General features: G+C 47.9%; 2 protein-coding genes across 2 annotated transcripts; both read right to left on the reverse strand.

The window, feature by feature from the left end:
- Positions 1-9,585: 9,585 nt before the first annotated feature.
- On the reverse strand, positions 9,586-13,718 carry SMIM12 (small integral membrane protein 12). The gene is made up of 2 exons (XM_063106216.1): positions 13,606-13,718; positions 9,586-10,558 (listed from the first exon to the last, which is right to left on the reverse strand). Exon 2 carries the CDS (start codon positions 10,551-10,553, stop codon positions 10,275-10,277), a length of 279 nt encoding a protein of 92 aa, XP_062962286.1. The 5' UTR covers positions 10,554-10,558; positions 13,606-13,718; the 3' UTR covers positions 9,586-10,274.
- A 5,788-nt stretch (positions 13,719-19,506) lies between these two features.
- Positions 19,507-58,183, reverse strand: DLGAP3 (DLG associated protein 3). Its single transcript, XM_063104866.1, has 10 exons — positions 57,089-58,183; positions 52,776-52,981; positions 52,365-52,437; positions 40,543-40,756; positions 39,987-40,300; positions 39,508-39,593; positions 22,035-22,519; positions 20,891-20,982; positions 20,437-20,580; positions 19,507-19,725 (listed from the first exon to the last, which is right to left on the reverse strand). The coding sequence occupies exons 1-10, from the start codon at positions 58,181-58,183 to the stop codon at positions 19,507-19,509; spliced, it is 2,928 nt and encodes a 975-aa protein (XP_062960936.1).
- Between the last annotated feature and the right edge of the window lie 13,460 nt (positions 58,184-71,643).

Consider the following 71,643-nt stretch of genomic DNA (forward strand, 5'->3'; position numbering starts at 1 on the left):
TTACGCAGCTAACGGGAAGCAGAGCCATGCTACCCACAGTCTACTAAGAGGAAGCCCATATTTGGCACTGGGAGACAGGTTTAGCTAGAGGGGCATGGAGAGACCATTTGCCCCCTCCTCTCAACCCATTCTTAGAACCCCCACCCCATATCCTAGACCTTGAAAGTCCTCCCCCAACTTCCTGGAGCTGGAGAAAAAGCCCCGGAGAGGGGCAGGTGGCTGCATCCAGTCCTGCCCATAGCCAGTCTCTGTGAGTACTGTTTTCCACTTTCAACAAAGAAGGCACTGAGTCAGCCTCAGGACTCTGTGGTGGTCTTGGTTGGAGGGCTCATGTGAGAGGGAGGAAACAGGTCAAGAGGTGACACCCCATTTATTCCCTCCTAGTCACTGGAGATCTGAGACCTGCAGCCCAGTCAGTCAGGAGCCCAAGAACATCCAGGAATTAGCGAGAACAAAGGTCTCTGGAGATGGAAGGAAGGAGGAGGGGAGGAAGCCCTCACCGACTTTCCCACGTTCCCCTCTCCACTATCCAAGGGGAAGAAGGGCGAAGGGCAAAAGGCACAGTGAAGTCAGAGGGAAGGCCAGCTTCACTGGGGGTAGAAAAGAGCTCCAAAGCCAGCAGACCCAGGCTTACCTCCCAGCACAGCCACCTGCTCAGCATGGGATTTAGACAGTTATTTAGCCTCTCAGTCTCAGCTCCCTCGTCTCCAAAAATGGAGAAAAACAATCCCTGCCTTGCAGTTCTCGCGAGAGGATTCAATGAGATATCATTTAGCTTCCAGCCCAATGCTTAGCCTGAAGGGGCTCAGTGAGCACAGTTTCCCTTTTCTTCTCTGGGATTTGTCTGCCTCAGTTCCCAAGACTAACAAGGTCCACAGGAGGAGGGTGGCTGCCCTCTGGCCCTTTTCCAAGAAGCAGGAAACCTCTGTGATCCTGGGACTTGCAGAACAGGCTGGGCAGAAGGTAGCAGGTGGCCAGACCTAAAGCATCCATCCTTCCTGCCCTTCCAGTGCTGAATATTGGGGGGAACAAAAGCCTACTTGAGACCCAGGGAAAGACCAGAGGGAGACATGGAGAGCTGGGGGAGGGCAATGCCCCCTCAGAGGTTCCTGAGATGATCTCTAGCCACCTAGTGGGACCGCATGAAAGAAAGAGGGGAAGGTGGGCTCCAGAGCCAGGCAAGGCACTCACTTGTCTGTAGCCAATTCTGACACCCAGCAAGCTTCTGAGCCACTTCCCCACCTGCCCTCAGTTTTTATCAGAAAACACATGAGCTCTGGGGAAAAAGTGTTTACTAGAGTATCAGCAGGTAAATCTTCTGGAAAAAACAACAGAAGTGATGTTTGGATTCTCAGTGCTATTTCTACCACTCCCTACCGGGTAGGGTAAATGGAGAGTTGCAGAGCTCAGCTAAAACAGAGGCAGCCGTGCTACTCCCTTCAAAATCGGTACACCCCCATCAGGAGAGCCTGGGGTCACAGTCTAGAGGTGGAAGGGTTCCAGGCTCTGATAAGGCAGGGGAAGGACAGAACTGTGCCTGGGGCCCACTGACTGTTCCTTCACCCGAGATGACAGGGCTAATCAGCTCACAGAGCCTTCCGGCCTCAGGCATTTAGTTCTCACCCTAAGACCTCTTGGGGGAGAAGGAGGAGCCACCAGCACAGCCCCACCCCATGGCCAAGCAAGCAGCCAGGGACCTGAAGGACCCTGTGCCCGGTAGGCTGGACACCTCCATGGCTCTGCGGCCATTCTCCTCTGCCGAGGTTTCCCCAGAGGAAGATGCTTACATGCCACTACCATCTATTGTCCTAATATGGGCTGAATTGTGTTCCCCCAAAATTCAGTAACCCCCTAAGAATGTGACAATATCTGGAGACAGACCTTTAAATGGTGATTAAGTCAGAATGAGGCTACTAGGGTAGGCCCTAATCCAATCTGACTGGTGTCTTTATAAGAGGAAATTTAGACACAGAGAGACACCAGTGGTGTACGTGCACAGAGAGATGACGATGTGAAGAGACAGCAAGAGAGAGGCCTCAGAGGAGACCAACCCTGCCAGCACCTTGATCTTGGACTTCCAGCCTCTGGAACTGTGAGAAAATACATTTCTGTTGTTTAAGACGCTCAGTCTGTGGTGTTTAGTCATGGCAGCCCCAGCAAACTAAGACACCTGCCCTGACTCACTACGAGGAGGGGCTTGGGGGACCTCCTCCACCCACACTCCCAGCCAAGCCGCCCAGTGAGTTGTGTTTCAAGAGCCACAGTAACCCAGGCAGGGCCCCTTCAGCTCAGCACCCCCTCAGCTGCCCAGCTTCTACAGCCTCCTCCAAAACTTTCCATCTGCCAAGCAGTGAGCCAACCAAGGCAGAGCTAAGTGGGTGCTGGGGATGCCGTGGAGCCAGGGGAATGCTGCAAGATACCAAGACAGGGCAGAGAAGGACCAGGGAGGGGGCAGCAGTGAAACAGGGCAGAGAAGCATCGAATGGAAGAGCCAACAGGCTTGAGAGCTGCCACAGCAGTCCTGTAGGCCTCAGTCTCCCCTCTACACCCCTCCTCCCCCTTCGAACCCAGAGAGACGAGGGTTTTGAAGTGTGGCAAATGCATGGAATAGAAAAAATACTACTAATCACAATAACCAACTTTTCCTAAGTGCCAACTATATGTGAGATGTTCCAAACACTTTGGTGTGTTTTCTTTTAATCCCCACAATAACCCTATAAGTAATTAGTAATTAGCCCCACTTGACACAAGATTGAGACTATTAAGTAGCTTGCCAAAGGACACTCAGCTGTAAGTGGCAGTGTTGGGCTCTGAACACAAGCAGTCTAACTCATGAGCTGAGTTTCCTGGGGAGTAGAGGGGGATGCGGGGGCTGGGACCCGAGCCCATCAAGGCCCCAGCATTTGTCAGTGAGGCAGAAGCAAGCCAAGGACAAGGCTTTAGGGACAATGGCAGCTGAACAATCCACCTGGTCATCAATCGACCAAATTGTAAACACACAGGACTCCCATCTGTGGGAAAGACTGACCTCCTAGCCTCCTGCACGTGGGGAAAACAGCTTGGAGGGCATCAAAGCGGCAGAGCTACCCCAAGAGTTCATCTGTGGTCTGTGTACTGGGAAAATGAAGCTGGGAAGGGGGCAGGAAAAGCAGGCTGCAGCCCTCATCAGACATAAGCCACGTGAGCTGCCAGCGAGAAGGGCTGTGGCTGTGCCTGTGGGTGCAGGCACTCAGGGTGTTTCCTCTCATCAGCAAGTCCACAGACCTGCAGGCCAGAAGCCGACCTTGGTTTGGAGTGATGACAAGATCAAGCTCGGAAGGGGAGGGGGACTGGGGTGGCTGCAGGGCCAGCTCTGCCAAGAATCCCCTGTATTATCTTGGGTGAGCCATTTCCCGCTCCAGGTCTGAGATGCCTGTGTTAGCATCAGGCGAGCCACTGCTCTTTCCTCTGCCATGTGAACGCCTCAGGGATGAGAGACAAGTAAAAAGAGGGTTTCGCATAAATATATGAAGTTTTATGACAGCTTCTTGATGACATGGAGAAAGCAGAGCCCGCCCCATCTCTGCTTTCAAAAGGCTTCCAGCCTCACCTGCCAGCTCGCCCCACACTCTCAGGCCACAGACAGAGGGAAGGTGCTAAGGGAAAAATGGAGACAAAACAGAGACACTCCAGAAGTGGCACCCACGGCTCCCCAGGTGGCAGTCCCACCCCTTCCCAGGACTTCTGTAACCCAAGGGGTCTGCCGAGAGGCTGATGTAGAGTTCCACCTGGAAAGTGCATTTGTGGTTCATTGGGCTCAGACCCAGGGCCTTGCTCAACTCCTTGGAGTTGCCCCATCCACCCTGCTGAGCTGCTGCAGAGCTTTGATCACTACTACACGAAGGGTTTCCTGAATGCTTTCCTGAGGACATTGTTCCCCACTAGAGAGTCATCAGGGTCAAATTCATCACAGGCTATGCTGGTCCAGGTCCTACCCGGTGGGGAAATGCAGCTCTCTGCCCAAGCCCCACTTCCCCCGGGGAAATTAAGCCAGCAGTTTCTTTTGTTTTAGCTCATTACCAACCTTGGGGAAGGTCAAGCTGTCGTAAAACACCACTGCCATTAGATCTAAGCTGCTAGGCACCTCAGAGCACAAACGTGGTAGATCTGCTCCCTGTCCTTCCAAAAGGCCTGTCTCCACACCCAGCCCCAGTACCTGCTCCATCCCAGAATCACACTCAAGGGCCTCTTAATTCATTCAATACTTATTGACAATGACAATGTGCAAGGCACTCTGGAAGGGGCAGACAGTTGAGTAACACTTGGTCCCTGTCCTCAAGGAACTCACAGTCTGGTGGAACACAGACACAAACCAACCACAGTGCCTTATAACAAATGCTACAGTAGAGGAACACGTAGACCGCAATGACAAGCTCTGCTTAGTTACAGAAGTCGGATATGGATCCACGTGCTAAATCTTGTAGTGTAACTAGGAGTCCACCAGGCACCGAAGGAGGGAAGAGCCAGGGAGGCACGATGCACAGTGTACATGTAGGCATTGGGGTTTGAACAAGCACAACATATTCAGGAAATGGCAAAAACAAGGCTCTGTCACAGGGAGTGATGGGAGATGAAGCTAAGGAGGGAGGGTGGGGCAAGATGGGGAAAGTGCTTGCATGGCAAGGGGCTTTGGTCTTCATCCTATAGGTGAGAGGAGCCAGGAAGGTCTTTAAGGAGCAACCACATCAAATGTGTGTTTTAGAAAAAAAATGCTGGCAGAAATGGGGAGACTTTTCAGGACAAGATCAAGAGTTTAGGCAAGAGATGATGAGGGCTTAAAGCAAAGGGGTGAGAAGAACAGAGGGTGGACTACAGATGTAGAAGAATCAGGTCACCACAGATCAGTGATGGAATCCATGGGGTTGGGGAGGAGGAAAAGTCAGAAACTAGAGGAACAGGACGAAGGAACATGGAATCTATTCCAGACACTGTGTTAGGTGTTTCATAAAAATTATCTCAATCTTCACAACTGTGAGTAAGCAGAATTAGTCCCATTTTACAGAGGATGCTTAGAGAAGCTAGGTAACTTCCCCAGTCACACCAGATTAGTTAGGCTTCAAAGCCAGGTCAACACTTTTAGCCACCGTACTATATCATAAATCTAGACAGAGATGCATAATACACTGTTTCAGAAAATCATCTGGAGTTTAGGGGGAAATTCAGAACTAAAGATAAACATTTGAGAGTCATCAAGGTAGACACTGGTGGTGCTTGAAGTCACGAATGAGGCTAAGACTGCCCAGCAAGAAAACAGAGGTAAGGATGACGCTGGAAGAACACCACACTTAGGAGAACAGGAGGAAGCAGTGGCAGAGAGAGCCAGAAAAGAAAACTGAGATGGTGGTGATATCAAGGGAGAATTTCCTGAAGAGTGTCGAATACTGCAAAGAGCTAGAATATGACGAGGACCAAAAAACGGATATGGGATTTGCAATTACAAAAGCTTCTAGCCAAAATGGCTTCACCACTGTAGTGGTGGTGGTGAACAGCAACCAGCAAAGGATGGCGTTGGGTGCTTGAGGAGTTTGATTTTAAAAAAGATCACCTTGAAGTGTTGCAGACTACTCCACACAAGTGGAGAGTGCCAGGCAGTATGGTTATGCAAATTGCTCCAGCTGCACTTGGCAGCTCAGGCTCATAAGCAAATGGAAATGGGCAGTGGAGCCAGAAATGGAAGTGAGGCAACAGGGCAGTGAGAGAGGGCATGAGGGCACAAAGGACTTTGTACTCCTCTAGACAGAAAAGCTGCCCTTGCTGGGAAGCTAGTAAAGATTTTTTCTTAAATCTCAAAAATTTGGAGGGCCCATTTGGCATTTCTTAAACAAAACACAAAGCCAGGGTTTACCTTTGTATTCTGTAAAGAAGAATTTGATAAACAGACAAATAACATTAACAAATTTAATTCAAAAGAATGAACTTTTTAAGTACATCAGAGGCACTGCTGGCACAGTATGAAAACTGATACATCAATTACTAATTACTCTTTACTCTTCAAGCTGATTCCACCCCTCTGACTTCTATTTAGCAAATACTTTAATAGAGACTGTGGACAGAAAAGGAATAAAGGAGCATTTATTTATAATTCATTGTTCAGACTGGCTGCCATCCCAACCACACAAAAGGGAGGTTTTACTGGGCCATAACATCCAGCATTTGTATGTTTTCAAAGCACTCTAAACTGGTTCCTCACTGTTTTCACACTATCAGCAGGGAACACATTAGCATCCCCATTTGCCAGGTGGGAGAACCAAGGCCAGGAGAGGTGACCCAGCATATCCCAGGTCACCCAGATTTGCCTCCAACTCCGAGGCTCTTTCCTCTACACATTCTCCTGATCCGTGACCTCTTGGGAATTCTGGAACAACTTCTCCCCCTTTCTCATTTCTGACTTTGCAGACTGCACTAATGCAACTACTACTTAGTAACATAGGTCTGAAGCCTGCAGTCCCCCTGACCAATTTGGTTCTTACGCAAGGCAGTCCTTTCTGTAAAAGATTCTTAAGAAGCCCTTAACCTCCAGACCTGAGGGTCCCTATTGTCACTCAGCCAAGGTTGCCTTCTCCTCCAAATCCCCACCTCACCAGGATCACAAGGATACATGCAATTACTGCAAGAAATGTGGGCTTTTCTTGCAGTAAAATTAAAGCAGCTAATATTTATTGAGCACCTACTGATTGCCGTGGACTGTGAAGAACTTTACATATATTACCTTACCCTTGCAACAATCCAGCAAAAACAGGTGTTCTTACCCATTTTACAGATGAGGATATTAAGGTTTTCAGAAAGGCTAAGTGACTTGTCCAGGGTCACTCAGTTAGGTCCTGAGGCAGTATTCATAACTCAAGTCTGTCAGACTCTAGAATTCACTTTATTTGTACTCTACTACACTGCCCTGACTCACCACTCTACAAGTACTTAGAGATCCATACCAACATGGAAAACAAGACGTGAGGCGAGACAGGAGCTTTTTCATTTTCGCTGCCTGGCTCCCACCCCAGATTCTGGTGAAGCTAATTCCATGGTGTATCACTGGGCCAGCAGTCCCACAAGCCCGGGGCCTTGGGAAGCTGACAAGAGTCAAAGGGCCCCCTGGCAGTTGCCCAGCTAACTTGTGCTAACACAGCAACAGGCACAGGAAAGGGTCTAGAGAGTGGAAAAGCACCAGACACTGAGCCGCTGAGGGGAGAGAAGTGATTCCTGTCATGTTTGGACAGGATAACCCTGCTCTAAAGCCACCACCATCACTGGCCCAGGAAGAGACCTAGGAGGGGAGTAGGGGGAAAGCCCCAAGCACATCTACTTACTAATGTATTTCAGTGAACTGTGACCGTTAAGCCAGTCAAAAAGAGGATCACATGCCTCCAAGGTCAATCAGCAAGCACGGAAAAAAACCAGCCCATGCCCTGGTTCATCACAGCCACCCTAACCTATCCTTGCCCACATCCACATAAACCTTGCTACTTAATGACACCCAAGAAGAGGCAAGAGACCATGCACTATCTTATAGCCACCACAGCAGCAGCACATATCAGCCAGCCCGTGGGAAAGATCTAGCTGGGAATATTAATAGACTCACTAGAGGCAGAAATTCAGAGGACATGCCCTAGGAAATGAAATTATTTAAAAGGAAACACAATCAAAGTGAGACTGAAGGAGGGAGCAACTTGAATTTCCAAAGATGGGCTTCCTCAACCAGGCACTGCGGGGAGGTACACCAGCGGAGACAGGGTTGTTATAAAATATCCGAAAATCCAAAAATGTCTCTGGGAAAATTTTTTGGTATTGTTTCTGTAGACTTTCCATCCTCAAATGTTTTGCTTAGGTTGATATTAAACTGCATATGTGCAGGATGCCCAGAAGGGTTTTTAGGGAAATCATTCTGGGATCTAATAGTTGCCATAAGTTGTTAGAGTGCTATAAAAACCTCTCCAATATCATCAGAAGGTGGGGTCAGTGTGAAAGGTCACAAATTGGGTCAAAGTAGGCCCCGGATATGTTAGCATGTTAGAATTTTTTTAAATGAATTGTCAACATACAAAAATCAAGTTTCCACACACACATACACACACACACACACACACACACTGAATTTCTAGCATCTTCTCGAAAAGAATTGGAAAATCTGGTATCACTGGGTGAGCAGCACAGATTGGAAGCTGAATCGCCACTGCCCCCTTTCGGCAGGCCTGTGCGTTCTAGTTCCCAGCCTGGCCAGCCTGGAGGCTCATTTAAATCACCTGACTGACCCCTGTAGGCATCAGGGTTTGCTACTGCTGGTTTAGCCCAGGAAGCATTCCCAGGCTTGGTAATGTGTAGAACTGCCACAGGGGAGCGGCACTGGTAAGTCGAGAAGGCATGCCCACCAGCCAGTGCCTATAAACAGAAACTAAGCTTAGCAGATCCTTTCAGAACCAGCACTTCAGTAACATCTTTCCCCACACTCCCCATCAGATCCCTTTCTTGGGAAGCAACAGTAGGTCATTTCAACATTCTCACTAGGCCTCAGCAACCCTGAGGGGAAGCCACTGACTTGATTTGCTCCGTCCTTCTCTCAGGCCACCTTCCACGTCCTCCCAGCACCTCCCACTCCACAGCTGGCATCTCTATCAGTTCAGGAATTCTACCCTCAACCTCCTGTTAACATCATCGGGCAGATTCATTCTTCATCAAATGCTCATGACTTCCCTTTGCTCAGGTTAAACATCAGTCAGCTTCATGAGGCAACAGGTTCTTATGTCTCATCCTGCCCTCTGATATCATCCCCTTACAACCTCACCAGCAACATCTTAAATGGTAACATTTAGTATAAACTCCTACAGCTCTGTAGAAAAGACATTTGGTACTATGCATGGAGACCCTTAAAACTGCTCATCACATTGCATCCTAAATGCCATTTAATGTTCCTACCATTTACTCCAAAATGAAGGAAAACCTCTGTATGTATAAGATATTCACTGAAGTATTTACTCTAGTGAACAACCAGAAACAATTCAATGTCCAGCAATAGGGAAATTGTTAAAAATGAATTTATGCTATATTACTACTTGATGAGCAATTATGCAGGTATTAAAAACAATTAGGATGACTATAAGACAGGAAAATGACAATATGTTTAAAAGTAATATAAAATCAAATGTACAGTAATGAAAACTAGCTTTAAAAACTATGCAGAGAATTAGTGAAAGACAATAAAAACGTTAACAGTGATTGTATTAAAGCACTGGCAGTGTGTACCTTTTATACCTTTTAAAAATCCTTACCAAATTTTACTTTTATAGGGAATAGTGCATATATTACTTTTATAGGGAAAAGCTTATGTGTGTGGTCTTTTCCAATTTAGACTTTGGAAGGTGCTACAGCCTCTTGTTATCATGATAAAAAGGTTCTTGGGAACCTGTGCCTCCAGAATTTGGTCCAACCATGCTAATGAGACAAAGCTTCCAGGGCCCCCAGAGTCCTTAGTTAAACACCAATGTTATCCTACCCTAAACTGCCTGACCTTGCCTAACTCCTAAGGAGACCCCAAACACCATCTGAAACATAGGATTTGATCAATATGTGTTCTCAGATGCCACTTTAATCAAGTTTTGCACTATACAGTGTTGAGCGTGGAAGATGGTGATTGTTTTCAAGCAAATTCACCAAGCACATGTTCCTCCCTGCCCCAAGGTGAATAGCCTGAGCTTCCAAGAACAGAAAAATGCTTTCCTTCCCCAAGGAATCCCATTCCTGAGCTGGCAGGACAAAATTTCAGGAAGAATGACTACAAAGGAGAGGGAAAACTAGTGAAGGGAGCCAGCTGGATTTTTGAATTCTTCCCAGTGAAAACTGGAACTAGACATATAGGTATCTCTCCTAATGGCAAAACCCAAATCCCAGCCATTCACACTGGAAGCCAAACCATCTCCCCATGAAGACTGACAGCCAATGTTCATTTCATAACACTCATACTGGCAGTGCACCCATAAGCTCAGAAGCCTGAGCAGTTGTGGCCACCACACGACAGATGCAGCCTTCAGGCGAGAACCCTCCAGGGCCTTCCTCTTCACTGGCCCCTCAGCTGCTGCTGTGTCTGCCTGGCCATAAAGGAGCAACCAGTATGTGTATGGCTGTGTGGCATGGAAGGGGCCAGAATAAGCAACAAAGCAAATCAGAGGTGGGTTCCAGGGCTGGGTTGACATGGTGGCAGGACCAGACATGGCACACAGTAGGAACACAGGGCTCTGCGTCTTCCATTAATTCTTCTCTGGGCGGTTTCTGTTCAGAACAGCTTTGGGGGCAAATTCTAGTTTGTCCTTAAGGCTCACCACCTGGGTGTGGTCCTTGCCTAGCAGCTCATCCAGTTTGCGATCCTCCCGGCGCTCCGAGATGCTTTTTTCCTCCTCCACAGGCTGGGGATCTTTTCCCCTGATGAACCATTCCAGGTGGTAGCCCACAGCCCCGACCACAAAGGCCACAGGAAATGTGACGTAGGGAGCATAGGTACGTACCACGGTCCAAAGCACAGGCCACATGACATCTGTAGAAGAACACAAGGCAGCATTAGGAAGAAACCACCACCCCCTTCTTTCACCAAATATGGACAACCCACCAGGGTTCTCCACTTACCAGGCAGCTTGGCATAATTTAATGGGCATCCACCCCATGCAGGGTAATGCAAGATGGTACCTTGCTTTATGCAACAGTTGGGTCCCTGAAATAATCTAGGAAATTTGGAAGCGGGGGAGAATCTCTTACGTATTATATTATTTGACAATTGTCCACCTATATATATGGCAGTGTTCCCTGCAAGAGGACCTCTGAGCCTTATGTAATAGAGCTTCAATCTTCCCTCTACAGTTTGCCAACATTTCAGGAAGGGAAAAGAAGCCTACGAAATTTCTCCATGAGCACAGCCAGCCACCCTTTCCCCACCCACACACAATCCCACTGTGAATCTCCTTGTTCATTCATTCATTCATTTATTGACCCTTGCCCTTGGTGTTACAAAGCTGCACTCTAACCAGCCGAGCTAACTGATCATCCAGGAGCATATTTAAACAGCCAAAACCATAATCCATTACCTAACTACCCTGTATTTTAGATAAATAGATAATGATTTTATCCTATTCTGAACTTGGCTTTTCTAACAATGGGACAAACCTATACTTTACAGATCTGCTAACCAAACCACTTTCAAAATATACAATCATTGGGCTGGCCCGTGGTTCACTCAGGAGAGTGTGGTGCTGATAACACCAAGGCGAAGGGTTCGGATCCCTATATAGGGATGGCTGGTTAGCTCACTTGGGAGAGCGTTGAGCTGACAACACCAAGTCAAGGGTTAAGATCTCCTTACGGGTCATCTTTAAAAAAAAAAAATTACAATCATCAACCAAACCCATATCCTCACATTTGCATAATAAGCTCCTGAAAATATCACAAGCTGTTATACATGCTCTGGACACCCTAGGACTTGAAAAATCTCTACAAAAACCACTATACAAGCCATGGCAGGGGGAAAAAGCAGAAGCGGAGTTGCAGCAGGGCCTCCTGGAATGTAGTAGGACAATATCAAAGTAATGTTAAGAACACGCAAATTGGCTCACTCTAATGGCCATTTAGTCTCAAATGATTATCATTATTAACAATTATCAAAGATCATTCATAATTATCATAATAATGATAGCTACCATTTATTGAGCACTTATGTGCTAGGCCTCAGGCTAAGCACTTTATATACACTCTCTCTTTTATTCCTCATGTCCATTCTGTGAGGTATGGTATTATCAGAGGATTAAGTTACTTGCCCAAAAGCCTCAACTGAAAGATTTTTGTGCCTCTATAGGTATTTCTCCAACACTGCTATCCCTAGTCTAAAGTGAAGGACTGAAGCCTCAACAAGGTTAGGATGACTCTCTCCCTCTCTTTGGTTCCAATTCTCTTTAGAGGAATCTCAGTGTTTAGCGGACCTAAGACTATAATGGACCATCATGAGAAAAAAGAAAAGAAGTACAGCAGCTCCAAGATTCCCCTCCTGGCCCTTTGTCTTAGCACCAGTCACTATGCTAGACAATTTACACACTGGTCATCATCTGATCCTCAAAATGCCTCTATGATGTAGGAATTATTAGCCCAGGTTTTTGTCTAAAGCCTGCAAAAGCTCAGAGACATTATGTTAACTTGCCTAAGGTCACTAGAAGCCATAGAGCCCTGATTTTGAACACAGGTCTCTCCAACTTAAAAGCCCATGCTTTTTCTAGTGCTAGTGGAAAAAACACACTGCAGATAGGTGTATGGTTTCTGTCCAAATCCTAGACAGGGAGAGCTTCCTGCAGTTTTTCCCATAAGCTTGGCATTTCAGTACCGAGAAGCACTGCTTTTTTTGCAATCTCTGAGATTACACTGAGAGATTTGTGAAATTCTAAGATTTATAAATTACAAGACACACCCCTGAAGAATACCAAACCTAATACTTCTACGTTTTATTTCCCACCTTTTAAGCAAGTTCTCTCTTTATAAGTAAACATTTTCCCTAAACAACTCATCATTCAGATTTCCAGTTTGTCTTAAAACATATCAAGCATGAGTCCACAACTAATATAATCACACACAGCACAAGTCCTGCTCACATTCTAATCATTCCCAAATAAGTCAATTAATTCATTTATTCAACACTTGTAACCACTTTCTCTGTGTCAGGCACCGTGCTGGTTTACCCCTCGTCTGCATTTCTCAAAACTCCTTAAGCTCCAAGAGAGCATGGACCATGTCTGTCCTGCTCCCACTGTGTACTTATCCATCCCCCCACCCCTTCCACCCTGCCTGGTCCAAAGTGCTCAAAAAGTTTGTTGAATGAATGAATGAAAGCTCAAGCAGCTCACTAGTGAAAAAACACAGCACTCATCCACCCATCCTTCCTCAAAATGTGGCAGGAACACAAGAGGCCTTTCCTGATTACAAGAAGCCAGACCATCCAACAAGTCACCCCCAGGGTATCAAAATGAAAGAGGCAAAACTGTCTCGCAAAGACTGTGACGCTTATTTCCTGCCTAGCATGGAGGGAGCCTGCCAGGGCGTCCGGTAAAGGTCAACTGGGTTGCCTGGAAACCTGCCCTTGTGTCTGGGCTCCGGAGGCCCAATGAGACCCGAAGCCGCAGTCCCGAACTCGAGAACTACTAACAAGGACAGAGGAGGCCTGAGAACGTTAACGAATTAACCCTGACAGTCACTGGAACCCAGTCCAGGGATTGGAGGGCAAGCGAGGTCAGGGTCCAAATAGCTACCCTTCTCCTCTGGGCTCCCGGTCCCCTACCCCTATCCCACCACACTCATGGCCTCAACAACGTCGGTCCTCATTCAGGGGCCGGAGGCGAGAAGTCCCGGCCGCTGAGGCCCAGCTGGGCTCACAGACACGACGGCATCTGAGTGCCGGGAAGTGAGAGAGCCGCCACGCCTGCCCAGGGCTGGAGCACACACTAACCATCACCTAACTCAGAGGTTACGGCCTGGAACCGTCGCCAGGGAACGGGCGGCCCAGGCAGCCGCTCCGGGGAAGGGAGCCGCCCGCCCGGGCCGCGTGCTCACCTGCAGCCCAAGCCGCACTCCCCTGTCCAGTCCCCGCTCTCCGCCCGTTAGCCGGGAGCACGGACGTCGCCGCTCCCAGCGGCCCGCGAGGCGTCGCCCCGTGACCCCGCCCACTGACCGCCGGCTCTCTCGGAGCGCAGGGATTGGCTGAGTTCCAGCCAAAGGACGGGAGAAAGCTGGGCGTCGGAGATCGAGCCCTGCTGTGCTGAGATGACACAGCGCCCCCTCCCGGTCAGGAGGTTTCCCAGTGACGTCACCATGTGCATTTCGCGTGGGGAAAGTGAAAAATCATCCATTCATTTATTCAACTGACATTAGGCGTCTTCTGAGACGTATGTCTGGGCACACAAAAACAAAAGACATCATCTCTGACTCCTTAACCAAGTATAATCTAGTGCTTTAAGACCTCTTTGGATCCGGGCTAGCTTTCTAGCTCTGTGACCTTGGGAACATTATTAACCTGTCTGAGACTCCCTGCCCTCTTCTGTGTAGAGGTAGTAACACCCATTTCGCAGGGATGTCGTGAGAGTTAGGTGAGATAATGTATGTAAAGTACTGTGCTAAGCACACAGCAAGCAAAGAAATAGATGGTAGCTATCCTAAGTCTACAAATAATTTAAATATAGTAAAACCTAAGTTTTACATGACCCCTCAGATACAAGTGTTAAATAAAAATTACAGGAGTCTATTGTTTTGGACTTAGTTTCTGCACTAGGCCCCCAAAAAACAGACTAAAAATCAAAATGGTGTCATCCCTACTGAGTTCCACGTCACCAAACCTACACTAAGTTGTGGTCTGACCTTCCAAGAAATCAGGAGAGAGAGCCAATTTCCCAAAGAGGCCAGCTTATATCTTCCATAGGCATGATAATGAAGTTTCCTTTGCTTTAATCCTTACACAAAAAGGATAGCCTGAAGTAACCTGATGTTAAATAATCAGTTATTTTTCTATTGTTCTGTCTCCCTGTCTCCACCCTATAAGAAAAGTAACTTTGAAATGACCAATCTGCTTTTTGTTCTTTGTTTTTTCTTTCTTCAGCCTTTTCTGTCTATAAAACCAACCTCCTCTTCTGGGCTCATTGTAACACTTATTCTATTCTATGGAATGATGTGTTGCCTGATTCTAGAATTTCAATAAAGCCCATTGAGATCTTTAAATTTGTTGTAATTTCATCCTTTGACACAAATATTCGCTCCCTTCTCTGTGTTCCCACTGTGCCCTATACAGACATCAATTTTATCACATACAGAAAAAAAGCCCCAAAGCCCATGCTCCTTAATGTCCCGACATGGCCCTGCTTTCCAACCTTCATTCCACTAACCTCAGGCCAGCATTTTTATTTTAGTAGCACATACTACCCCCACAGAGCAAACTCTTTCACACCTCTGTGCTTTACTTGTGCTTTTTCGTCCGCCTACAGTGCCCTTACCATCTTTCTTTACCAAAGTAGCTCTGGTTTACTTCTGTCAGAAGCCTCCTAGACTGTGTTGTCATGTTAGACACCCTTCTTCTATTATCTCAGAGACCCCAAAGCTAAGCTATGGCAATGAAGATGGAGAGAAAGGAAGAGTATAAAGAAATATTTAGCAGACCTTATCAGCAGAACTTGTTCACTAATTGAATATGAAGAAAGAAGGGAATAGAATTGCCTACATTAACTGGCATTCAGTCAGCAAGTCAACGTGTGCTAGACATTGGAAATGCGAAAACGACTGGGACCATCCCTGTCCTCAGGAGTTCTCTGACTGAAAGAGAAGCAGATGGGTCTACAAAATGTCAATAGAGTCTAAGAAAGGTGATGATATGACAGAAGGATGCACTAGTAGCACAGACCAGGAACTTCAGCCCAGCCAGGAAGAACCAGGGAGGTCTCCCTAGAGGAACCAGCCCTTGAGCTGAGTCTTGAGTAATGGCTAGCAGCTCGCTGAGATGGAACTGCCTGAGGCTCAAGAACACAGACTTAGAAGTCAGATAGCCATGGGTTCTCATCCCACCTCCGCTGTCTGCTAATCTCAGAAATGCTATTTACACCCTTTGCTTAAAACAAGGCAATAATAGTACCACCTCCTAAGATTGCTGTCAGTATTGTCACCTAAACGTGTATGAAGTGCTTGGCATAGTAAGTGGCACCTCCTAGGTAACTCAGTAAAGGGTTATTGGTGTGTTAAGTATTACCCAAATTTATTACTCCTTCTGTAATGTCCTATGTCTATTTATGGCATTATTCATTCATTAAGACAAAAACCTGAATGACTTTTGTTTTTTTTTTTTTTTTTTTTTTGATGGCTGGCAGGTATGAATGACATCTTCAAGGCCTCCCCATCTTTGCATTATTCCCCCCGGATCCAGCTTACAGCACCTATGCCTCCTAAAAGTCTCTCAAAGTCAACATCATTCTCTTACCTGGACCACTTTAGCAGCTCCCCCAATAGTCTCCCCCTACCTTCCTGTTGCCCCTTCCAGTCCGTTTCCATTCTGTTGGCTAAGGGGTCTTTCAAAAACTTAAATAAAACCATGGAATCTTCAGTTTAGCTCCCCCCACCCCCACCTCCATCGGTCCCTTCTGGCCACAGTCTGTGCCCTCCACACCCTTGTCCTAGCCAGTCGTCCCCCACCAGCCTTTGCTCATCCAGTTGTTCCCAACAAACATGCCTTTCCATGCCTGTGCCCAAGCCGATCCCTTTGCCTGAAATGAACATTCTCCCTTCTCTTCCTTAACTGAAAAATGCTAATTCATTGTGCAAGACCTAGTTCACAAGGCAGAAAGCTTTCCCAGACTTCCTGAGTTATGGTTTGAATGTTTGTCCTCTCCAAAATTCACGCTGAAATTTAACTGTCATTGTAACAGTATTAAGAGGTGGGAACTTTCAGAGGTGATTAGGCCATGAGGGCTCCACCTTATGGGGTGGGATTGGTGCCCCTATAGAAGGGGGAGTTGAGCCCCCTCTTGCTCTCTTGCCTTCCACCATGGGACGACACAGCAAGAAGGCCCTCATGGGGCTGTCCGGTTAGCTCAGTCGGTTAGAGTGCAGCCTTATAACACCCCAAGGTCATGTGTTTGGATCCCCATATCAGCCAGCTGCCAAAAAAAAGAAGGCCTTCACCAGAGGCCAGCACCTTGGTATTGGACTTCCCAGCCTCTAGAACTGTGAGCCAATACATTTCTGCTCATTATAAATTACCCAGTCTGTGGTGTTGTTATAGCAGCACAAAAGGGACAAAGACACCCTGCTTGTTAGAGGTTCCCTCTTCTCATCTCCTCAGTCCCTCTGGAAGAGCAGGCCTCCCCTTTTACTATAACTTCCTGTTTATATGCCTCACTATGGCCAGACTGGGAGCAACTCAAGCAGAAGGACCGGATCTAATCTTTCGCTTATCCATGGGGCTCAGCACAACCACCCAGGACACAGCAGCCGGAGGAGGCTCCCTACAACAGCCCCACCCGGGGAGATTTTAGACATCATGTCTGTAGCGGGATGACCACAGAGTGGCAGATGCTGTGCCCATTCCCATATACCTCATGGTAACTGTCACCCCCCTCTCCAAGCCTCAGTTTCCTCATCTGTAAACAGAAGTGATGGCAATACCTGCTTTGTAGAATTATTCTATCATCTAGTTCAAGCCTCATGCATGTCCCAATTTTAGAGATAAGAAAACAATCAGAGAGGTAAAGTGACCCAACCAAGGCCTCACTTGGCAAGTCTATGGGAAACAGACAAATGAGCATTTGTAGTGGAAATCTGTGGACAGTGATCAAGTCTAAGTGTCCCCAAACCTGACTGTTCATCAGAATCACCTAGAGCACTTGTTAAAAACTCATTCAAGGGCAGAGCACCTATCTGGTAAGTCTTGGACCAGGTCCAGGAATCTGTATGGGATCAACTCCAAGCTGATTTGTTTTTGGGAATTCAGATCACATGGGAGCCCTCTCCACCTTCCAGTGGGCTCATGAGTATATATGTGTATGATCTCTTCCTTTTCAGAAGGAGTCTCCCAAACCAGCCTGTAAAGTATCTGCTTATGCCACTCCTCCTGTTCAAAACCATAAAAATGGCTCCCCACAGCTCTCAGGACCCAGGCCCAGCCTTCTTCATATGACCCAAAACGCCGACAAGATCAAGTCTGTGCATTCCCAATGCCTCTTTCTCCTCCAGACATTTGCACAGCTGCTCCCTGATCTTGGAACATCCTTCCCAGCCCCAGCCCTCCTTCAATAGCTAATACTTAGTCATCTTTCCAGCACTCATCCCTGTATTTTAACTCCTTGTTTACTTGCGTTTTTCCCATAAGACAATAAGCACCATAAGGATAGAAACAACATCTTGTTCAGGGCTATCTTTGTAGTGTCTGACCATGACAAGTGTTTGCTGAATGCGAAGAATTGGCTGGTCCAGTGTGGTGCAGAAGAGCAGCCAACAGCCTAGCAGGCTCTTCCTCCTGCCTTGGTGTGACACATCAACCCCAAGGGACTGGAAAGGGGATTTTCTGGGTGGCACTGCCATCAAAGCTGTACAGCTAAATGTTCATGATTTGGCATTAGACCTGGGTCCACCATTTTTAGCCCTGTGACTTTAAGCAAATCACTTAATCTCCTGTGAGTTTCAGCTTTCTCCTCTGTTGTAAGGATGAGCTACATTCATCTGAAGCCCTTACCTTTTGACTGACCTACAGTAAGCATTCAATAAATATTAGCCAACACTACTAGGTTTTGGTTTGGCTTCCCAAGAAAGTTCTGTTCTTTATACCTCCTTCCCCAAAGTGCCCACCCATAAGAGGCTTCAGAAAATGTAAGAGCACCAAACCGAACAGAGTTGTTCTGCTGCTGATCAGGAACGACTGGAGCAGAAAAAACACTGCCTTAGGGGAAGAGAAACCAATATTTGTTGATACCCAATAACCACGCTCCCTGTTTATAGAGCACATGCTGTGTGCCAGGCATTGAGCTCCAGTGCTTCCCTCTCTGGAGGAACCCTGGGAGGACTCGGGGACAGAAAGGGAAACGGATTGAAGACGGCGGGGGGGAGGGGGGGGACGGAGAGGTTTATGCCCTCACCTCTTTGCCCAGGTCCTTACTGTGGCCAACAAGCGGCTGAATCCCCTTTCCCCAGCTGGCTCTTCCCTGGGAGGGGCTCAGGCAACCTCTGCTGTCTCCAAACCAAGAGCTTGGGCTCCTGGCCCGTTCTCCCTCCACCCTCTACCACCCCCCCAACACATACGGGGCAGAGGTGGTCTCTTCTGGAGAGAGCAACTGGCTCAAATGCAGTTCTGCCATTTTATTTTTCCTGGGATACTCAAGGGGATGTGGGAACAGCCACAGGTGTGGTGAGGAAAGCCCCCATCTCCCCTCCCCAGCCGCTGGGAAAGGGGAGAGGCCCAGGCGCCCTGGTCCTGGGTTGGTCCAGCCACTGTGGTCCCTGGGCCCGGTGGGCTGAGGGCTGAGGGTGGAGCCCCTGGGAGGGTGGAGCGAGCTCCTAGGCGGGGTTCGGGATTCTTCATAAAAAGCCACGAAGCTTGATCCCCACGAAGCCCAGCCCCGCGGGGTGGGGGGGACGCAGAGCCCAGATGGGGGACCCGGCCCGGCCTGGCCCGTGGAGGGAAATAATGGCAGAGGTGGTGCCCATGGGGAGGAGGTGGGGACAAAGCGTCGGACCAGGAGGGAGAGGGTTCCAGGTGGGGGGCGCAGGGCGGAGAGGCACGGCCCCCAGCCCGGCCCGGGCGCCTTCGCGTGGGGTCAGGAAGGTAAAAAACCCACGAGAGTGTGACGGGCAGGAGGGGCCGGGGCGTGCGGTGCCGGCGGGGCGGGCGCTCGGGGCGGCCCGCGTTCACAGTGACCTCGACGCTGGGTGTACAGTACGGGTAGAAAACCGCGGGCCCGGGCCGGGCTGGGCGGGCCGGGCCGGTCACAGCCTGGTCTGGGCCTCGGGGATGTAGATCTCGATGCTGTCGGCGCTCTCGGTGGCCGAGCTGTGGCGGAAGGAGGCGGCGCGCTTGGCCGCCAGGAGCCGCTTGCGCGCTTCCTGCCGCTGCCGGTCCACGGAGTCCAGGGAGCGCTCCTTCACCGGCACGCCCCGGCCCCGCGAGGGCTTCTTTGGTATCGGCGGAGGGACCTTCTTCTCCTCCTGCCGGGAAGAGGGGGCGGCAGCTCAGTTTGGGGCCGGGGTCCCACTCCCAGCACCGCAATTCACCCAGCTCCCAAAGGGATGAAAATCGTGTGGCTCTGAGCAAGACAGCGTTTGGCACAGGCCACAGATGCCGCCACCTGGAGCCCCGGGGGTACTCGATCTGACCCGGTCGAAACCCCACGGCTTTCATGAAAACATGACGGCTGCGCGCCCTCTGGTGGAGCCGTTCTCTACAGCGGCATCGGAATGCTCGCTCCCTGCGGGCACCGTGCGTGGGCCCGGAGGACCGCAGCTCCCCCAGCTCAGCAAGGCAACAGGGGTTCATGCACAGGCCTCCCGGTCCCATCGCAGACAAGGTGTAGTGAGCTAAGGTCTGAGAGGACCCTCAAGGCTCTGCCCTCTGTGCTTTGGCCCAAGCTGGGGGCAGTCTGCCTTTCTGGAAGATCTAGTTCTGCTCCCTCAAACTGCAGCTGGCCCGGGGTGGCTGAGACAGCCTCAGGGTTCTGGCAGCTCAAGCAGTGATGAGCATTGGGACCAAGCATATGGCAGTGACCAGGAGTGTGGCCATTCTGTGAGAGGACAGTCAACCATCGTCTGTCCAGGCTGCCCTTGCTGCCCACGGGTCTCTTCCACTGCCTTCTTCACACATACACACACCCCTGGGGAAGAAAATTTTCCAGAGTCTGGCCTCTCCCCCTTCTCACACACCTTAGGCTCTAGGAGTTTCCAGCTGTTGGCCTTGAGTTGCTGTAGCTCCAAGAACTTGAGGGTCACATCCTCGATGGAGAGCTGCAGGAGGTCCCAGAAACCCGCCAGGTCCTGGAAGGTGGGCACAGGGAACGCAGTGGGGTCCTGCAGTGTAGGGACACAGAGTGCAAGCAGCCAGTCAGGGAGGTCTGAGACCCAGCCAGGCCCAGAGCTAGCCATCTCACTGTCAGGAAGCTCAACCTGGGAGAGTGGGGTGAGGGCTGGGAGACACGGGGACAAGAAAGAGCCCAGGCCTCTCCCTCCCCGGCGCAAACACCTGGTCCCACCTCCAGGCACAATACTCAGAGCTACCTGGGCAGGCACACTGACCTGGTCTCACCTCCAGACACACACACACTCTGGGTCACCTGCCAGGTACACACACCTGGAAGTCTCTATTCCTGTGGGCACTCACCATGCTTTGCTGACACAGCCGGAAGAACTGCTGAACCTTCTGGGACAGCAGAAGTTGTGTGCTGCCCACAGCACTGCGGATCTTCTCCAGGACTAGAGAGCAGAAGGAAATTCAGGGAGGGGGATGATGCATCTCTTTCCCCAGCCTCTAGGAAGTCTGCCTTGAATGACTCTAACTCTTCAATTACTGGGCACTATCTATCCATGCATCTCCTCCAGCCCCAGCCCCTTCCCATCCTCAAGTCCTTAACAAGCTGCTCCTATCCCACTTCACCAAGAAGACTGTATCCTCAGAAGCTGATGTTCCTTCCCTCCTACATGTACTGAGCACTCATCCTCCTGAATCCTTCCTCCTCTCATGTCAGAAAATGGCTGGAAACCAGCCCCAGCCTAGCTCTATAGCCTTAGCCAGAGCACTAGCTCAATGACCACCCACTGGCTGGACGCTGCCACTATCAGTGCATAACTCCTTGGCTCCTTCAGAATTACTAAGTACAGGCTGGCAGGTTAGCTTAGTTGGTTAGAGTACAGTGTTGATAACATCACGGCCAAGGGTTCGGATCCCCAGAATGTCCATCCACGAAAATAAAAATAAAATAAAGAAACTATTAAGTACATGACACCTGTCTTCCTAGTCACTATCCCATTAACTTGTTGATTCTGGGGTAAGACTGTGTCTTCCCTCAGATTGGACTTATAGGAAAGGGCCATGTCTACCTGGCTGAATCTCCTTCATCTAAGCCTCAGACACGATCTGACCTTGTAAACTGCCTCCCCCTCTGCCTTGAAGTTCTGGTCCCACCACCTGGATCAGAGCTGGAGCCCCACACCAGTCCAGATCTGAACAGAATCCCTCCCCCTTGTCCCCACAGACTTGATGGCTTGGACTGGTAGCCATCTCCTAGGAGGCCCAGCCCTTTTGCCTGGTCAGTGTCCCCAGTCCCAGCCCTGGCCTCTAAAGCTGCTCCGTGATTCCTTCCAAGAGCTCCAGCACGCCCTGCTGCCAGTGTTGGCCCACCCAGCTCAGTGCTGAAGAACCAAACAGTGAGGAAGGCAAACTCACGCCCCACTGAAGGGACGTCCTGCGCTGTGCGGCCCGCCCCACCCCCACCACGGGCGCCCGTGCGCACACGTGGTAGACTCACTCTCCTCGGGCAGCTCGTAGTCCTCCGCCTCGCGCTCCATCTGCTGGCACCAGTGCTCCAGCTTCTCCACCTCCGCCCGCAGCATCTTGATGAACCACTCGCCGTCCCGTGGGCAGGGGGATGTGCGGCCTGAGTCGGGGAGGCTCCTTGAACCGCGCTCCATCCAGGAGTCCCGGCGGCCAGCCCCAGGGCCTGGGGTGGGGGCGGGGGCGGGGCCGGGCGACCCATCGGTGGCCGGCGGCTCGTACGGCAGTGGGTAGCCCTCGCGGTAGGCCCACTGGCCCTGTGTGTGGACCGTGCGGAAGACTGAGTAGGTGGGGGCCCGGGGCCCGGGCTGGGGCTCAGAGGCGTGCCTCTGGAAGGAGCGTCCGAACTGCAGGGCCTTGTCTTCTGTGGCCACCGTGGCCAGGCCGGCCAGGCCCTCCAGCTCCAGGTCTGCCTGCACGCCGGCCGTCACGCTGTTGGAGCGCTTGAACCTCGCCCGCCTGCGGAGAGAGGGGCCTGTCACCTCTGCCCCCGCCCAGCCTCATCCCAACCCTCACCTCCCACCCCAAGCAAAAAGGGCAAGGAATGAGGAAGGGAACCTACAAAGTGATGGACATTAATCCACGCACTTGACATATATCAGCCCTTGCAACAGGAAGGTATGTAATATACCTACCTCTTGCACTACCTCTAGACAGGGGTAGATAAAAATATTCAAAATATTTTGTTGGTTTTTTCTGGTGGCTGGCTGGTACTGGAATCCAAACCCTTTGACCTTGGTGTTATAAAACCATGCTGTAACCAACTGAGCCAACCGGCCAGCCAGTATTCAAAATATTTAACCACCAGTACTGCACAGACAGAGCAGATGCTGGCAGACACCAATCAGGGCAGGCACAGACCAAAGTGCTGGAGAGGCAACCCGCAGAAGCTGGATAGTGGGGCAGACCAGAGGGGGCGCAGGGGAGGGGCACACCGGGGTGGTGGCTCTTTACCAATGAATGTAGAAGTATTTCAGTATTTTAACAAATGGTATGTCTGTGCTACTTTACATCAGCTCTACTAGTGTGTCCTCAGCCCAAACCAAGAAATGAGTAATCCAAGGCCCAGAGAGGCCCACAGTCACCCAGCCACAAAGTGGCAGAGCCAGGATTTGGACCCAGGGCTGCTGGGCTCCATAGTCCAAACACTTCGCACTACACCAGCTGCTGAAACATCACGGAAAGAAATGCCTCGGAGCAGATGGGGGTGGAGTGGGCCTGCAGCTGAGAGGACTTCTCCTCTAGGGACCCTGACAGCTCAGCGCAGAGCCTGGCCCGACAGAGTAAGCCAGTGCCAGTGGAGCTGAATTAAGTTGTTGGCAGAAATGACACAAGGCCTGGAAATTTCTTGTCTTCAAGTTGTTAATATGCAAATCCTATGCACAACAGAAAGTCAATAGGTCTTGTTCATTTTTCCCCCTGAGATCAGAGTGGGGCTTCTTTTCTAAAAAGAAGTCAGTGGCCCCCTTAGATACATCAGTTTGGGACCAGACAGTACCTTAAGAAGTGGGAGTCAGGAGATGGGAGGGGTGGGGGATGAACAGAAGTTCAAGATCTGAAAATTCAAGGACCACAAAAGAAAGGCCCACGTGTCTTGAGCTTCCTCCACCCCACATGGTCAGAAGAGAGAGGGGCTTGTCAGGCCAGCTGTAGGGGCTCCTCCGGCTTTCCAGGAGACTTTCCCAACCCCCGCAACTTCAACCTTCCTCTTGCTGCCCAGGCCTTCTCTCCTGACTGCCTGCCTGCTTCCCTCCAGCTGGCGGGCTGCCTGCTGGGAGCCTGTTGCCATAGAAACCAGGCCCAGAAGGATGCTGCAGGACCCAGGAAAGAGAAATGTACTCATGTGCAGTCTCCAACGAGCCCTGTGTCCCAGCCCCCACCCAGAGAGAGAGAAAGAGAGAGAACATATCCTCATTGCCTCCCACACGGTCTTCACCTTGATGTCTGCCCTGTCCTGCTCTGATCAAGACTTGCATCACCATCTGCCTTGACTCCTGGGTTAGCCTCCTTTCACTCAGATACCTCTGCCTTCACTCAGAACAGTGCAGAGGAAGAGCAGTTAACTAGGAGTCAGATCTGAGATCTAATGTTGGCTTTCTCACTATGTGCCTTTGGGAAGTCACTTACCCTCCATCTAGGCCATCTGTATTTAAAATATATGATATGACATAGATGATTATATATTATATATAAATATACACACATATCTCAAAATACACAAACACATAGAATTATAGGAATGGAACAGTAACTGCAAAGGTATCTCCTCTCTCTAAAATTACACCTTGCGTGTTTTAAGATCTGGGGCCCAACAATCCCTCCCCAACCCACCCAAGATTATAGTAGTCCTCCTAATGCTGAGCCCTGCCAAGTCATTCCCCTGCTCAAAACTCTTCCACAGTTTCCCATTGCCAACAAAATAAAGTTCAAGCTTCGTATGCTAGCATTTGCCTGAGGCCCTTATGCTCTGGATGCAACCCTCGCCTTCAACCTCATCTTTCCTTGTTTCCCAAACATGATACATGATTCTTACTTTAAGCCTTTGCACATGCTATTTCCCTGCCTAGAATGGCCTTCCTCCTTGCTCCCTGTCCATTCCCTACTCAAGTCCCTCTTCCTCTGTGAACCTCCTGGCTGCCCCCAAGACCACTCCTCAGTACCATGCCTCCCTCAGCAGTCTTCTAGCATTCAGAAGCAGCCCCACCATTTGGTTAAATTGCTCCCTCTTTCTGGTGAAGAGTCTTGTTTGCCTAACTGCACTGTTAGGATGTACCTTGGCTCACTTTGAATAATTTTGTGCCTTTGAGCTCCAGGAAGCCTGTGGCTTCTTCAGAGCTCCAGCAGTTGCAAACCATGGAGGTAAAGGTGGGGTTTGCCCCAGTAAATACATTCCTGAAGATCTGCCATCCCTGCTTGCTTTCCTGTTACCCCCAAATATCTGTCCTTGGCACCACTGCACTTGCTGCCTTTCACCTGTCCTCTTAGAATTCCTGAGAGGATCACGTTCCAGCTCGATGAAAACAGCCACACAGTCTGGAACGAAAGCACACAGTGCCCCAGACTTCATGGTTCTCAAGTCACTACTTTAGTGACCTCTCTCACTGTGTCTGCTCCAGGGAAGACCAAAGAAGTTGAGGCACTTATGGGATTCCTGGAAGCATAGCCCTCACCACCACTCCCAGCCAGGGGCAAGAGATTTGTATAGCACAAGCAGGAGCTGGTCGTCCTGGTGCGAGTGGCATTTAAAACCAGTAGTGTAGAACAAGATCACCCAAGAAAAGAACAATGGTTCAAAGAGACAAAGATGCAAAGCCCTGGGGAACACAGACACTCAGGGGCAGGTAAAGGCAGTATAGCTCATAGAGGAATCTTAGCCAGAGAGGAAGAAGAAGAAAACCAGAAGAAAGTCGCCTAAAGACAAAAAGGGGAGAGAAAGGTCTCAAGAAGGAAGGAGCAGCCAACATGGAAAATACAGCTGGTTGGGCCGAGCCCGTGACGCACTCGGGAGAGTGCGGCGCTGGGAGCGCGGCGACGCTCCCGCCGCGGGTTCGGATCCTATATAGGAATGGCCGGTGCACTCACGGGCTGAGTGCCGGTCACGAAAAAGACAAAAAAAAAAAAAAAAAAAGAAAATACAGCTGGTTGAGAATGAAAAGTGCCTATTGATCTGGCAATACGGAGGCCACTGGTGATCCAAGCAAGAGCAGGTCTGGTGGAATGTGGGGACAGACACAGACTGCAGCAGGTTGTCAGGAGGAGAAGAAAACTTGTCAAGACTTTTCCAAAGAGCTTGGCTGAGAAGGGAATGTGCTGTTAAAGGAGGGATATTTTGTTTTGGATGGTTCTTGAATGCCATATCCTGAAGGGACAAAACTGGTGAGGAAGCAGAATAGTGGCCTCCCAAAGAGGTCCACGTCCTAATCCCTGGAACCTGTGAATATGTCACCTTCCATGGCAAAAGGGACTTTGCAAGTGTGATTACGTTGAGGATGACCCCAGTGTAATCACATGGGTCCTTATACATGAAAGGGAGAGGCAGGAGATTCAGAGTCAGAGAAGGAGCCGGGATGACCAAATCCGGTTCGAAGTGATGCAACCCGAGCACCCAGCCTCCATTGCTGGCTTTGAAGACAGAAGCATCCAGGAGCCAAGGAACACAGACAGCCTCTATCAACTAGAAAAGGTGACAAAACAGACTCCTCCCTGAGCCTCCAGAAGAGACACGGTCCTGCCAATGCCTTGATTTTAGCCCAGTGAAACCCAAAGTGGACTTCTGACCTTGAGAAATGTAAGAAAATAAATATGTATTGTTTTATGTCACTAAATTTGTGATAACTTGTAATAGCAGGAATAGGAAACTAATACAACCTGTGAAGAGAAATAGATTGAAGATAGAGAAGAGAGAAGCAGTGGTGCAAGGAACCAGATAGAAGGCAGATAAAAATAATAACTAACATCCTCTGAACACTTAGCATGTGCTAGGCTGAGCACTTTGCATGGATGAACATGCTCAGTCAGTCCTCACAAACAGCCCCATGATAAGGGTGCTAGTATCATCCCTACTTACAGACGAGAAAACTGAGGCTTAGAGAGGTTAAGTGACTTCCTAAGATAAGACAGTTATCAAATTAGCGTGGCCTGGCCACAGAGGCCACCTCCTAAACCACTGCTGCCTCCCAAGGACGGAGGGAGTGGGGCAGCTTTCATTGGGAAGACGGACACCTCAGCCTCGGAGACTGGGCTGGTGCAGGAGGCAAGGGAAGAGATGCAGGTAAATCGGGGATGGGGATGGTCTGGAAATAGAGAGAGGCCCCAGCAGTTGACCTCAGTCGTCACAATGAAGTGGGTGGGGAGGCTGTCTGCTGGAGATCTGTGGGGGGGGGTGGGGGGAGTAAGGAATGAGAATGAGCAGCTTTGGGGGGCGCAGCTTAGCTGAGTGGTTAAACCCATGTACTCTGGAGCCTGGCCTGGCTCCAAAACCCAGCTCTATGGCTTGTGCCTGGTTTCCTCCTCTGTACAGGAAAAGAATCATACCAGCTGATAAGATTGTTGCGAGATAATATATGTAAAGACCTTAGCACAGCACCTGGCCTGCCCATTGTGTTTGATGTTATAGAGAGATGGGAAGGTTTGTAGCACTCACTGAAAAGAAAGGGAGCTGGACAAACACAATAATCGGAACGTAGCACTGAGAACCCAGCTAGGCCATTGTAGTTAATTATGGTTTCTGTTGATCATTTCCATCTGTTCTCCCATAGCACTCTGCACAAAACCTCTTTTATACTCTGTATCACATTGTATTGTAGCTAGTTATTTGCATATCTGTCTCCCTCACTAAATAGGGCAGTTCTTCACACATAAACGTTGACTGGGTAGTTGATCGGTTGGTTGGAAGGAAAGATGGTAGAGACCACTAAGTATCCCCCAACATCCATTTTCCCTTTCTTCCTTAGTAAAAAGTCCCACAGTTTTAAGCTGGACACATGATCACTTTGAATAGATTTTTTTCCCAATCTTCCTTACAACTAGATGTAGCCACGTGGCTAAGTTCTACCATAGGATATAAGAAAAACTGGTAGTGCAACTTCCACAAAGTGTTCTTAAAAGAAGGGGATATGTCCTTTTTTGTCCCTTCCTCCTCCCCGAGGACCAGAATGCAGACATGATGGCTGGAACTCAAGCAGCCATCTTGGAACTGGAGATGGAAGGCAAATGCTGACAGTAGAGGGACAATAGGACAGAAGGAGACTGGGTCCTGACACTGTGGAGCACCCCCCAGCCCTCTACCAACTCTCTCTGGACTTCTTTTAAGCAAGAAAGAAATAAACTTCTATCATATTTAAGTCATTGTTGTTTGGGGCTTTTTTATAAGTCACAGCCAAACCTAATCCTAACTAAAACATGAATTTTCAAGGTAGTGAAGTTCAAGGCTTATGTCCCTATTTAATTTTGGATTTGGCAGTATTTGCTGTGGTCTTCACCAACAGCTGTGAGCACAGAAAGGAAACTGGCTTCGGCTGTGAGTTATCACTGCTGCGTCACAAGACGTTCACAGTATTTTCTCCCCACGCCTTTTAACAAGGCTGCAGAAGCCGCCTCCCCTCAAGTTTTTCAAGGTGACAATGATCACATTCCTGACGATTCTGGAAGTTGTTATCATGGTTACTTGTGAGAGACATTTCTACTGCGATTCTCTAGGGAATAACACAAAAGTCTCTGGGAAGAAACTGGATTATCCCAAGAGACACGGTATCCGAGGAATGCTCAATATCCAGAAGTTGTCAAAAGGTTTTGCCAGGACTATTTGGCAGCAGGCTGACGGGGGTGGGAGGGGGACAGGGCAGAGAGGAGAAAGGGCAGTGATGTTGCAGCCGCCATACCTGTTCCTGTAGAAGCACCCCTCTGAGAAAGCATTTAGGAGCTTAAACATTTAGTCAAACAGGGGTCCCCTAGTCCACCAGCCCAGCCTGGGGGCCATAACATTAATGCCAGGGTGGGGCTAGGGTGGGAGACTTAGGAGGAGATTCATGAAGGTCAGTCCAGAACCATCCTGGAGTTGAAGACTGAGGCGTGGAGGCAGGATCTGCACCCAGAGCTCGTGGTCAGTTAGCTCCTCGTTGCTTTCACAAGACTGTTCTTGGAATGAAGCTTCATGACGATGGAAGGTTCCTTCCCAGGGCTCAAGGGGCTAGTTCTTTTAGCACATGCCCTTCCCAAGGACCCAAAGTTGGAAATGACCATAATGCTATGGAAGGGGCAGGCAAGCGTTCCTAAACAGAACTCCAGGTAGGCACAGGTGAGTGTAAGTAGGATTGTCAGATGGAAAACAGGACTCTCAGTTCAATATGAATTTCAGATAAGTTACAGTTTTTAGTATAACTTATACTAAATATGTCCTAATGTTGCATGGAGCATAATGTACATTAAAAGTTATTCACTGTTTATTTGATAATCAAATTAAAACTGGGCATTCTGGTGGGGTTTTTTATTTATTTATTTTGCTGGGTTTTGATGGTGGTGGTTTTGATTTTGGTTTTGCTAAATCTGGAATTTAAGTTAAGGTCTTAGTGGGAGGGATCTAGAGATAGAAGATACAAGGGGGTCCCCATGGTGAGAGAGAGTTGGAGGCAAAGATCACATTTTCTGTGACCTCAAAGGGCTCCAGAAACAGTCATATAATATTCAGCAAGGACATTTGATGACCTCTTCCATCATGGCCCAGAGAGTGCTGGGTCTGGGAAGACATGTGCAGTAAGGACACCTTCAGACAGAGCTGGTAACTGTTTCTTAAGTATGCTCCCTCTCACCACAGGGCCTTAGCATATGCTGTTCCTTCTTCCTTCGCTCATTTTCACTAAGTTAACTTTTGTTCATCCTTTAGATCTCCATCTAAATGTCACTTCCCCCGGGAAGCCACATCTGACATCTCTGACTGGGCTAAAGCCCCATTATACACTCTCATGGCACACATGGCCGTAATTCCACATCATTTATGAGATTCTTAGATTAACGTGGCAGTATGTGTCACAAAGGCAGGGGCTTTATCTGCTCACCTTTATATCCTCAGTACTCAGTACAGAAAAAAGGGATCCAATAAATATCTGTGGACAAATGAATCTTGGGTGGGGGTACAGTGGAGCTAGAACTGGAGGGGCACCAGCCCCTATCCCTGTGTATTTGTAAGCCAAGTCCTCACTGATGATGGGCAAGCAGAAGGACCTGCAGATAATTCCCAGAAATAAGGGGCAATAAGCCTAAACTCCTCACCCAAAAGGTTAGCAGGAACACTGTGAAAGGCAGAAAAGGAGAGACCTTTCCTGTTTACCTATTTTTTAATAGGCCATTTTAAGGACTGCCCTGCCCAGCAATTTTTAAAACCAAAGTACACAGAGAGAGACAGATCCTGGGATGAGTGAGACAGGAATGAAAACAAGAGAGTCTCAGAAAATGGGGTGGCTAGGGCCGGCCCACAGCTCACTTGGAGAGTGTGGTGCTGATAACACCAAGGCCATGGGTTCGGATCCCTATATAGGGATGGCCAGTTCGCTCACTGGCTGAGTATGGTGCTAACAACACCAAGCCAAATGTTAAGATCCCCTTACCAGTCATCTTTATTAAAAAAAAAAAAAAAAAAAAAATGGGGTGGCAGTGGGTGGGGGCTGGTCCTAGATGTCTGCCTAGCAAGGATGATGGAATTCATGGCTCACTTTTAGGTGCCAGTTGGGGCATGGTGTGTGGTGAGTCAGACTTAAAGTGCCAGGGACAGAAGGGACAGAAAGGACTGTGCAGGTGTATGACTGAGGATGCCTCCAGCAGACAAGCAAGGGAGCCTGGCCAGAGAGATGGGCCAGATTTCCCCTCTCTCCACCTGTCTCTCCCTCTGTATTCCCAGTGTGATCACCTGTCCCAGGCAATTGGGTTCTTTAGACACTTATTCCTCACCATCTCCCCTCCTCAGCCTGCCCCTTCAAGACCTCACAAAGCACTTATACAAGAGCAAGGAAGACCACATTCTCTGCCTGTCCCTGTCCTTCCCTGACTTTCATTCCAAAATGCTTCTCAGATTGGTCCACTTCTCTCTGGATCCACTTCTCTCAGCCTAGTCCAGATGACTGATCAATACAGCAGACTGAACCAACGTAGGAAGCTCCCACTCACGCCCCAAACACACAGAAATGCTGAATCAAATAAAATCAGAAAGGTGTTTTTGCTACAATGCCAGGCTTGGAAATAGGGAAGAGAAATCTTCAGGTATCAGAAACAAGAAGGAAATTCCAAACCTGAGTAGTGAGAGGAAGTCTAAACCAAGTGAGCCCCAGGTGGGCCAGACATATGCCAGAGGCTAGCTGGGAATTCTGAGAGAGGACGAGAAGAGAGACCACACCTGGGCACCATGCAGAGCTGGAAGGAGACCCCGTGCGCAAAGCTGACAGCCAAGAAGGTCTTTATCGTGTATGAACTTGAACTAGAAAAACACATGCCAGTGATTTCAGGATTGTGGCCTGGAAGCAGGATGCTGGGCAATCAGAACATTAAGGCTGCTTTGTGTGTGGATATGGAGTTCAAATGAGTACTACCAGTGAAACACAAAAACCTCAAGCTGAGATATTAATTTTAAAACTGGTCCCAAGCTCAAGTAGTACTTCAGCATGAAGGAAATTGAACCCATGAGGAAGGAGTGGGCAGTAACAAACAATAGTGAACTCATAAATTGTTAAAACATGTTTGTAAATCTAAACTATTAAGCCATAAAAGATACAACAACTGATGTAGCCGAGACTTTTAAAGAGGTATAATCAAAATAGTAGATAAATAGAACATGGAAGATGGAGCAGGGAGTTAAGAAGAAAATTACAGTGTGCCAAGGTTCTTGTTTTGTGGCTAAGAGGGATAGAAATACTAATTCTAGACTTCATTAAAAAAATATGAAATTAAGTATATCCATTAAATTTTTAAGGGAAATCACTACTAAAATGTAAACCTCCAAACCAGTGGAGGGAAAAAGAGAAATAAAGTAAACGATCAGTTAACAGAAGATAAAAAAGTAGGAGAGGTAGAAAGCAAAGAGAAAGCATGTCAAATAGAAAATCTTTAAAGAGATGGCAGAAATAAGTCCAAATAAGTCAGTAATCAAAATATTTATAAATTGATTAAATATGTCTACTAAACTCTAGCTACACATCACTTACAAGCAATGCATCTAAAGAATAAGGATACAGGAAGGGGCTTCCAGTCAAGATGGTGGAATAGATGGTCCCCAGCGTCACCCTCTCCCACAAATCATCCAATTTACAACTATTAAAAAGCAATGACAGCCAAGCTGGGGCCGCTAGAGCTCAGGGGAAGAGGAGGCAAGACCTATGGTGTGCATGAAGGCGGGAGAAGCCATTATGAAAGAAAGAAAGGACTGTTCTGACTGTTTCGAACCCCGGCCACTTCAAGCCCGGCCCTGTTGAGCACACAGAGCAGGAGCCAGCAAAAGCTGCAGCTGTGCCCTTTGGATGAAGTTGCTTGGAGGCGGCAGGGGAGAAAAGGGCCTTGGTGGCTCTCAGGCCAGCAAGACCACTAACAGAGTTCCCGTGGACCCACATAGGAGCGAGCAGCCACAACAACTGAAAAAAGGAGCCACTCAGAGGCCTGCAAGTCATCACAAGAGACCAGCACATGGCCCATCCCATGGGAAGTGTTTGGAGTGCAGGGGGAGGGGAAGATGGGCCCACCGGGGGAACACCGGGGCACAGCATGGACAGCTGATCTGCCCTCCAATCAGCATAGGCCCACTCTTCATTGACTGGTTAGAAATATAGAACTGCAGCAGGTACAGTATGCTGAAAAGTCTCAAGCCCAGACCAGAGTCTCCACATAACCCAGGTGTACCAGACCTCATGAAACCTGGAAGTGCATACAGGTCAACAATTAAAACCTGAGCTGCACAAAAAGCCTTCCCCAGGGAATTAGAAGCAAAGCAGCAATTTAGGTCAACTACAGGGCTCAAATGTTGGTCCCCACTGGAAGTTCCTCCATTTTAGAAGTAAGCAAATGACAACAAATTAGTTCCAGTGCAGAGTTTAAGTGGTGGGAACAGCAAATAATCCAACACAGAATTGAAAGAAAAAACAAAATACCCACAGACCAGAGACAAATTTTGATATTAACTAGTAAAGGTTAGAACCACCAAAGAACACTTATAAAACCTAGAAGGACCAGAAGTCCCCTGGGCTCCCAAGCCAGGGAGCAGGGAGAGCTGAGGGCCTCAGCCATGCCCCTCAACATCTGCAACCAGCCCAGCTATGACCACCAAGCCACTGCAGGAAGTGCCCCGGGTTCCAGGTTCCCAAGCTGGGGAAGTGGGGGGCTGAGGGCTTCAGCCACACCCCTGACACCAGCATCCAGCCCAGCAACAACCAAGCCACCACTGGAAGCCCCCTTGTCTCCCCTGCAGGAATGAGGGGGGTGCTACAGGCCTCAACTATGTTCCCACTCCTTCCTCCTTCTCCCATCCTATTTCCTTCCCCCTTTTCCTCTCCACCTCGCCCCAGTTGCTCCACAACAACATCTTAGAATGTAAAAAATAATAATATTAATAAATAAATAAACTTAAGAAAAAAAGATATAGGAAGGTAAAAAATAAAGGGATGGAAAAAGATACATTGGACAATTAACCAAAGAAAACAGCCATAGCAATAAAATCAGGCAAAGAGACTTCAAGACAAAACCCATCAGTAAGTATGAAAAACAGCCTATTTAATGATAAAAGAGCCAGCTTACTGAGAAGATACAACAATCATAAGCTTAAATGCTTATAAATAACAGCATACTCTCAAACCAAACTAAAAGTTAATAAAGTTACCAGGGAAAAGAACACACCAGCAATCATGATGAGACATTTTAACGCACCTCTCTCAGAACTGGTTGATCAAACATACCAAGAAACAATGAAAGATAAACATTTGAAAAAAATATATATTTGACCATATATATGATATATGATATAGAAGATGTATATATATGATGGAAGAAGCCTCAATAATTCTTTTTTTTATTGCTTTCATAAATTCTAAGGAATAACTATCATACGGATACATACTGTGACCACAATGCAGCAAATTTAGAAGTCAATAATGAAAAGGCTGCCCTCTTCTCCCCAAAAAAATAAATTTGGAAAATAAAAAAAAAAATAAGAAAATATTCTAAACAATCCACAGGCTAAAAAGGAAATCATGATGAAAGTTACAAACTATATAGCACAGAACAATGAAAATTCTGCATCTCAAAACTTCTGAGCTGCAGCTACAGCAGTATAATTAAAAAGGAATTCATAGTACTAAAAGCACTTGTTAGAAAATAAGTAATATTGAAAGTTAGTGGCTTCCAGTCAAGATGGTGGAATAGACAGTCCCCAGCGTCACTCTCTCCCACAAATCAGCCAATTTACAAGTATAAAAAAGCAACAACAGCCAAGCTAGTGCCACTAGAGCTCAGGGGAAAAGGAGGAGAGACCTACAGAGTACATGAAGGTGGGAGAAGCCATGATAAGAGAAAGAAAAAACCATTCCAAACATTTTGTGCCACAGCCACTTTAAGGCTGGAGCTGCTGAGTGCACAGAGCAGGAGCCGGCAAAAGCTGCAGCTATGCCCTTCAGATGGAGTTGCTTGGAGGTTGCAGGGGAGAAGAGGGCTATGGTGACCCCCAGGCCAGCAAGACCACTAATAGGGTTCCCGTGGACCCACATAGAAGTGAGGCGCCACAATAACTGAAAAAAGAGAGCCACTCAGAGGCCGGTGAGTCATCACAAGGGACCGGTGCATGGCCCATCCCATGGGAAGTGTTTGCAGCATGGCAGTGAGGGAGATGGGCCCACCAGGAGAACAATGGGGCACAGCAAGGACAGCTGATCTGCCCCCCAATCAGCATTGGACCACTCAGTGGAGACTGGTCAGGAATACAGAATTGCATGGGGTGCAGTTTGATGAAAAGACTCAGGCCCAGATCAGAGTTCCTACAACCCAGGTGCACTAGGTCTCTGGAGAGCTGGAAGTATCTATAAAGTCAACCATTACAACCTGAGCTGCACAAAAAGCCTTCCCTAGGGAAGCAGCAGCAAAGCAACAATTTGGCTAAACCACACAGCTCAAGTACTGTTCCTCACAGGAAGTTCCCCCATTTTAGAAGTAAGCAAAAGACAAAAAATTAGTTCCAGCCCAGGCACACTGCCAGCACCTAGGGGCCCACCCAGGGACCTGAGGCTTGGAGCCAGGGATCGGACCCCCACTCCCACAACCAGGCATACCACCAGTGCCTTGGGGCCCACCCAGGGTCCCAAGACATGGATCTGGGGACCAGACCCACCTCCCACAACCAGGCACAACGCCTGTGCCAAGAAGCATGCCAAAACATCACCTACATGTGGGTGGCCCACCACAGCCACCACAATAACCACAGCTGCCACAAAAGCGGCTAAACACCACAACCACCATGAAGATAGTCCACCAGCCACTGGAGTGCATTGACACAAGGAGAGTCACCAGCAGAGACCAAAGAAAAGAAGATGTCTCTGTCCACAAATCCCATTCCACAGTGACAGAAGAAGCATCTGCTCTACAATAATATTGGGGGACCTGAACACACCTCTCAGCATTGGACAGATCATCTAGGCAACAAATCAACAGAGTAACCATTACTCTTTCAGAAGGAGAGAAGAAATCTAGGGTAATTAGAGGGGGAAAGGGGAACAGAAACTGATATGGGGAGAGATTGGACAAGGGGCATAAAGAATAAGTATGATTTGTAACAATATATATGCTAGTAATATTGATGCGATCAACATACCTCAACGTTGAACCCAAAAAATATGTATAATCAATTATGATTCAATATAAATTTATAAACAGATAAATAAATAAATTGCAAGCACCTTAAGGAGAAAAAAAAGAGAAAGTTAGTGTTTAATTAAAGAGGCTGAAAAAAAGACAAACATGGAAAAAGAAAGAAAATAACACAAAAGTAGTAGAAGAAAGGAAATAGTAAAGGTTTCTCACCAAAACCAAAAGCTAGTTTTTTTAAAAGATTAATACTATATAATTTCTAAAATACATTTAAATGATAAAATATATATAAACTTCAAGCAAGGTTGATCACAAAGAGAGGTAAGGCGTAAATACATGGTATTGGGAATGAAAAGAGACATAACCTAGAAATACAATAAACATTTATAAAATTGTAATAGTATGAGAAAGAATATCTTGTGCCAAAATTTTTGAAAATTCAATTTTTGTAAAATGGTCCATTTTTTAGAAAAATGTAAATCACCAAAATTGACTCAAGAAGAAAAATAAAACCACAATAGATCAATAACCACTAAAGAAACTGAAGCTATAGTTTTAAAAGTTTCTCCTATCCCCAAAAGGCATCAGGCCTAGGGAGTTTCAAAGGTAACCTTTACCAAATCTTAAGAATAGATAATTCCCGCTTTACACAAACTGTTCCAAAGTACGAAAACACAGAGAAAGCTACCAAATGTATTTTAGGTGTCTAGCATAACCTTCATACCTGAACTGAATAACAAGAAAAACAAAATTGTAGGCCAGTATCACTTATGAACATAGATATAAAAAATCTAAAATAAAGTAATAACTATCCAAAAATTTAGCAATGTATATAAAAACAATATAGCGAGACTGTGACAACAACTGCTAGAGCTCTGTATATCCATTGTTGTCTTTGTCTTTAGCCACAAGAACCCTGATTTTTAACTATGTACATATGGCACCTTACTTAGGATAGCGTGACTCATGATGGTTCGACTTATGATTCATTTTATGATCATGTGACAGCAATACAGTATGCTCCTAGACTTACAATGGGGTTATCAGGAGATAACCCCAGCTAAAAGACTATCCACCACAGCTTCCCTTGCAGCTGGGTGTCACCATATCACGAGGTTTTAGACAATGGGATGTACACGAAAGTGTTGTGTATAACTTTTAGGAAGTCTTTTTAAAAAGGAAGGACTGCATGCCTCTTCTTCTCTTCCTCCTTCCCACTGCTCAGAATGCAGACGTGACAGGTGCAGCTTGAACTTGAGCTCCTCGGATAAGAGGAGATGTACAAGGGTGGAAGAGCAGCAGAAGAGAAGAAGCTTGGTGTCTGGACACTGCACTTCCTACATCCAGGCTGGCTTTTTTCAGTGAGAGAGAAATACACTTGTTTAAGACAGAGTTGAGGCCCTGTTCCTCACAGCCAAGTTTAATCCAAACTGATAATGGGATCAAGCAGGGTTTATCCCAAGAATGAAAGAATGGGTCAACATGGAAAACCTATTCATATAATTCACCACATTACACAGGGAAGGAGAAAATCTATGATCATCTAAGTAGATTCTAAGAAAGAAGTCAATAAAACTCCATTTTCATTTCCTATTTAAAAAAATAAAAATAAAAACTCTTAGCCAAGTAAGAATAGAAGGGAATTTCCTCAACCTGACCAATGGTATCCATCAAATTTGCAACAAACATCACCTTGAGAATCATATCCACTCAACAGTGAACTGGAAGTACTATTCAATGCATTATTACAAGAAAAATTAACTTAAAATACAGATTTTAAAAGAAGAATCCTCATTTGTAGAAAAAAAACTGACTATATGGAAAACTCATCAGATAACCTATGAGACCTAATAAGAGAGAGCAGCAAGGTTGCTGAATACCAAATCAAAATACAGAACTTAATAGTGTTCCCATACACTAGCAGTGCCCGATTATAAAACACAATAGAAAAAAAGATCCCAATCACAATAGCCACCATAGTGGAAAACACCATCACCTTTCTTCTGGATAATGAAAAATCCTCCTTACTAGCCTTCTCATTTCCACTATTACTTTCCTCAAATTCATTCTTCAGTCAGCAGCTAGTGATCTTTTGTAAATATAAATTAGCTCCTGTCACACTCCTTCTTTAACCTTTTAATGGCTACTTATTACTTATAATTAGATTCCAGTTCTTTATCATGCCCATGCTCTGCATGATCTGGCACCTGCTTATTCTCCAATTCACTCCCTCCCCCCTAACCCCAAACCACTCCACGCAGGATACACGAACCCTCTTTCAGGTCTGGACACATGACAATCTCTTTCCTGCCCCAGCGCCTCCACATACATGATTCCGCCTCCCTGGAACACTTTTCCCCTAATCATCACCTGAGTGTTCCTTGTCAACCCTGAAGTCTCGGCTTAAATGTCACTTGCTTAATCTAAATAAGGTCATTTCTCTCTTATCGCCTTCTTTTTTCTTTCATATTCCCACCATAATGTGCAATAATATCCCATTACACATTACACCATAATGTGTAATCATATTTTTATTCATGGATTATTTATTCATTGCCTCGATTTCCCCTCTAAACCACAAACTCTGTGAGGGCAAGAGTCATGTCTTTGATGTTTCCTCAAGCATTTAACATAGCACAGGAGCCATCATATGACAAATGCTAATAAGTATTTGCTGAATGAATGAATGAATGAATGAATGAAAGCTTGCTGATTTAGCAGGAGTATCAGCTAGAACGCCTGCTGCACTCTCCTCAGGATTCGGGTTTGTTAGGAGGAATGGAGGGACTCCCCAGGGATGTCTCTGGATGAGGGACCAAAAAAGCATATCAAGGGAGTGAGTGGAGACACACGGGCTTACTTTATGGTCTTTGGGACATCACTAGAGTCAAGGGGGCAGGATGCAGAGCATAGAGCTGCATCCATCCGTGACTCCTACCCCATCTCTCAAGAACTCAAACCATAAATTTGCTAATTGAGTTTGTCATAAAGTGCTACTTTTCTGTAACCTTTGTGGCATATTTAGACTTTGGAAGACAGCAGCTTTTTACCACCCTTGATGAAGGCATTTAGAGCCTCAGGAGCACATGGAACTTCAGGGAACTAAAAGCAGGAGTGGAGAAAAATGGTGACTCTCACAGGAACCCAAAGAAGACTTGATCAGGCACACACACAAGACATCACCAGGGGTTCCCCAAAATAGTTGGGGTAACTTTGGATCTGAATGCCCGACAATGGCATCTGGGAACAGAGCTGCAAGGGACTGCTACTGGGACGCTAGATTTATTCCTCCAGTGAGGATGGCCTGAGCAACTCAGATTACCATGAAACCCTTACAGCCAGCCCCAGAAGGTTCCAAGACATCACACCTAGGGCCACTGGGCTGGTAGCACTGCAGACCAGTGGGCAGATGGGCCACTGTGGCACTGCCACATGATCATTAGAGAAAGTGTCTCCCCACAGGCACCCAACAACAGAGAGTACTCTTTCCAGTATTCCCTCAGAGCTCGCTACACTTAATTCTTCAGTTGGAAATAAAGGAAACAATGTGTCTAAGGCTACCTAATGCCAGAATAGTGGCTGCTGGTAATTCTGCTATCTCAGGTACACCAGAGACAAGCACATACTAGGTACCCCCAGCTGGTTAAATGCTTGTGTAAGCCAAGTGAGGAGGAGTGTTCTATCTGCCAGGGGCCCTTGGGAGGCAATCTTCCTGTTTGTTTCTTTTAGAGCTCACATGCTTGTACACCACAGGATGTAATGAGGGATTGGCAGAATCCTGTTAACCCCCGTAAAGGACAATTGCTGGAGGTCTGCTTGGCACCCACCTGTTACCCATCCCTACCTCTCCTTCCCCCCAACCACTGTCTAACTCCTGTCTGCCTCTGAGCACCTGGGATAGACATGGACACAAGGAGAACTCGCTTTAGATTTGATGGCTTCCCTGGTGACATCTCTGTGGACAAACCTCTGTGGCTGCTCTGACTCCTTTCCAATAAAGAGGCTTGGTCTCGCCTCCAGGAAGAGAGGGTGCACAGGGAGACTGGGCCAGTGAGGACATTATGCAGCCCTCTCTCCTCTTCTCCCCCAGCAAATCCTGGGATGCCCCCACTGTCACCTACCTCTTGTCCTCTTCCACCTGTACGCCAATGGAGTGGAACTCTCTTCGGCTCCTGTTCTCAGTGTCTGAGTCTGAGATAGTCTCCACCTGGTAGCGGGGTGGAGGAGTCAGTGGCTGGGCTAGCCCAGAGACACAAGCCCTTCCCAGGGAGAACGGCCAGCAATGGCCAAGCCCCAAACCAGCTGGCAGATCTTGCAACAACAATCTGCCTGATCGAGATGACAGACCCAGGAGGTCAGAGGCCTCAAGGTGGCAATCACTGGGCACCACGTCCCACTCGCCAGTAGGGGCAATGGTACCAGGACGAGGGACAAGGGAATGGGCTGGTTGGAGCAGCCCTGTCAATGACCAGGCACGGGGTCTACTTACAGCTCAGAGCAAGCCAAGAAAAGGGTCTGTATATCCAGAAGAACACTTCGAACCCCTCGCCCATCCCCACCGGGCCAGACCGAGCCCTCGTCGGCGCCTCCTTTCCCATACCTGCACCCCAATGGACGGCCGCCACTTCCGCTGCCGCGCCAGGCTCCGCAGCTCCTCCCTGCCTGGGATGGTCTTGATGATGAGTGTGGGGGGCTTGGTGCTGGCCCGCGGCGGCACCGGCGCCAGCTCCAGGGTGCGCGCGCCCACGGCGGGGCCGTCCAGCCCGTCGGCGGAGCTGCAGCGCCGGGCGGGGCCCTCGGGCGCGGTGAAGCTCTCGTGGGCGGAGTCGGTGCTGCTCTGGGCGGTGATGGAGATGCGGGGCGGGGCCTGGCTTCCCGGCGGGAGGGGGGGCGGGGCCTTTCTGAAGTTGAAGGCTGCGGCCGGCGGCGGCGGAGACGCAGAATCAGAAACGTGTCCCCGCGGGTGTTACTGGCCCCCCCGCCGCCCGACACACCCACGTGGTCCCACAGGCCACAGCTGCCGCGCGGACTCCACGTGCTGCTTTCTCCCCATCATCGGGCCCAGAGAGGCAAGCCATCTGCCCAAGGTCACACAGCACGAACCCAGGGCGCTCTGCAGTCGAGAGCCGAGCCAGGCGCAGAGAGGGAGTACTCACAGGAGCCGGGCCTCCCTGAGACAGAGGCAGGGGCAGCAAGGAGGGGCAGGCAGTCGTCGTCTTGAGAGCAGCCGGCCTGGATGGCCCGGAGGTAGCTGTGGCTCCGCATGCGGAAACAGCCGGGCAGGTCCAGGGCGTCCACGGCCTGGGACTCGAGCTCCCCAAACACGGACCCGCACACGGCCTCCAGCTGCTGGTTCAACTCCTCGCTGAGCTGGAACAAGGCAGAAGACCAGGAGGACAGTTACCGAGGTGCTGGGATGGGGTGGGGGTCGCTGAGGCGCTTTGCCTTCGGCATATATCTAGAACTGCAATGGCCGTGCCTCTAAAAGAAACCCTCACTCTTTCCAAAGAAAGGCGGCCGCCCTTCTGCCCTGTGCTGCTCCTCAGGCCTGCCTTGAGACCAGCCTTGGGGCCCAGTCTTTCCTCTAAATAGTCCCACCCCCACCCCACCTATGCCTCTCCCCAATGTCTGGCTGTACCCCAGGCTCCAGACCACCACATCTTCCTCTCCACCTAGTCCCAACCCCTCACATTTCTCTCACCTGACCCTGACAGAGACAACCAGGGACCTGACATCCACCCTCCTGCCCAGTATGGGGGTGGGGACTGCAGGGGAGGTCACCTTTTATTTTATTATTTATAATCCACTAATTACAAAATTGACTGAAAGCAACCTATAGAGATATGTACCAAGAACAGAAATTAATGGGTAAGGGATGGAGCAAAACTTATTAACCTCCAAGTGTTCAGAGCCTCCCCACCTTCTGCCCTCTCACTAGGGTTCTGGCTTGGCCCACCGGTTCCTTCCCTGCCCCCACCCTCTGAGGAAAGCTCAGCCATTGCTGAATGAGGTTCTTGTTTTTGTTTTTGATATTTTGTGGTGCAGAATGCATGGTGTTAAAAAAAAATTAAAGTAAGTAAGAAAAAAGCAAAACAAAAATTTTGTTCATGGAACCATGCTGCACCCCACCACACTAAGACTAAATATACCACAGAGGTTGCAGCTTCATTCACATTACATGAGGAAACTGGCACAGAGAAAAAAATAAAGGTAGGAAAACGTGGTGCCAGAGGTAAGCTCTACACCCAGAACACAGGTGACAAAGCCTTGACTATTGCTCAAGTTGGGTACATATTTGACCCTGAGCTTTTGAGCAGCCAAAGCATTGAGACGGTATCCTGAGGGTTGCCTGCATGGGCTATGGAGTGAGACAGGATTCAAGTGCTGGCTCTGCCACCTCCTAGCAGTGTGATCTGGAAAAGTTAAAGTTTGGGGCCTCAGTTTGCTCACTTGTCAAATGGGAATGGTAATGGTACCCTCTTCATAGGGCTACTGGGGGGACTCAAAGAAAAACATGTGAGGTACTTGGTGCAGGTACTGGCACATAGTAAACCATCAGTTAGTGGCATGTGAAGGTCTCAGGGCCTACCTGGTAAACACAGGTCAAGTGCTCATGAGAACCACAAATATACCTGTCACTGAGCCCAAGAGAAATTCCCCTTGGATGATTATGTAGAGGCCATTGGATGAAGTCATGGACAAGGTCTTCAATAGCATCCCCTGGTGAATGTAACAGCAGGTATCCCATGGCTGGAACTTGTGACACCTCCCAGAAAAGATTCATGGCATCATATTTATGTGCAGTTAACAGAGGCTCAAAGGAGTGGCTTGATCCGTGTGTAAAATACCATAACTCAGCTTCCCAAGCATAACATGACTTCGCTAGATTCTACCTCAAACAGAGCAGAAATTTTCATCTCAGTCTACCAATGGGCAAACTAAGACTCAGAGAGGGCAGATGAATTGTTCGAGAATGCTCAGCTGTTAAGTGGTGAAATTGAAATTAAATGCCATATTTCTTGGCTCCATGTAAGGCTGATTGAGCATCAGAATCTCATGGGGAGCTTGTTAAACCGACATTAACTCAGGCCCCACCCCAAGGATCTGAACCCAGAGTTCTCTAACTACATACCTCTCTATGTTTTGGCTGCGTGGAAGTTCAAAACCAAATTTGTTAGAGATTTAGATTTGGTGGTTCCAATGTGGGCCCAGTAATTAAAAAGAAGGACTTTCTGGATGTCTTTCTTTAGCTTTTTCTAAAGGAACTTCAGCACAAGTGTAGAGAAACCACAGGCCATGGACAATCTATCCAAGATCCTGTACAAGTTAAGTTCTCTCACGTTTGACCGACACAAGTCACACTCGTGTGGCAGCTGCGGCTCTCACCACAACCCCTGTAGTCTACCTCTCAGTTTTCCTCGCTCTGGGTTTCTGGGGCACCAAGGACAGTTGCCAGGGTATTTCCTAAAACACAGGAGCTGAACTAACTCCTGCTATTTCTGGGGTAGGCTCAAGACACTCCCCAACAAGAACAAATCCAGCCCAGGGGGTCCTTCCTGGAGCACACAGGAGCTGGTCTAACCCTAGCAGAGAGCATTCTGGTCTCAAGTCTGGACACCAGGAATGGAAGGAATCTCATTCTGTGGCATATTTCTTTATCTCCAGCCCTCTGCTGTGTGTAAAGCACTAGGCATAATATCTGGCACATAGTAGATGCTCAATAAACATTAGCTACTGCTATTAGCAAGAGGTTCTTAAGTCACAGTGACAATACCACTCAGAATAAGAGGCCTCTTTTTCCCAGGGGTTCTGAAGCTCTTGAAGTCCCATTTATAGGCTACACCCACAATCAACTCTATCCAAGGCAAACAGAGGAAGGGTGAGCAACTTCCTGGGGCCATACACCTTCCAGCTCAAATGGCCAAGAGGCTTTTGGATTCCAACAAGGGAACAGGACCCAAGGGAAACAAAGATTCATATAGATCCTCAGAGGAATATTTCACCTGAGTTGATCTTTACTATATTCCAATTATAAAATTGTAACATTGTACTGTGAATACTCTTATTATCCCTGCCTTGACTTCCACCCTGCTTCCCCCAATCCCCACTTGCAGGAGAATAGAAGTTGAAGAATCCTCTTGGGCAATAAGATCCTTAGCCTTTCTCCAAACCAGACTCAGAATCTGTAGCCATTTCCAAGTGTGTGAGATATTTAGAGGAAAATACTCTCTTTGGGTCTAACTGAAAATTCTCCGTGCTTGTGTTAGTGGGTCCAACTGGGGGCCAAGTAACATCCTGTATGCTTTATGCATGTTATTTAGTTTAGATAACCTTTGGAAAACCTTCCCATTTCAAAACACTCTAAAACTGGATAAAATATAACAAATGCCATTTTATATGCATAGCTGAGCTCACAAGAAAGCGAGATAACTCCCCAGGGGACAAAAGCAAAGAGGAGACTGTAAATCAGAATATTAAATGTGTGAGCCAATGCTGCAAACAGCCCAGTGGAGGTGGGAGGTAGGAGCAGGGGTTGCTCGTCTCAGTGACCAAAAGGCTTAAGTTTAACACCCACTCAGGCACAGAAAGAAGACTTTGGGCCCACATGAAGCATGGAATTGGAAATGAGAACCTGCATAAAGCTAGGAAAGGGGAAATCATTGAGAAGAAGGTAAACTAGAGAAAAAATCAATCCTCACTGCAGGCTGATGACAAGAAAGCTAGTCTGTAGTACAGACACTGGGGGGAGGGGAAAGGGGAGAAAGCAAATCCCCTAAGTATGTGTACCCATGAGCAAATCCCCTAAGTATGTGTACCCATGAGCTGCTCCTCACACAGATTGGACTGTGCATCTGCACGGGCCTGCATGGGCCAGGTGATCCCTCCCCCCATTAAAAATTAATATAAAATGGTTCCAGACCAGAAATTTTCTAAAAGAGGCAATGCAGTTGCAAAATAATTCCTGGGGGACCCACTCCTAACCAGGCCGCTCAGGCTCCTCATAGATAAAGCTCCATTGAAGATGAGCTAATGGGTGAACATCATGGAAGCCAACCTCTGACATAACCCCTAATGATCTCCACCTCCCAGCATTCACTCCTTTATGTAATCCCATCCCCTTCAGTGTGGACTCTTCTTACTGGCCACTTCTAATGAGTAGAGTATGGCAGATACAATGGGAGGTCACTTCTGAGATTAGGTTACAAGCATACCATTCATTGCTTCTGTCTTAGACACCTTCTCTCATCTTAGACATCTCTCTCTCTCAGAGCCTCTGCTCTGGGGAGGCAAGCTGCTATGCTGTAAGGAGCCCTAGGGTGAGTCCCACATGGCAAGGAACCGATGTCTCTGGCCAATAGCCAGTGAGGATCTGAAGCCTGCCAAGAGCCATGTGAGTAAGCGTGGGAGCAGATCTTCCCCAAGTCAAGCCTTGAGATGACTGCAGCCCTGGCCAACACATTGATTGCAGCCTTGTGAGACACTCGACCCAGGTAGAACACAGCTGAGCTGTGCTCAGATTCCTGACTCACAGAAACTGTAAGATAATAGATATATGTTGTTTCCCTTGACCTTGGTGTTATAATGCTGCACTCTAACCAACTCAGCTAACCGGCCAGCCCTTAGGGCACTACATTTTGGGATAATTTATTATGTAGCAATAGATAACTAATACAAACTGACATAAATAAGAACAAAATTCGTATTGAGTTAAGCCATTGAGAATTCAGGATTTATCTGGTATGGAGCTAGTGTTACATCAGCTAAAACAAAATAGCTTTAAACTATGTTTAAAAGTTCTAAGACTTAAAGGGAAAACTAAAAACATAAGGAGAGAATAAAAGCTTTGAAAAATAGACGAGGAAGACTTGAAAAGGAATTAAATCAGATTTCCAGAAATTTTTTTAAAAAGTCAATGAAGTTAAAAACACAATCAATGAGTTAATAGTCGATGAGACCCATAGAAGAGAAAATTAGTGAACTGGAAGATACACCTGAGGCACTTGCCCAGAAGGTAGCATAGAGATGGAAAATATGAAGGAGAGGTTAAGATACATGTAGAAAAGAATAAGAAAGTCCCAAGTTCAACTAACAGTAGTTCCAGAAGGAGATAATACATAGCATGTGGAAGAGGCAATATTCAAAGTGATAATGATAGTGGTCCAAACTTTTCCAGAAGCTGGCCAGTTAGCTCAGTTGATTAGAGCACCATTTTGTAACACCATGGTCAAGGGTTTGGATCCCTGTACCAGCCAGCCACCAAAAAAAAGGAAAGAAAATGTTCCAGACTTCTGACTTCAGACATGACAGAGTAAGGAAGACACTAAATCCTATCACCCAAGATAACTATAAAGCTGTCAGAAACAACCATTTTTTTACTCTGGATATCAATCAAAGGTATACAATAAAGAAACATTTACTCATGAAACTTACTGAACTTTGGGTAAGAACAGAATGACTCTGGTATCTTTGCCTGAATTGCTCCCATTCCCCAAGCCCCCAGCTCTATCAGTTACAATAATTCAACCCAAGTGATGCAGGCTATATGAACCAACTGCTTCATCTTCACTGTCACAGAGCTGCACTTAATTTGGAGCATTGTCAGTTATAGTATCAAGAATAGGGAGGACCAGCAACATTGCTAGGCTGAGGTTTTGGCACTGTTTGGGGCAAGCAATGGACCAGCAGACTAGTCAGGGATTTAACAGGGAATTCCAGGGGGTGACACAGCCATAGGGGGCTTAATAAGCTCTTCATACATCTTGGGTTAACTAGAGGCTGAGTGAATGCACAGCAGAGACCAGAGAGGCCCTGAGCCACCCACACATCCCTGGCCAATGAACACATGTATATATATGCAGAGGAAACACAAAAGAGTATGGTGAAGAGTAAAAGCCAGGGCAGGCTTGAAAACAACCTGAAGTTTGCCCTCCAAGCCCACACATAGAACCATAGGCAGAAAGAGGAAGCCTTATTGGCTTGAGGTTTTTGAGCACAACCTATAATCAATTTTTGGCTCAACACTAAGCTATGCAGACACTGAGGCAACACCTAGGAAACAAGTACTAAAAATAAAAATAAGGAGAAAATAACTGAGTGGAGAAATCACAGGCCATATATTGCAGGGAAGACATATTTCACATATTTATTCCAAGGGATAACAAACAAATAAACAAAGCAATAACAGTGTTCAAGAGGGGAAAGTAAGAATCCAGAATTGCCACAATATATTACCTAAAATGTTCAGTATTCAACAAAAAAAACTATGAAACATGAAAATAAACAAGTATGAATGTCCCCAAATGTTGGATTTATCAAAAACTATAAAGCAGCCAAATGTATCCAAAGAACTAAAGGAAACCATGTTAAAAGATTTAAAGGAAAGTATGACAACAATGACTTAATAAATACAAATCACAACAGAGATAGAAATTATTTTTTTAAAAAAGAAGCAAATGGAAATTCTAGAGCTGAAAAGTACAATAACTGAAATGAAAAATTCAATAGAGTGCCTCAACATAAGAACTAATCAGTAAACTTGAAGACAGATCAGTATAAATTACCCAATCTGAAGAATGAAGAGAAAAATGATTGAATGGAAATTAACAGAGCCTTGGAGAACTATTGGACAACATCAAGCATACCAACATACACATAATGGGATTCAGAGCGGGTAGGCAAGAAGGCAGAGGAGGAGGAGGAGAAGAAGGGTAAGCAGTAGTGATTTAGGGGGAGAAAAAAATATTTAAAATTTCCAAATTTGATTTTTAAAGAAAACATTAGTCTATAGATCAAAGAAGCTTGATGAAAGTAAAGTGCATTAAATACTACAAGAGCCATATCCAAACACATTACACTCAAAATGTTGAAAGCTGAAGACAGAGCAAATTGTAAAAGAAAAACAATTCACTGTATACAGGGCAACAACTGGCTTTTCATCAGAAACGATGGACACCATAGGGCTGGCCAGTTAGCTCAGTTGGTTAGAGTGCAGCCTTATAAACACCAAGGTCATGGGTTCAGATCCTCATACCAACCAGGCACCACAAAAAAAAGAAAGAAAAAATAATATATTTTTAAAATATATTAAACACTTATTATAATGTCATTGTTGGTTTATAACTACTGTTATGTTTATAGCATAAATATATGTAATGTAGATGACAACAATAGCACAAAGAGGAGAGTGAAAAAGAGATATATTAGAGCAATTCTTCGATATTTTATCAGAACTAATTATATTTTGATAAGCTAAAATAAACATTGCAATTCCTAGTGAACCATTAAGAAAATAACTCAAATAGTATCGTAAAAAATCAACAAAGGAATTTAAATGGTAAATTAAAAATATTTAATACAAAAGAAGGCAGTTAAGGAGGAACAAAGGAACAAAAAATGATATGAGACAATCCAACCATATCAATAATCATATTAAATATGAATAGGGCGAAAACTGATTGAATTTAAAAAAGCAAGACCCAACTATATGCTGTCTACAAAAGACATACTTTAGATTCAAAACACAAGTGGGGTGAAAATAAAAGAATGGAAAAAAGATGTACCATGCAAACAGTAATCATGACAGAATCTTCCAGAATTTATGAAAGACATAAATCCTCAGATTTAGGGAGGATACACACAAAGATATCCTACTGAAACTGCAGAATACTGAAATCAAAACAAGATCTCAATAGCAACCAGAGAAGCTTGGAGAAAATTATATTAAGTGAAATAAACCAGGCACGGTAAGAGAAATAATACATGTTCTCACTCCTATGAGGAAGCTAAAAAAGTTGATCTCATAGAAGTAGAAAGCAGAATAGTGATTACTGGAAACTAGTAAGGGGAGAAGGGAATAGGGAGAGGGTGGTCAGAGGATACAAAATAGTAGAGAGATAGGAAGAATATGATCTAATGTTCTATAGCAATATACGGAGACTACAGTCAGTAACAAAGTGCTGTGTATCTTTGAGTAGCTAGCTGAGATGATGCTGAATGTTCCCAACAAAAAGAGGGACAAATGCTTCAGGTGATGGATTACTAAGTGTCTTGATATGATCATTGCATATACTATGAATATACCCAAATAACATTGTACTTCATAAATCAGACAATTATCATGGGTCAATTAAGAAAAATAAATTTAAAAGAAGAAATAGAGAGTAGAACAGTGGTTACCAGAGGCAGGGAAAGGGAGGGGAAGCAGGCAATGGAGAAAGGTTGGTAGACCAAAGGTTTGGTAGTACAAAGTTACAAAGTTACAGTTAGATAGGAAGAATAAGTTCTGGTGCTCTAGGGTGACAATAGCTAATAATATTGTATTATAAATTTCAAGATAGCCAGAAAAGAGGATTTTGAATGTTATAACCACAAAGAAAAGATAAATATTTAGATGACAGATGTGCTAAGTATTCTGACTGGATCATTATATGATATATGCATATACTGAAACAACAAACTATACCCCATAAACACTTACAATGAAAAAAAAATTAAAAATGAAAAAGAGCAACCAGATGAAAATTACCTACAAAGACAATTAGGTTGAAATCAGACATCTTAACAGCAACGACAGAAAGCCAATGGCAAAGGAATATCTTCAAAACACTGAGAGAAAATAAATGTTGACCTAGAATTCCCATAATAAGCCAAACTATATCAAATAGGGCAAAATATATTTTTTGTTAAAGACAGAGTTTGCTACTAACAGACATTCACTGAAAAGATTACTAAAGAATTTTTTAGGAGGAAGGAGATGTAAAAAGGTATAGTGAGGAGGAAAAAAGGTAAAGTCGTGAGCATATATAATCAAGTACTGCTAGCATAAAAAGGAACAATAATAATAAATACTAATTTGAGAGGTAAAAAAACACTGAGCAAGAAATGCATATAAGAAGGAAAAAGGATGAAGTCGGACCCCTAACTCAAATCATACACCCCCTAAAAAAAATTCAAAATGGATCATACACCCAAATGTAAGTGCTAAAACCACAAAATTCTTAACAGAAACATTACAGTAATTTTTTGTTATCTTGGATTAGACAAAGATTTTTTAAACTTTACATTAAAAGCACAATCAAGAAGAGAAAAATTTATAAATTGTACTTCATCAAATTTAAAATGTTTTGTTCTTCAAACAACAATACAAAAAAATATAAAAGTACAAGTCAATGAATGGGAGAAACCACCCCTGCTGAACCTTGATATTGGGTTTCTAGCCTCCAGAATTGTGAGAAAATAAAATTTTTTGCTTAAAAAAAAAAAAAGGAGGAGGAAAGAGGGCATCAAAGTTAAAGTGTCCTAAGGTCTTCGCATTATTCAGGTGGAGGGTAGAAAAAATTGTCAGCTTCAGACTTTGCTAAGTCCAATATGCACATTAAAATTAGAAGGGTAATCACAAAGAATAAAATAGAATACATAACTGCCAAACCAGTGTGGTATTTGGCAGGGAGTAGAATAAGGAAAACTCAATCAATCCAAAAGAAGAAGAAAAGCATCATCCAAGAGGCAGGATAAATAGAAGGCACAAAATAAAATCATAGAAATAAATCCAAGCACATCAGTGATCACAATAAATATAAATGTACTATATTCTCAAGCAATTATCATAATGGATATGAGATAAAAATCTAGCTATAAACTATTTACAAAAGACATACCTGAGACATAAGAGACAAAAAGCTTTAATATAAAATATGGAAAAAAGATGTTCTAGGCAAATACTAAACAAAAAAAATAGATTTGAGGGGGGAAAGCATTATTAGAGATAATCGGGTAACATTTCTCGTGCTTTAAACCTATTTCCTCTTCTGTAAAGCAGGGATTATAAGCCATACCTCCAGGAGAAGTATGTCATGTATATGTGCTGTTAGATAGCACACAGTGCTGAGAAGAAGGGGGAAAAAACCAGGGAAGAGGAATAGGAAACGTTGGGAAAGGGGTAAATTAAAATTTTAGAACATTTGGGAAAAGACCTGAAAGTGAGAAAGGGATCCATGGGAATGTCTGGGCAGGAGACATCCAGACAGAGGGAGTGGCAAATGCAAAGTCCTAGAGGCTGGAGACACCTATAGTGTCAGAGGAGAAGCAAGGGGCCTGGTGTGGCTGGAGTGAGCAGGGTGGGGCACTGTGTCAGGAGAGGAACACAGAAGGAGCACGGGCCAGATCACACAGGGCCTTATAGGTCATAGTAAAGTCCAGGATGTTTACTGTCAGCAAGGTGAGGGTTTTGAGCAGAAGAATAAGTGAATGGAATTATATTTTTAAATGATCACTCCGGCTGTATTGACAGAGAATGAAGTGGAACAAGGACGAATACAGGAGACCAACTAGAAGGCAGTACAATAGTCCAGACAAAACAACACAGTGATCTGAACTGGAGTGGTGGCACTGGAGGGGTGAGGAGTGGATGGGATCCTGGATAAACTGTGAAGATGGGACCAAAAGGATTTGCTGAAGGACTGGACATACAATGTGAGAGAGAAAGGAGTCAAGACTGACTTCAGGCTTTTAAAACAGAGCTTCTGGAAGGGTAAAGTTGCCATTATCTGAAATGGAGAAGACAGTGGATGGAGCAGCAATTTTGGGAGGATCAATGGTTTACTTTTGGACATCTTAAGTTTGAGGTGTCCACTAGAAATCCAAGTGAGATTTCAACACACAGTTAGATATATACACCTAGCATTTATGGGAGGGTTCAGGCTGGAGATACACATTTGGGAACCAACAGGTTTTCAGTAATATTCAAAGTCATGATCTTGGATGAGATCACCTAAGGAGTGGGTGCAGAGAGAACTCCAGGGACTGATCCCTGGAAAACTCCAGTGCTTAGATCCTGGGGAGTTACAGAGGCACCAGAGATACAGACTGAGAATAAGCAGCCAGGGAGAGAATCTAGGAGAATCTGGAGTGTGGTGACCTCAAAGCCAACTGAGTAAAGTGTTTCAGGAAGGAGAAAGTCATCAGCTGTGTTAGATGTTGCTGATGAATCAAGTAAAATGATGACTGAGTATTAACTAGTGGATTTAGCAACATAGGCAGGTCTGATGAGAAAAGAGTTGTGCCAATCAGATTTCCAGATTCGGTAAATGTAACAAAGGAATACTGAGAGACTGCAGCAGCAAACAATAGGAGCCAACGCGGACAGTCTTTTGCATTGCTTTTTGCATTGCTTTTTTTCACCAGCAAACAGTAAAAATAGCTAACCTTTATTGAGTGTTGGCTATGTGCCAAGAACACTATTATGATGCCTATTTTTAAATTGGGAAAGCGGGGCTCAAAAAAGTTAAGTAACTTGCCCCAGGTCACTCAGCTGGTAAGTAGCTGAGTTGGAATTCAAGCCCGTCTCACACATCTAATTACTAATCTGTGCTACCTCCGTTTAATTAAGGGGAAAGTCTACACTTAGGTATGGAACACACATTTAAAAATACCAATTTTGAGCCAGGTATTGTGTTTGCATACATTTTCTCACTGAACTCTCACAAAACCCCGGTGAGATAACCATCTGCTATTGTCATTTTAAAGATGAGGAAAATGGAGGTGTTGAGAGGTAAGGTCTCTTGCTAGTGGTCCCAGAGAGTGGTGGGAGCAATACTCAGGCCCAGACCATCCCTGAGACTACAGCTTGGCCTATGCCCTGTCTGCACAAATCTATCCCACCTTTTGTATGATGTTGGGCTGGGAGCAGCCAGGCCTGGAAGGGGCTGGGGAACCTCAGAGAACCGGTGTTGCCCTTACAAGCTCATCACTTTGAGGACCTCACCTCCCGTTGGTAGGTTTTAGGGATGTGATTCTCTGAGATCCCCAGTCTGAGTCAGATCCAACAGTCCCAAGGCAGGTTTCCCAGTTTCCCCACAACTCTCAGAGACCTGAGCCCTCTCCATGGGCAGACCCCCTGATTTTAAGGTCTTGGTTTGGAATAGAATCCTCCTTCCACCCTTTCCTCCTTTTCTTCTGGGTATACTGAGCCTCCCCCTACCTGTCCAGTGGTGAGGGAACGGGTGTAGCCAGGGATGGAGCTCCGGGGATGGATCCGGGGTGGGACACAGCAGCTAGAAAAGGTCAAAATTCCAGAGTCAGAACAGGAGTCTACTAGGAGGTGGGGAAGAAGGGATGATAGCTTTGGGGCCCTGAGCAAGTTCTGTTCCCAAGAAATCCCCAAACAGAGATTCTCCAGGAGACTCTGGGGTAAAGAGAGTTCCCCAAAGAGACACTCAGAAAGGGACAATTACCAGGGACCGCCCCCCCCCTTTCACATGAAGCAAGGCATCCCAGTTTAACTATAAGCAGGGCTCCCCAACTGGTATTCTACACACATCTCCTGCAGGAACCTAGTATCTGCTTCCCGACCCCCCGCACCTCGCCCTGCTCCGGGCCTCCCTGTCCTTACTTGATCCGGGCCTGGTCCACGCTGGAGGAGCGGCGGGAGGCGAAGCGCCGGGCGACTGCTTTGGGAGATGTCTTGGGGCTGCCGTCTGAGTCTCCACTCTCCTCATCCCCCATGGCTTTGATGTAACTGCCACTCCGCATCCTGCGGCAGGGTATCTCCCCATCCTTGCCACCAGTGGGGTAACCCCCCCAGTCATCTTGCGGCACCTGCAGGGACAGGGGCCTCTGTCTCTCAGACATGTCCTAGTGAATCTAGAGGCCAGGACTCTCTTTCCCCACTGCCAGTGGGAGGCACTCTGCCCCAGTTTGAGCAGGCTACATGCAGAAGCATGCAGTGCAGAGGTGGGATGGGAGCCGAGGTCTTGGGCCACCCCCTTCTTACAGGAGATGACTCATCCTCCATGGACCTTTGCCACTTAATCGAGGGCCACCTAGAGAGTCTGGGAGCAGGAGGGACATGCCAGGTGCCAAGAGGTTGAAGATCAGAGACCAAAGCGACCTGTATCAATCTCACCTCAGCCATGAAGCATCACCTGTCCTCAGTCACCTTTTACCCCTCCTTCTCCTTCACCCTCTTAACCCGCTTACATCCCAAATCCTCCACCTCTGCCCCCTTCCCGCTGTGAGGAGCCACAGGTTTTATGCAGGGGAGTGACATCAGATTTGTTTCAGAAAGTGCACCCCAACAGCCCAAACAGAGGCTATACTGCCGAGGGCCAGGAGCAGGGCAGGGGATCGAGTGGCAGGAGGGAGACCAAATTAGGACGCTGATGCTGCTATCCAGGCAAGAGATGATGAGGTCTAAATTAAGACAATGACAGTAAGGAGTAAGAGGAGATGGAAATGAGAGGTGTTAAGGAGCTTCAGTGAGCCTGATTAGACGTGGAGGGTGAGGGGGCGGGGAGGAGCCAAGGATGACTGCAAGGCTGCAGGACCTGGGCGATGGTGCTGTCACTCACTAAGCCAGAGAATCCCAGAGAGGCAAGTTTGGGAAAAGGTGACAGGCTCAGGGTCGAGCACCTTGAGTTTGGCATAGAACTGCTGAGCAGGTGGTTGGTTGTTTGGCTCTGGGGTTCAGTGGGGAGAATGGGGCTAGAGCAGACATGTGGGAGTCATGGGTGGCAGCTGAAGCCATAGGAGTGAGTGAAACAGCCCAGGAGAAAGAAGAAAAAAGAGCTGGGGAGAGATCCACTGACATTAAAAAAGGGACTGCAAAGAAAGGAAGAGGAGCCTGTGAAGTCACCTGAGAAGAAGTGGGCAGAGGGGTAGGAGGGAAGTCAGGAAAATGCCATGTCATAGAAGCAGGAGACATTTCAAGAATAAAAGGAGTCGATTATGTCAAATGCCACAGTGTGTTCAGAGGTTAGTAACACAGGCTCAGGAGTTTGAAGACCCATGTGCAAATTCTGGGCCCATTGCTTGGTAGCTAGGTGAACTTGAGCAAAACCGATTAATCTCTAAGTGTCAGTTTCCTTGTCTGCACATTGATAATGACAGTTATGCCTACAACAGGGGTTGGTGGAAAAGATAAACAAGACAACACAGAGCTCCCAGGATGTAGAGAGTGCTCAATAAAGGTTAGCTATTGGTATAAGCATTGAAAGGTGCCTTCCGAGGACAGCCCCCTGAGACCGTTGGTGACCACTGCCAGGGCGTCTCAGAGAACAGGGGTGTGGCAGAATTGAAGGGAGGTGAAGAGGAGTCTCTGCTCTAGAACTCAGACGTGAAGAAAAGACAGGAGACAGAAGGGGAGTGGGACTGAGAAAGGAATTTTTAGGATGAAAGCGGGATGTTTTCGGGATGAGGGAAAGAGGCAGCAAAGATAGCCTTTTGGGGCTGGCCAGTTAGCTCAGTTGGTAAGAGCTCCATCTTGTAATACCAAGGTCCCCGCACTGGCCAGCGGCCAAAAAAACAAACAAACAAAAAGATAGCCTTTAAACATGGGGAAAGAGAGGTACAGTTCAGGGATAGAAGGGCTTCTGCAGAAAGGAGCTTGAGCCCTGGCAAGGGACCAGCCTGGAAAGAAGGGACCAGTCCTGGCTTCTTCTCTGAGCCAGGAAGGGAGGGGACGAGGGTGGCTGGGGATTAGATGAGTCTAGAGGAGCGCTGGCAGGAAGCCGAGGGAGTCCATGATGCCAAGAATGGGGTGAAGGTGATGGCACGGGGCAGGAGGCTGGGAGGGTGATAAGGATTTAAACACTTGGAAAGAACAGGTTATATGGACTAAGGGGGCTCCAAGAGAGGTCAAGCCTCAGGAAGAGAATAGGGTTTAGGGAAGTGGTGTGGACTCTGGGGGTGAGGCTAGGCGAGGGGACAGAGATCAATGTGGAAAGAAGGGTTCTGGAAGATGGCCGAGGGAGGGCTGGTGTCCAGGCAGAGAAAGAGGGCCTCAAAAAAGAGGTGGGGAGTCAATGAAGACACCTAGTCTAAAGGGGCCAGCCTCCCCTGCTTTTGTGCCAGGGGATCACAAGGCTGTCTGGAGGGTCCCTGCAGCCCCTGGGTTCTCCCCCATAGAGGCTCACACTTCCCAGTGTTAAAATGCCCTGGACCCAGAGCCTGAGGGATGATTCCCCTTCCCCCTACTGTATGGAGAGGAGCAGCAGGCAGGCCAGCAGATGGGGCAGCCAGGGCACGCTCTGCCACACTGCAGGGCTCCCACTCCATAGCCACTGCGGAGCTCCTCTGCAGGATACCGTGAGGTGCATGTTAAAAAGGAAGCCCCCAGGGAGGTCAGGGCAGCCCTGGAGAAGCAGCAGGGAGCTGCAGAATGGCAGCAGGGCCCCAGGGATGGCAAGGGCTCAGCTATGTGGGAGGAAGGCTGGGTGTTCCCTCCCTGGACCCTTCAATTCCCAGCTTAGAGCACCTCCCTACCCGAGGAGGGGGCAATCGAATGCCAGCCCACAAGTCCTGAATCCCAGAAGTCCCTTCCTGCTTCCGCTATGGCCCTATTTGCTCTCTTGGGCTTTCATGAGTTCCCAAGGACAGCCCTAAGCTCACCTAAGTACAAATTACCAGCAAGACCAATGCACCCAAAAGACACTTGCAGTCTCAGTCCCCCCTAACACCTTTGATCTGTACTCTACTAACTACAACTCCTCCACTAAGAGTCAGCCCAGTGTGTGTTCCTCCTAGGAACCACTCCAAGCCACCCCAAGCCACCATCACCCCAGGTAGTTGAGATGCCTCCTCGGTGTTCCCATGCCACCTGGGCTTTCTCCCATCACAGCCTCATCACACAATATTGAATCTGCCACACCCCTGTTCTCTGAAACGCCCTGGCAGTGGTCACCAATGGTCTCTTGAGGGCTGTCCTCAGAAGGCACCTTTCATTGCTTATACCAATAGTTGAGCTCTAAATTGTGAGATCATCGCAAGCAGCATCTGTGTCCCCATCTTTGTATCCACAGCACCCAGGAAATTCTAACTGAATGAATGAATGTAGATTAACTGTGGAGTGGGTTTGGGGATAACCCTAAATCTGCTGGACCTCCAGAACTTGTATTGACTTTTCCTCCTAAAACTATGAGGGCTCAAGAAAACAGTGAGGGCTGGATGAGGCTGGGACAAGGACTGAATAAGAAGTCGGGACCAAAGCTCCTCACCTCATCCACAGTGACCTCAGAGGTGAGGAGACAGGATGGAAACAGCAGGCCAGCTATCACCTGCACCATCACTCCCCAGAGGCCTTGCCTGGAACTGATCAGGGCTCAGACGTCAGTGTGGCCCCCAGCCTAGGAAAAGCCACGAGACAGGCTCCAGGGCTCCTCCACGGACTCATGGGCTGTCCCACCACAGGCACCCCACAATAACAAACCCCAGCAGAGGCAGATTCTAGAAATAACTAACCTTCATCTTCAAAGTACATCTGGACGACCCAGATTTGAGCAGAAAAGAGGTTTGGAGAAGGTCTCAGGGCAGGAGAACTGCTTTCCAACTGCCAACCTCCCATCTTGAGGGCAGCTACAGCCAGGGAGCACCACACTGCCCCACGCACTGCCTGCCCTCAACCTCATTCTGCCTCCAGCTTCGTAAGACAGAGCTGATCAGTTTGTCCCCAACAGTAGGTCAAGGGGAAGACTTTCTGGCACTGGCACACATCATCAGAATAGAAGGACCCCTTCATTGCACAAACAGGGAAACCAAGGCCCCAAAAGGAGCTCAGGGTGACACAGTAAGGCAGGGCAGAGCTTCCCTGAATCCAGGCCCTGAATCACAGGAACAGCTGGCTCCCATCCAACCCTTTCCACTGCTCCCTGGGTGACAAGACTGGTGAGTTTGAGGACCTTGTTCCCCACCCCCACACCAAAGCCTCACCTGCAGATAGTGATAAGTCCTGGCTTTGGCCTTGGTCTCTGGACCCAGGAGCCCCTTGCCTGGCCCGGCCCCTGGGTATCCATCCCGGCCCTGGCTGACCATCATGGTATGCCAGGCACTTCGCTTGACCGATTGTCCATCCAGTGACATGGACATGCCAGTGCAGGCAAGGCAGCGGCCTTCTGACCCGCCTGAGCGCCCCTTGAAGCTCAAGTCCCGGTAGGACCCATCTGGAGCCTCCAGGCAGAAGGGACCACCAGGCTCCCCAGGGGGCCGCCCACCCGCCAGGAAGCCACTATCGCTGTCCAAGTTGTCATCAGAGCTCCACCAGCCCGTGGCCTTGGCCTGGTGCCGCCCGTCCCCCTTGCGGTCCTTGCTCTTGCTCCTCTTGCCATGCCGGGACTGGTGGTGGTGGTGATGGTGGTGGTGATGGTGGTGGTGGGAGGTGTGGGGGCCTCCAGAGCCTGGGCCAGGGTAGCTGTCTCCCCCAGAGCCACCTCTTCCCTCAGCCTTGGGCCCATTATAGTCCCGCTTCCCCGGCGCCTCCAGAGAGTGGGACTTGGCAAAGAGCTTCTGCACAGAGTGAACCAGGTGCCGGATGCGGCTAGGGCTCTCGCTGCGGGGCTCTGGGGCAGTGCCAGGCCCAGGCCCGGGCCCTGCTGGACCTCGCTGGTATGGCAGCGTATGGAAGCCATCTTGTTGAACTGGTAACTGCTTTTCGAACTGATCCAGGAGTGTAGGAGGCAGGCGGGGGGCACCCTTGCCCTGTGGGTGGCCCACACAGTCTTCACAGGTGTCGAAGGGGCCCTGGCCAGGGTACATCCTGGGGAAGGTGCTGCTACCCCCCCCAACCCCAGCCCCCCCTAGCCCTCCCTCAGGGCCTACCAACGGCCCCTCACTCAGGCTCAGGGGCCCTTCGGGAGAGAGGTGTCCCAGGCCAGCTCTTGGGGCACAAAAGCGGTGCTCAGTGGAGAAGGTCTCCCGGGAGCCCAGCAGGTACGGGGCCCTAGCAACTGGGCCCACGTCCACAGGCTGCTGGTCAGCAGAGCGGGCTGGGCGGGGATGGCTGCCTCGGTCGCCATGGTAACCCCTCATGGCCTCAGCAAAAGCTCTTCATAGTGCTGGGGGCCAGGCCCCAGGAACCTCCTGGAAAAAAAGGGAGAAAAGGGATTCAGAGTGAACAACAGGACACTTCACCTAAAACCACCTTTTATTAGGCATTACCTGTAGCCCTTCAGGTAATGCATATCAATTTATTGTGATTCATTGTACTATCTTTCCATAAATGGGCTAAAATGTCCTTAAAACAGTCATAATAGACAAAGACGGTCACAAGAGCACAAAATAATTTCATCATTCATCAAACGCTGCAAATATGATAAATACTTATTCACAAGAGGAAATGTCCTCAGCTAAATGGGTTTTTAAATATCCTTAGATTACCAAAAACAAAATGATACCCAAGTAGACATACAAAATATTCAAAGAAACCAGTCATTAGGTGAACTAGCTTTTAACAAGCTGGCGTTAGGTAAATTGATCCAGAGCCACACCTCTGCCCCAACCCTACCCCACACCTCTCTGATGTATGAGCCAGGCTTCAGGGTCACAGGTCCTAGCTGCTGTGACCACAGAGAACACTGGACCCAAATCTACATATCCAGCACCATTTCATGGAAAGATCCCTCCCCTTCCTTCCACACCCTATCCCTTCAATCTGGCTGCAGGCTCATTCTCCCTCCTCTCAGGACTGAGATAGGAAAGGAAACCTGAATTGTCTTTTCCTCTTCCTCTTCTGGGTTCCAAATATTCCCCATGAAATTTCCCCTTTTGCCTTTTACCTCCATCCCCCACTCCTATACTGGAGGGGAGTCGTGGAGGGAGGAAGAAGCATAAAGAGAAAGAACACCAGCTATGCAAGGTAGCGTCTGATTCCGAAACTGGGATCGTAACTGAGAAGTTCCTCTTCCCAGGAACAGTGGGCTGGCCAGGCAGAGGGGCAATGGAGAAAAAGCTCTGGAACCAGTGTCCCTGGCCCCCATCCCAGGCTTGCCAAGGCTACAGGACAGAGAGGTCAGCTCTCAGCAAGAGCTGCCTCCAATCAGGACTTCAGGAGCTGCCAGGACAGGAGCTACAGCAGGAGGGGGTGACAGCAGGAAGGACGGGGACAGAGGAGCTGGCAGACGGCGTCCTCCCTCATCCTAGACCAGGTTCTGGGGCCATCTGCTGACTAGGAGGGGACAACAGCCTCAAGATCTTCACACAGCAGCACCTCCAAGACTCATTCTCTCTTCCTCCCCACCCTGTCAGGCTTCTTCCAGATCCGGCTCACCATTCGTCTCCTATTTCCTGAGCACTTGCTATGTACCAGGTACAGTGCTTATCTGATATTCTCTAATCCCACTGAAATCCTGTAGTTTAGATATTATCCACAGTTACCCATGAAAAACTTCAGCTCAAAATGATGACGTCACAAAGCCGGTAAGTGGGTGAGTCACTGTGAATCAAGATTCAAACCCACATTATTCTGACTTGAGAACTAGAATCTAATCCCCATCTCCCAGACTCTCCCACCACTCACCATCCGGGGTATCCCATCTTTGATGTCAGGATCCCCACCGCCAGGCAGAATCCTAACTTCAGAAGGCTCAGGACCACTGGCTCCTGACAGAAAAAAAAGGATGGTAAGCAAAGGGGAAAAGAGATTCTTCTGGAGTCCTCAAAGGACAGGTCTCTAGCCTTGACAGTTTCTCTTCCCAACCCCCCCCCAAACCAGGACTGATTGGATCCCCCATGATGCAGAGCCCTTGGGCCCCAGGGAAATGAAGTTGGCTTCATTATGCAAATACATGCAAATGAGCTTACAGGTTGAACTACCTCCAACTGCAGGTGTCTGTGTGATCTGTCCATGGTACTGAGCCACTGCATTTTCATTGCCCTCAAATACAGTTCCATTCCACAAACATTTGTTGAGCAGCCACCATAAACAAGACTCTGAGTGAGAAGTGTATAGAGGTGATTTAAGTGTGGTCTCTGTCCTCGAGGAGTTTATGGTCTAACAGGGGAACAACTTTTCACATGGCAGAGTTATTCTAGGCCCCTGTATTTTCACACAAGCTGTTCCCTCCTCCTAGAATCTCCTTTCATCCACCCCCAAACTCTCCCCCTAGCAACGCTTGCTCATATTAAGCCCCACCTTCCCTGGAAGACTTTCTGTACTCTTATTCTGGGTTATGCCTCTCTACTGGGCTTTTATAACACCCTGGGTGCCCCCACGAAAGTAACTATCACACTGCATTGAGATTGTCTGTTTCAGTTTCTGTCTCCCCAACTAGAATGTGGTTTTCTGCAGGGTAGGAACCAAGTCCTATTCATCTCCGGATCTCCAGTACCTAACTCAGAGCTTTGTCCAGAGCCAGCCCTTAATAAATGTTCAGTAAAGTAAATGAATAAATGACTATGTCGGAGAGAGGTACCAAAATGTTAGCATAGTTCAGATGAGGGCAAGACCAGATTCAATAAAATTAAATCAAGGAAAGACTTCTGGAGAAGAGGGTATTTGAGATGGAGTAAAAGATGGCTGTGTGTTCCACAGACAAAAGTGGTAGGGAAGAGATCGTTCCCAGTGGAGGAAACGGCAGGCACAAGGCAGAAGAGGTGTGCAAATAAGGAATTCTGAGGGGTGGGCTGGGAGGGTTCCAGCAGACAGTTAGGGTTTGGCAAATACTAGGAAGAAGAGAGAGAGTCAGAAAGGAAGACGACTCTGAAGTTTGCAGCAGCTGTGACTGGAAGACTAATGATGCCATTATTAGACACAAGGATGTCAGGAAGGAGAGCTAGCTTTGCAAGCATGATTAATAGTAGTGGAAGAGACACAGTGAGACATCAGGAAGAACTTCCTAACCCTGAGGGATGTGAGACAATGAAGAAGATTGTGGAGTCTCCTGAGAATCTTCCATAGAAGAGAGGTTGAGACATGCCCAGCCCCCAGCCCACTAGGGGTCTGACTAGAGAAGCTGTTGGTTATCTTGCCTGGAGGGAGACAGGGGTGACCTCACAGATGACGATTCTTCTCCTCCAGCACTTTCCTCTGGAGAAACAGAGGGGACTTCAGACCAAGATCGCCTCTCAAGAACTTGTTGGAAAGGCACCTGGAAGCTTCTCCCCACCTTGCAAAGAAGCTTTGATAGCCTGGTCCTTCTTCCATGGCATGCTCCTCCTCTTCCCACCCTAGGCAGGACCCGTGCCTGAGACTCACAGCACAAAAAGGCCACTTTGGCAGAAACCCAGACCATCCCATCTGCTCTGTCTGTGGTCACATCAAGCTGGAGCCTCAAACTGGACTTCCCAGTGGTGGACATTTCCAGGTGCTCTTCCAGCAGGTGCTGCTGCCAAGCTGCTGAGCTTTCATCAGATCTCATCAAACTACAGTTTCTTTGGGATCAATCCATGTTCTCCTGGCTCTAGTCTCAGAGGAGATGGGCCCCTGTAATTGCTCGTCTCCAGAAGGACCACCCCTCAACTCCTTACCCATGTCCTATAGGGCAGCACTGTTTCGTGGGAAAAGCCAGGTACCAAGACCAGAAGGTATGTGACCTCAGACAAGTGACCTGTCTAAGCCTAATGATACCTGCTCATATCTCTCCCAAGACATTAATGACTACCAAATAATAAAATGCATATGAAACCACCTTATAAACTCTAAAGACTACACAATGTAACCCCTCATGTGAAGCTCTTATTTTGGATTTTCAAAATTCCCAATTCCAAACAGTAAACAATATAATCAAATCCAAATTACTGAGGGAAGAGGATATACCATTTATGGATTTACTAAAGAAAAGATTTAATTAATGACTAACTTCCTCCTATATATTATGCTTACAATCACACCACTCTACCTCCCTGCCCCCACCCCATTCCTAAACACAATCGATGGGAAAAACAAGTGAGGACTAATAATTCAATTCATCACCAAGTCCCATGGATTTTGCTTCCTAAAAATAGACGTGTCCACTTATTTCCATATCCACTAAATCACTGTTGGCTGACTAGCTAAAATTCATTCCCAACCTCCTTTTCCTTTGCCCAGCCTCCCTTATAACTGGAGTCCACACGATTCAGTTTTGACTAATGAGATATGTAAAAATATAATAAGGGTTTCTGGGAAAGATTTTGCCTTTGTGACAGAAGGAGTGGAGCTTGCTAGTGCTGTTCTTTCTCCTCTTCTTCTCGTCTTGAATACAACTGTGATGGCGGGAGCTAGGGCAGCTGTCTTGCCACCACGACAGAAAGGCCTAGGGAATTGCAGAGATGTGAGTCCTGGCATCATCAAGCCATGGAATCAACAAAAGCTGTTGCCTTTCTCCAGGACTATACGTGGTAAAGAACAAACTCTTTATTTAAACTACTGTTGGCCAGATTTTCTGTCTTTGCAGCAGAAAGTACTGCTAATGAATCTGACTACACCTCAGAACATCATCTTCTGCCTGCACATCTACAAAAGTCTCCTAACTGGTTTCCCTGCTTCCATTCTTACTTTGCTTCAATCCAAATGATCATTTGGAAATGCAAATCTAATCACATCACTTCTACCACTTCATTGGATTATTGATGTTCTTAGGATAAAATGCCTCCACCAGTCCAACCAGGCCCTTCCTACTTTTCCAGCATCCTCTTACAACATGCTCCCCCTTGCTTTCCTGCTCCCACCAGGCCCATCTTTTTTCAGTCCCATGATCCCTCACATCATGGGGTCTGTTCCCCAGTCCAGCAAGCTCTTCTCACCCACTTCTTCCTAACTCCTACACACCCTTCAGATCTCAGCCCAGTTGCTGCTTCCTCAGGGAAGCTTTCTCTGGCCTCCCTGACTAGGTCAGATCCTCCTGCTGTTTGTTCTGGAGGCACCGGGTATCTGGCTCTTGCACTGTTACCATTTTAAATGTGTATGATTCCAAGATTATCTGTCTCTCCCACTAGAAGGTAAGCGCCATGTAAGTGCAGGAATTTTATCCATCTTATTCACTGCATTCTCCCCAGTCCCTAGAACAATGCTTGGCCTATGGCAGGTGTTTGTTGAGTGAGTGTGAGCCTACAAAGAACAAGAACCTTTTGCTTATGATATTTTATTTGATTCCCACAATTACTCCAAGGGATAGAAATGATCCCTCCTCCCAATTTACATAAGAAGAAACTGAGGCTTGGAGAAGCTAATTGACCTACCCAATGTCACACTGAGAGCGGGTGGCAAAGCCCGAAGTCAAAAACAGTGTTGCCTGACCCCAGAGCCTTAGTGTTTCTCCTACCTGTGCTGCTAGCCCAGTGAAGGCAAACTTATTAAACACCTTTCTGAAGTAAGCACAGTAATGGAAGTGAATCTGTTAAAAAAAAAAAAAAAAAAAAGCAAACGAACACATAAAAAGACCTCACATATTCCACACACTCCAGAGCTAACCAGAGCATGGTTTAGCCTTTTCCCCTATGTGGAGAGCACTGAGTTTATGCCAAGCTTCCTGAAGCCCGGCGACAACTCTGGGTGCTGGTGTTATGTTCCCTATTTTACTTCACAAGTCATCTGTCCCCTATCCCAGGACACAGAGAGCTGCCCAGAGGTGAACCTCTGGATGGAGAGATGCAGCCACTTCTGCAGCTGCCTGTGGCTGGCTGGGAAGTGGGGAGTGAAGGAGACTGGGAGGGTGCCCTGTGTGACAAATCTGCCTCTGATGCAGCTCAAATCTATCTGGGAATGGAAGTGGCACAGATGCCGTCACCAAGAAATTACCCAATTTAGCACCAACTACACAATCCAGCAATTAGTTTCTTAAACCGGAACTTGCTGGGGGCTGCCAGGCTGGCGGGGTTGTTGTTACAAATCTCACTGGGAAACCAGCTGTGTAATTCGCCAGGAGGTTGTCACTGCCCCAAGCAATTACCTTTCAGAAAAAGAATGGAAAATGGGGGAAGGAAAAGGGCTACAAAGGAAAGAGTCAGAATGTTTTCTTCTCCTCTCCCCCAGGGCCCTCCCCAGCCAAATCAGTTGATTTTCCTTTCTTGAGACCTAAGTGACTCACAAACTACCTGGGTCAAAGCAGTTACTGGTGTGGACTCTGTAGTCAGACTATCTGAGTTCAAATTCCTTTCCACTTACTTACTAGCTGTGTGTACTTGGGCAGGTGATTCACCTCTCTTAACCTATTTTCTCATCTGTAACATGGGGATAATATTAGAGCCATCATAAAGGTGCTAATGCTGGGATGGTTAACAAGGTAAAGTATATAAATCCCTTAGCACTGTACCTGGCACATGGTAAATACTCAATAAAAGCCACTATTATTCTCCATTGGTTTACAGTGTGACCTTGGATAGGTCACTTAATCTCTCTGGACAACTATCTAAGAGCAAAGGTACTCTGCTAGAGAAAAGATAAGTAGTTCTTTCTTAAGATTGTCCACATCTGGGCACCCAGGGATCCAGGAGAGATTGACAAAGGCCAGTGTCTCAGAGGTTGACATAAAGTGATGACTTGGGCAAAGATAAAGATTTCAATGCTCAGATATTAGCTGATTCATTCCTTCCCCAGGAAGTTGTCTGGAGAGCTACATGCTGGACACGATGGTCCAGATAGCAGCAAAAGGGTACGGTTGCTCTCTTGCTGGGGGTCAGCCCTATCTGATCCCCTCACATGGAATCCATAAGGTCATCCCCACACCAGTTCCAATAGAACAGAACTTGCATCAAAGGAGGCCTAAAATTAATTTTGCTGCTGTGAGCCTGGGCTAGTCCATGCCCATGGGCGAGCCAAGTGCAAACTTGGGATCCCAGGCTTTGTCTACCCACCCCCTTTCCCTGTGTTGATCTAACCAATATGGCCAGTATTCTGCCTCAGTTTCCCTGTCCAGCTTCTACCACCTCTTGACCTGACTGGGAATGGGCTAGAAACCGGGATCCCTAACACAGAGCCTCTGTCCTGCAGCTCACACTCCTGTCCATCCACCTGTGCCTATGGATACGCATTCCTCCCCCAACCCCTGGCCCCTTCCCGTGTCCAGTTCTGCCTAAGTCCCCATGACCAATTTGACACTGGCTTTGCCCAGATGCCTTTGGTAGGATCTCTGTCGCTGGCTGCCCTAGTCCCTGGCCTCCCTCAACCCCACAACCCAGGCCTATTCCTGAAGACTCAGCACACCTTGTGCCCAATCCCAATCCTTAGGAACAAGAAGAAAATCCTCCTCCTCCTACCCTCACTGACCCAGAAAATGGAGGAGGAAGAAAAACAGAATGGAGGGCAGGTGGTTTGCGGTTTTCTTCACTTACCTTTATTACTTTATTTAATCAACTCTTCCTGGGGGCTCTGGGCAGGAACTTTACAGAAAATGGGTTTATAGCTCCACAACACTCAAGACATTTAGGCAGATCTAAGTCTAAATCCATCTCCTGACCCACTGGACAGTGCTCAGCCTGTGAACAACCCACACTCCCTATAATCTCTTTGAAAATCCCACCTCAGGGGGCTTTGCACTTGATGTTCTCTCTGCTGGAACACTCTGCCCCAGATATTCCCATGGCTTCCTGTCTCATCTTTCAGGTCTCAGCTCACAGAGGCCTTTGCTGACCACTCACTCTGACGAAAGTTGAGCCTCATCCCCGGGGAATGGTCCACATCCCCCGTGTCATTGCCCTCCTGGCACTTACTCTCTTAGAAATCGTTTTCTTTATCTATCACATGTTCTAGTAGGTCTCCCCACTGCAGAACATAAGCTCCAGAAGGGTAGGGACTATGTCTGTCTCGTGCACTGCAGTATTCCGAGTGCCTAGAACAATGCCTGGTACTAAAAGGTGCATGAAAAATATCTATTGCATGAGTGAGTGTCCTCCCTGGCTGCCCTCATCTCCTCTACTCCTGTGCACAATGGCCCACAGATAGGACCACCACTCCTCTCCCTCCAAAGGCTTTGGAGAGCTCTGAAGGATTTGGCATGAGAAATCCAGCCTCCCAACGCAGCCTTGCTCATCGTGTTTATCTAGCTCGTCTCGACGGGCAGGTAGAGATAGTTCTCTTCCAGCTCCATCTAGATCTCCCCGAGATGTGCCCCTCCACATAGCTCAGGCAAGGCAGTCAGGAGAGGGAGGAAGGAAAAAGGTGACCCTCCCCACGCTGCAGAAAGACAGAACGAGGCTGTGAGGAGGGACTCTCAGGGCTGAGCCGTAGCAGCTGGGGTGGGGGTCCACCACCAGCCCCGAGGAGGGCTCTTCACTTGGAATTGCTGGGCCCCAGCTCCTTTCCCAGTTGGGGCCCCGTAGCCAAGAGGCACCAGAAGCAAAGTCTGGACTTCCTCCTTCTCCTTTAGGGATGCCAAAGGCCCTTTGAGACACAATTCAGCCTGATCAGCCTCTCCCCATTTCCCCCTCTGATTGCAGCCATGGCCGACTGCTTCTGGCCCACTCTCAGCTATCTCTTCCCTTTCTGTCAACTAAACTGATTCTCAGGCCATGCCTCCTTGTCATGTCCACTTTCTCCCTCCTGAAGGTCTCCAGGAGCCTTCTTTGGGGAAGACTGCCCACTGCTGAGAGAGGACACTGAGGACCAGAACTCCTGGAGGATCCTGGTCAGGGGCAGCTGTTGAGAGAGACTGTATGTCTGGATCTTCACTTCATATCCAAGTTCACCAGTTACTAGACATGGGGCCTTAAGGAGGTCCCTTCCTCTCTCTCAAGTTCAGTTTCCCCATTTTCAAATGGAGGCAAGAATATTCCCTTTCTCACTGTGATGTCATGAGAATTAAGATAATGCAGGTAAAATGTCCATCAAGCACAGTGCTGAGGGTCAGCTACTGATAACTCGGGAGAAACCACTGAAATGTATAAAACCTGGAAACCAGGTGTCTGAGAGGGCTTCTCGAACAGCTCTGATCAGAGGCTGCAGCCATGCCAGACTTGGGTTTGGATCTAAAGTGGGTAGTATGAAAACTCACTTATTCCATGCTTCTAGGAATTTCTCTTTGCCTGGGATCCTTTCGAAAACCTCCCACACTCTGAGCATACAGAAGACACCAGAGCAGCCCTGGTGGCCAAAGATGGTGACATCTGAGAGAATTAGAGATTCTTGATTCATAGACCCCCACAAACCCCTGCAGCCAGGCCCAGTGGTCTCTCTTCCAACTCCAGAGATCTGGAAGGGAAAGTCCAGTGGCCTCATAGCTGGGTATTGGAGAGACAATCATCTTCCTCCAGCCATCCTATCGCAGCCTCCCTGTATGTGACCATGAACAACTTGTTTTATCTGTCTGAGTCTCAATTTCCTCATCTGTAAAACAGGGATAACAATGCCTACCTCCTTAGGCTGTGGCAATGAGTAACTAAGCTGGTCTATCCAAGGCAATGGGCACATATGTCTCCATATGTTGACTTTTCCTGACTTTAGCACCATAGTACTTCTTTCATTTGTATGTGATTTGGGTTGGTGCTGCCCTGGTCTCCAGGGTGCTGCCAGACCTGAGCCTGCCAGGGCCACCAGAGAACAAAAGGTAGGAGCCCAAGCCCATAGCAGAGGTCCACTGGGCAGCAGCTACTCAGCCAGAACAGGCCCTTGGCCTTCTCTACTCTCTGGCCCAGCTGTCTGATCCCCCCATCGGGTCCAGAGCTTAGAATTGCCTCTGGGTCAGCACACTGTCCTGTAAGCTCTCTGCATGAGCTGGGATAGGGGCTTCCAGCACCAGAGCCTGTCCCCTCCTGGGCCTCTCCCACAGGGCCTGATGAAGTCTTGCTGGTTGGCTGACTGCCAGGCTCACCAGGTGGCACCTCCCATCCCTCAGCTCTGCATGAAACTCTGCCTGACCCTGTCCCAGCCTCAGGGATGTCTAAGCCTTTGCTCTCTTATCTGGATTTTTGGGCTTAGCAGAAGAGGAGAGAGCCAAAAGCTGGGGACACAGCAGGAGAGTGTGTGGGGAGAGGAGGCAGCACAGACTGTGAGATCCCTCTGCATAGAAGACCTATCCTCCCAACTGTACTCTCTGACGCAGCTCAGGTATACTCTCTTCCAAGAAACTTTCCCTAAGAGTGCCCTCCCATCAATCTCAGAACACAGAAGTTGCTACCTCCTCTTGGGTCCCATACCTCTATTAAGCACAGTAGGGTAGATAGTCATTTGCAGGCTGTGAGCTCCCTGAAGGCCAGAATTCATGTGTTCTATCTCTGTATGGATAAACACGGCATACAGTAGGTGCTCAGTGAGTTCAGGGTCAGCAACTGAGCCATCAAGAAGTAGTTCCCCACAGATGAGGCATAGGGAAAGGGAGCAAAACAGGAAAAAGCAGGAGAGAAATCACTCCCTGCAGAACTCTCCAGCAGGCAGTGCTGGCCCAGTGTGATGTGGTTTTCCTGCAGAGCTGGGAGTGTCCTGCCCAGGGAGGCATGCACTCAGAGGTTGGAGAGTCACTTTAGAGGATGGCATAGGATGGATTCAAGCACTGAATACAGTTTGGACCAGACAGCCTCTGGTGCCTTCCAGCTCTGAAGTCTAAGGTTGGCTCTTTGAATGCCTACAACTGCACAGGCAAAGTTAAGTTCTTTAGATGCATTTCCTCATGTAATCCTCACAACCATTCTATGCAGTAGGTACTATTATTACTCTCATTTTACAGATGAGGACATTAAGGCTTCTAAACATAAAGAAAATTGCCCAAGATCACACAGGTGGTGGAAGAATCTGAGTCTGAGTCCGGGCCTGTCACCCTCAACCACTAGGAGACCAAGCCCAGGCTGAATAAAGCATGTCTAAAGCAGCATGTCTCTCTAACCAAACTGGTCTGATGAGGCCAGCAGGTGGACTCCACTGTGCCCTGACTCATCACTCAGCTCAGGACTCCTCCACCCCTGCCATCTCTCCCTCACATGTAGCCATACATGTTCCCAAGCCTGCCCACTCACAATTTAACACACGTGCTCATCCAGAAGTAATTTACAAAGCCACACAGTCATCCACAAGCAACTTACACAGCATTTGTCCTTACATATATAGTCATCGTCACATGATGTACAAAGATACACACAAACTTGTTCCCACAGGGTTTGCAGGCATACGCATTTTCATCCAGTAGACACTGATGGTGTGTGCACACAAGCTACACAGATGCAAAACCTTACATGCATATTCACACATTTACCCCCATACGACAGATTTACGTGTTCATTTCACAGCACAGCACCCACATCTGCTCAATGTCATACACCAAATCCTCCCCCAACAAGAACTTTATCCATTGTTTCCAGATCCAATACTAGGCCCAGGTGAGCAATGATGCTCCCTCCCTCTGGGGTTGCCGGGCAGTCCAGAGAGGGGGAGAAGGCTGGGCCTGCTGGTGATGGATGGAATTAATCTACTGAGCTGGAGAAACTAAATAATTAAATCCCTAATCACCCCCCAAGCCAGCCCAGGCCAATATAGCTGAGGGAGGGAGGGGGCTCTGAGGCCCAGACCAATATCCTAGAGAGGGGGAGGGGCCTGGGAAGAGAGGCAAAGCGGAACCTTCTAGGAGGGTTCTCTGGGAGGAACTCTGGCAGTCAGACAGACAGGTGGACAGGCAGGCAGACAGACAGGCGTTTCTTCAATGGCCTCCTCCTTTCCAAGTGGATATGGACCAGCTTGGGAAGACAACCCACCACCATCCACTAAAACAGGGTGAAGGGGCACAATTCTCCTCCCGCCCTCCTTAGAGCCCTTCCTGCCCCTCCAGGAGGTACCCTGGGAGTGTATGGGGATGGCAGACAGGACACTGAAAGTGCCCAGGACTGCGGCAGTCAACAGGGTCTGCCCAAAGCAGGGCTGACAGATGACCAGACAGGCCTCAGCCCCCCACCCCCACCCTACACAGAACAGGCCCCTCCCCCAGCCTGGTGCAGATGGCAGGGAAGGACCCCTCCACACAGATGCACCTGCTGCCCTTAAGAAATGGGTCCAGCACGTGGCTAATAGGCTGAGGATGGGGCAGAAGACTGGGCAGGGGGGCTCAGGGAATCAGCCTGGGAACAGGCCCCAGTCCGATTGGCTGAAAAGTGGGTCATTTTCCTTTTGAAAAATTGTGAGAAAATGGAGAAGTAGGTCGGGCTCTCATCCCCTCCACCCCAGGCACCATCCCCAACTTGCAGGGTGGGGAGAGAGGGAGAGGTCTGTATATGCCAAAGCCCCACGTCCCTCAGGACCCTGGCCAGGGCCCCAGAGCACAGAAGACTGAGGTCATCGTTACTCAGGACACCCAAAGACATGCACACTCTGAGGCCAAGGCTGGAACATCAGCCCCACCTTGCCCTGGGGCCCTAGGGTGAAAGGAGCTAGGCCAGGGCCAAGCTAGAGGGGTGGGGGCTCCAGCACACAGCACCCTGAGGAGCCCCCTCCCATCCTCATGTCTGCTGCAAGGTCTCCTCTCCTCTTCTCCTCCCTTTCCTCATCGTCCACGTGGGCAGAGTCGTTGCCATGACACCGCGGGCAGGTGGGCGGCTCTGGCGCTGTTACAGCCCAACCCCCATGCTCACAGCCCAGGTGGGAGGGGAGGGCGGCAGCGCTCCAGCCCCTAGCCCAGCAGAGAGTGGAAAGAGGCAGAAGGTCCCCCTGCACCCCAGTACCGGGAAGGGGCTCCAGCACTGGCTTCTCGGTAACGAAAGAACCCAGCCCCAGGCGTGGAGTGTCTGGGAGGAATTCTCAAAGAGGATCTTAGGCCTTGACCACCCCCATCTACCAGAGGTCAGAGAGTGGCAGGGGGTGGGGCTAACCCGGAACTCCCACTTCTTCCTTCTTTTTTCATCAGCCCTCCTCCCAACTTTCTCCACATGATAAGTCTGAGTCCCTTCATGCTGATTGGTCTTCCCTGAGGTCTAACCTCAGTTCCTCCTTCTGCAACACGAACTCAATTCTCCATGCTCTCTTGGGAGGGATACAACCAAAGCTGAGACTCTCTCTCTTTTTTTTTTTTTTTTTCCTTTAAAGATGACTGGTAAGGGGATCTTAACCCTTGACTTGGTGTTGTCAGCACCACGCTTACCAAGTGAGCTAACTGGCCATCCCTATATAGGGATCCGAACCCGTGGCCTTGGTGTTATCAGCACCACACTCTCCCAAGTGAGCCGCGGGCTGGCCCTCAAAGCTGAGACTCTCTGAGCAATTCCTCCCCTGCTGCAGAACTCGAGACTGACTTACAGAAGTGGGGACCCCTTTCTCTGGGTCTCCCCACATACCTGAATTCACATCACAGCCTAGGGGGAGGGGACCTGTATCTTGAGCCCATTCTTGGCTAAGGCACCCCCACCTCCAGGAGAGAGGACCAGAGGGGAGCGAGGAGGGGAAGACAGAAAGAAAAGAGGTGGGGCCAGACATAGAAGCTGCCTGAGGCAGCTTCCTGCCCCACGACATCCACATTCCGGAAGTCTGGGCCATGCTGGAGCTCTCCAGTCAATTCCCTTCCCTCTGAGTCTGCATGCCTCTCTCTGTGTGGCTCTAACTTCCTAGGATCCTTCCCATTGTTCAGGACCCTGCTGTCCACTCCCATTCCCTAAGGCAAGAGCCT

The sequence above is a fragment of the Cynocephalus volans genome, chromosome 8, assembly GCF_027409185.1.
Source record: "Cynocephalus volans isolate mCynVol1 chromosome 8, mCynVol1.pri, whole genome shotgun sequence".
Lineage (NCBI taxonomy): Eukaryota > Metazoa > Chordata > Mammalia > Dermoptera > Cynocephalidae > Cynocephalus > Cynocephalus volans.

Bases quoted from the DNA above. Each gene is read 5' to 3' on its own strand.
- SMIM12 (XM_063106216.1), bottom strand. From the start codon at position 10,553: ATGTGGCCTGTGCTTTGGACCGTGGTACGTACCTATGCTCCCTACGTC.
- DLGAP3 (XM_063104866.1), bottom strand. From the start codon at position 58,183: ATGAGGGGTTACCATGGCGACCGAGGCAGCCATCCCCGCCCAGCCCGC. The intron at 22,520-39,507 runs GTAGGTGACAGT...CTCTCTCCGCAG, and splicing joins CAGGTGGAAGAGGACAAGAG to GCGGGCGAGGTTCAAGCGCT. The intron at 20,983-22,034 runs GTGAGTCTACCA...TCTGCTCTCTAG, and splicing joins CTACGAGCTGCCCGAGGAGA to TCCTGGAGAAGATCCGCAGT.